Source organism: Microtus pennsylvanicus, chromosome 4, assembly GCF_037038515.1.
Source record: "Microtus pennsylvanicus isolate mMicPen1 chromosome 4, mMicPen1.hap1, whole genome shotgun sequence".
NCBI lineage: Eukaryota > Metazoa > Chordata > Mammalia > Rodentia > Cricetidae > Microtus > Microtus pennsylvanicus.
Genome location: NC_134582.1, coordinates 122,020,000 through 122,089,548, shown reverse-complemented (window position 1 = coordinate 122,089,548; position 69,549 = coordinate 122,020,000). Strand labels below are relative to the sequence as shown.

General features: G+C 43.0%; 1 protein-coding gene across 1 annotated transcript; it reads left to right on the top strand.

The window, feature by feature from the left end:
- The first annotated feature begins 22,818 nt into the window (after positions 1-22,818).
- On the top strand, positions 22,819-64,024 carry Il2ra (interleukin 2 receptor subunit alpha). The gene is made up of 8 exons (XM_075970323.1): positions 22,819-23,034; positions 49,873-50,049; positions 51,534-51,644; positions 55,158-55,373; positions 57,718-57,789; positions 58,168-58,239; positions 59,492-59,558; positions 61,875-64,024. Exons 1-8 carry the CDS (start codon positions 22,968-22,970, stop codon positions 61,897-61,899), a joined length of 807 nt encoding a protein of 268 aa, XP_075826438.1. The 5' UTR covers positions 22,819-22,967; the 3' UTR covers positions 61,900-64,024.
- Positions 64,025-69,549: the final 5,525 nt, after the last annotated feature.

The window sequence follows — 69,549 nt, the reverse complement described above, 5'->3', positions numbered from 1 at the left end:
TACTTTCGTGGTCTGTGTGGCCCCCCAGTCCATAAGAACAAAGGGGCAGAAGGGATGGCAGAGAGCCTTGGACAGCTCGTGAACACGACAGAGATAGCCCCCTGGGAGATCGTTTTGGTGAATAAGTTCAACTTTATTCCAGAGTATAGGGGATCTATAGGACTGGGAAACCTGGGGACAAACCCTCATTTGAATTAAGTGGCACACTCCTATCCCAGGGCTTTATACGTGGCAGGGGTCCTAGAGCAAAGCTCCTAGTACAAGTCTTAGTTACTGTGTGTGCAGCAGGGGAGGCTTCTTGCAGGAAGCCCCCGAGGGTCACCCTAGAGATAAATCAGGCTTCTGGGCTTAGAGACAGAATTTAGATAAGGTCAGTGATCCAGGCCCACAGACATTCTCCAGACAAGGGCAGGTAGAGAGGGCAGGTCGAGAGCAGGAAGTCTTCCTGGGGAGGGAGTCCCTCATGTGGTCGAGCTTTTGGAGCTTTTATGCAACATCTGATCAGCAGGGCCTCCCAACAGACCTTTGCTTGTATCAAGCCTCATTCAGCAACAACACAGTGACAATCCCGCGTTCGATGGGTAGATCATCCTTGCCCTTGGACAGCTGGCTTGGTCTTGAGCCGCCTTCCGGAAACTGCAGAGACAGCAGTCCTCCCGTTAGCCTTTCCCTCTTTCCACAAACTCAAGATGCCTCATGGGATTGGTCCTTCAGTATTAAAGCTCTGCCCTTCGCTTCCATACACATCTTCATTGGACATGCGTGTGTGTTCCACGATTTCTCCTAGCATGCATGGCAATATTAAACATGCCTTATTTTGCCTTTTTGGAAGATCATTTTCCACTGTGAATTTTAATTTTAGAAGGTAATTTATGCCAAAGCTGTAGAATTTTGTGTGCTTGACCAAGCACACTATTTAGACACTTGCAAAAATGTCTTATGTACAATGGACTTCCTGAAAAGATCTTTGATAATTTGCCATATATGAAACTATAAATTATAAATTTGTAGGGCTCTAATGATCTTGTTGGAATGCAAGATGCAATCTTAATTCTTTTGTCTAGTCTAAGCATCCCAAATAACCTTTCCCCAAAGGCCACTTTCATATTTAAAAACATGTTTTCTTCCTTATTTTGAAAAAGGTTTGAGTTTAATTTTTAAAACCATTTTTCAAGTTCCTTAGACCACATTAATTACATATATAACAGACTTCCTTATGGTATATTCATACATATGTATCGTGTATTTCCTGTTCCGCTCAGACTGACACCTTCCTCTTCCCACCAAGTCCCATTTCTGTTGTCATCTCTTATTGTGTGTGACTCAATGAGCTTCACTATGGTTGCTTACAGGAGCATGGACACCTTACACCACTGAAGAAAACGCTTCTCATTCCCCCAGCAACTATGCAGAGCTGCTGTGAGTACGGACGTCCACCAGTCACTCTGTCTCTCAGCACTTGACAGACCATGAGTCTCTGAAGTTAGTACTGCCCACTGCAGGGGAGCGAAGACTCTTCCCCAAGGGACGTTGATGGCAGCACCAGTCTCTGGGCCTCAACATCGTATTGAGAAGTCAGCTTGATGGCCAGGTAGCCGAAGTGGAGCAGTGGCTTCCGCACTCGGGTTTGTGTCCTCCCCAGCCATGGACTTTAAAATTTTATTAAACCACAGGTCCATAGTGGGGGCCTGAAAGTCAAGGTGAAGAGTGTGGAGTCCAGCTAAACAGGTGACTTAGAAAGCGATGACCTCAGGACAAAGGGAAAGGCTTTGCTGGCGTTTCTCTCACCCCCACTTGCCAGTGAAGTTCAAGGTGGGACAGTAGATCTGTGACTCACAGCACCCTCTACCCATCATGCCTCAGAGAGGATGTCCTTATCAAAACATCAGTCAGTGTGACCTTCAGAGAAACAGTGAGCATGGGTGAATTTCTTGACTTTTCCCCTTAACAGATATTTTCTTTCCCCTTCTTTCCTTCCTATCTTTCATTTCCTTTCTATTTAGATGTTTTCCTTGAACAGAAATAGATGTCATTTCTGTTACAAAAAAAAAAAAAGTAGAAAATTACAATTTAAAGTTTGTCTCTCTGGAGGTGTTGGTTTTCTGTGCTCCGAAGAAGACATTTTTGTTTATCTAGACATGAACATTGTTCCAGAAAAGAAAACACACCTGAAAAGTCTTCTTCACGCTCCCTTGGGGGCTGTGAGACACCCTGAGGCGGCTTGACGCTGTGTTGTTGAGAATTAATGAAGGGGTTGGAATTGGACAGCCTCCACAGAGTCTCACATGCTAAGGTGGAAAGCAGCTGCAGACCCCATCACTTTATTGGATGCGAGATCGCTTCTCTTATACCCATGATACTAGAACTTCACTGCAGACTGCTTTCGTGTGGTTTGTCCTCTCCAAACTCATGTTGAAATTTGGTTGCCATTGTGGTGGTGGTGGTGGTGCTGGGAGATGGGAACCTTTGAGAGGTGGTTAAACCGTTCATTGTGACTAATGCCATTCTCGTGGGAGCAGGTTGTCAAAGTAGACTGACCTTATCATTTTGTGGGCTCCACATGTGTCTGTTTGTCCTTCCATTTTCCTCCATGAGTTGAAGCAGCAGGAAGCATTCATGTGACATTCAGAACAGGCTGATACCATGGTCTTGGATTATTACAACCTCCCTAATCATGAGTCTTAAAGATAATTTCTATTGTTTTTTTTTTTTTATTTTGGGGTGGTGGAGCAGGGCGTGTCTGAGACAGGGTCTCATGTAGCAAGGCTGGCCTCCTGCCTGTGCCTCCTAAGCGCTAGAATGACAGGCGTGCACTATGATACCCGGCTTAATCTCTGTATTAGTTTCAGGTTTGGGGGTTATAGCAACAGAAAATGGAAGAAGACAGGAAGCTAATTTCATCTCCCTCCTTTCTGACTAGCAACCCTGTTAGGAAATAAAAGGAATATATGAATTAAAGCATCATCCTTACTAGTGGTAAATCTAGATTGGAATGCATGGTGGATTTGAGGCTTAAGCCAAACAGTAGGCTTGTGACTTATATGGGGGGAGTTGGGTGTACAGAAGGGACCTTGTCCGGGTCTATGGAGGAAGAGCTTTGCCTCCACCCCTTCCTGAGCACAGAGTCTAGGTAACCCTTTGTATACTCATTCTGCGGAGAAGAGAAAAGCAGACCAATGCCCACTAGACTTAGTCTATCAACTTCTTCTTGGAGGAAGACTAGGGAGAGGGTAAAGAAGATGAAAATTTCTATTCAATACTTCCGGCAGTATGCAGATGCTATCTACACCTGGATTTCTATTTCTTGCTCCAAATAATAGACTTCTAGGGATGTGGTTTTAAAAAAACTGTGCTTAAAGACATGGATATTATAAAGTTGCTACAATTTATCATGTACAGGATGAGGAGTTGTTGAGGGCTATGGATGTGACTCAATAGGAGAACACTTGCCAAGCATTTATAAGGTCTTATATTCCATACCCAGCTTGGGAGTATGCCAATGCTTGTAATTCTACAATTAGAGAGGCTGAGGCAAGAAGATCTCGAGTTAAAGGCCAACTTGGATTTCGTGACCCTGTCCCAACAAAAGCCGGGGTAGGGCAGTCACATATTTTAATTGCTCTTTCTTTTCTTTGATATTGGGAGGGGTTGAGAAGTAGTCTCCCTAAGGTGCCCTTGTTAGCTTCTTTGTCAAAAATCAGGCGATTGAAAGTGTGTGGATTAATAGCCAGGTCTTCTATTCGGTTCCATTGGTGCTCCTGTCTGTCTTTATGCCAATACCAGGCTATGTTCAGTACTGTAGCTCTGTAGTAGAGTTTGAAGTCAGGGATTGTGAAGCTTCCAGAAATTCTTTTATTGTACAGGACTGTTTTGGCTATCTTGGGTTTTTTGCTTTTCCATATGAAATTGAGTATCGTTCTTTCGAGTTATGTGAAGAATTTTGATGGGCATTGCATTGAATCTGTAGATTGCTTTTGGTAAGATTGCCATTTTTACTATGTTAATTCTACCTACCAGAGAGCATGGGAGCTCTTTCCACTTTCTGGTGTCTTCTTCAATTCTTTTCTTCAAAGATTTAAAGTTTTTGTCATACAAGTCTTCCACTTGTTTGGTTAGACTTACTCCAAGATATTTTATGCTATTTGTGGCGATTGTGAAGGGTAATGTTTCTCTGATTTCTTTCTCAGCCCATTTATCATCTGTGTACAGGAGGGCTACTGATTTTTTTGAATTAATCTTGTATCCTGCTAAAGTTTTGTGAGTTGTAGAAGTTCCTTAGTATAATTTTTGGGTTCACTTATGTAAACTATTATATCATCTATACTGGTAGTTTTGATTGCATCAGAAAGCATCAGAAATGGGATCCTGGCTTGGGGAAATTCAGATTCATTGGTTGTTTGTGGCCAATTGCATGCTCATTGAGAATGTGAATGAACAAGTGTGGGAGTTATGGGCAGAGCCTTTGAATGTTTATTCATTCAAAGCTTCTACTTCTTTTCTTTCAACTCCTCCAAGCTAACTTAGCTTAAGAGTTCCTTGGGTTTTGTGAAAAACTCCTATATCCTGCCATAAATTCCTTCCTCATTTAAGTGGATTTGCATTAAATAGGACTACATAGTTTAAAATGCCCTGTCTTTGAGAAGACTTAATTAGTAGCTACAACTTATTACTCTAAAAATCAAACCATATATCCCTGCTATCACATTCTGGGTGTGTGTATGTGTGTGTGTACGTGTCTAAATGCATGTGTCTCTGTATGTGGATGTTTATGTGTGTGTGTGTGTGTGTGTATGCTTGTGTCTCTGTGTGTGGATTTTTTTTGTGTGTATGTGTGTGAGTATGTATGCATGTGTCTCTGTGTGTGGTGTGTCTATGCATGTGTCTCTTTGTGTATATGTGTGTGTGTACATGTGTGTGTGTCTATGCATGTGTGTGTGTGTGTGTATGTGTGTGTGTGTGTGTGTGTGTGTGTGTACATGCCTAGGGAGGTCAAAAGACCATTTCATGTGTCATCCCCCAGGATGTGTCTGTCATTCACCTTGTTTTTTTTTTTTTTTAAATTTTTTTATGGTTTATTTAACTTTATTTTATGTGCATTGGTGTGAAGGTGTCAGATCCCCTGGAACTGGATCTTCAGACAGTTGTGAGCTGCCATGTGGGTGCTGGGAATTGAACCCGGGTCCTCGGGAAGAACAGTCAGTTCTCTTAACCGCGGAGCCATCTCTCCAGCCCCTCACCTTGTTTTTTAGTGTAAGATCTAACTGACCTGCAGATCACCAAGGAGACCAGTTTGGCTGGTGATGTGGGTTCTGGGGACACAATTCAAGTCCTCATGCATATGCAGCAAGTGCCTTATTGTCTGAGTTATCTCTCTGATTCTACTCTCACTTCTTTTTATATACATTTATTTATTTTATATTCTCACTCTTTAATCTCAAATACCAGTTGACAGTTAAGACTTAAGCCATGCTTTCCATGGGGACTACGCTTTAAAATTATCTGAGACTATTTGAGAACTTGATGATGCTTCAGTCCTGACTTATGTAGATTGAATCTGAAACTCAAGTGTAAACCTTTAACGTTACCCAGAAAATTCTAGGAAACACCCAGAATTGAAAAGCATTAGCATGTGACATATCTCACTCCCTGGGTGTGCTCAACAACTTAACACACAGCAAAGTTCATTCTTGCCATCCACCTTGCCTGCCAATGGTTTCCATGTTAAGAAAACCAAACCCAGAAACATAACGATGTGGCAGTAGGCCCATTCATGGCAGAAGGCGTCCCACTCTGACGGGGAAGATTGTGAATGTGTGATTATATACACAGAAGATAGACAGGGAACATGTGCCATCTGCTCAAGTTTGCTGCTCACCCAAATCTGCTCTGAAAAATATAATCTTTTTTTTTTTTTAATTGTTTGTTTGGTTTTTTGAGACAGGGTTTCTCAGTTTAGCCCTGGATATCCTGGAATCCTGGAACTCAGCCTGTAGACCAGGCTGGCCTCAGACTCAGAGATCTGCCCGCCTCTGCCTTCCAAGTGCTGAGATAAAGGGTGCGCACCAGCCCCGGACAGCGGTAGACTCTGGTTCTCAAACATGGTTAGTCCCGCAACTCCTTCCACTTCCTGTTCATGCATGTTGTGCTCTACTTTAGAGCATAATGTCTCCACTGAGGTGGTTATTCGGTGCACACAGCGTCTCCACCTAGATGCCAGTTGCTGTGGCCCCCCTGGAACTCTCAGTCTGACATCTCCTTCGTAACCACACACCAGCTTCCACTCAGCTCTGCCAGGAAGCAGCAGCCTCTTCAAAATGCTCCTCATAAGCGGGGAGACGGCTCAGACATTAAGAGCACAGGCTGCCCTTCCAGGGAACATGGCTGCCATTCCCAGCACCCACTTGGCAGCTCCCAACAACCTGTAACTCTAGTTCCAGGGGATCCAACACCCTCTTCTGGCCTCTGAAGGCATGTGGTACATAGACATACACGCAGGAAGAACACCCATACACATGAAGAACACATACATGACTGTGTATACATGTGCAATGTGCACCTGAATGTCGGTGCCCATTGAGACCAGGGGTGTCAGATCTCCAGAGAGCTGGAGTTACAAGCAGCTGTGAGTTGCCCTACATGAGTGCTAGGAACTGAACTTGGGTTCTCTGGAAAAAACAGGAAGCTCTCTTAACCACTTGAGCCATCTCTTCAGGCCCAGCAGCAACATATTTCATTGGGGAATCAGGCCAAACATTTGAGTCCGAATTGATTTTTTTGTATTTTCCTTACACATTTGATCAACGAGGCAAATACTGTAGGATTGTGAGTGTGTGTATGTGTGAGTGTGTGTGTGAGTTTGTGAGTGTGTGAGTGTGTGTGCGAGTGTGACTGTGTGTGTGAGTGTGTGTGTGTGTGTGTGTGTGTGTTTTGCTGGGTTTAGAAACTGGACCTTATAGATATTAGGCAATCACTCTATCACTGAGCTATACCTCCGGACCTTGCCAGTTATTCTGTTAAAACAGAGCCCCAAGTGGCTCCCAGTAACCATCTCCCAGCAGTGACAGACTGTACCTGACCCCTGAGTTGAGCAACTGTGGTAGCCCAAGTGACTATTTACCCAGGTTTCATCTATCTGTAGCTGTTGGGGATGCGAGGCCGCTTGTTGGTTCACTGCCGCCAGGCTAGCTTAGACCCGAAGTTATCACACAGAAACTGTATCATTTAAATCACTGCTTGCCCCATTAGCTCTAGCTTCTTATTGACTAACTCTCACATATTAATTTAACCCATCTCCATTAATCTGTGTATCATCACATGACAGTGCTTACTGGCAACGTTTCGGCATGTCTGACTCTGGCGGCGGCTCCATGGCGTTTCTCTGACTCTGCCCTTCTTTTTCCCAGCATTCAGCCTAGCTTTCCCTGCCTACCTAAGTTCTGTCTTGCTATAGGTCCAAAGCAGTTTCATTTTATTCGTTAATGGTAATCACAGCAAAAGAAGGACTCCTACACCATGTAGCTCCCCAACATAGAATAAAATACCAGACTCTTGACCTGTATGCAAGCCTTTAAACAATCCAGTCCTGCAAAAATTCCCAACCTGAATTGATCACATGCATAGCTGGCTTCTCTTCTCCCAATACCCAGTTTCTGTCTTGCAACTTTGTTACCCTGAACTCCTCGACTCAAAGGTGCTTTCTCCCAGAGAAGGGTATTCTGTTCAGTGTCAGAGTACAAGTTCTCCAATGAGGTGTTTATCCCGCATGCGTATGGTATCCCCATTTTGTTTTGAAGTGGTGTCTTGTGTATCCCAGGCTGGCCTTGAACTCATTATACAACTGAGGGTGCCTGACTGTACATTGCCTTCATAGCCCTAGACCTAGGTCAGTCCTTACACAGCCCTTTCCCAGAAGGGGTTTCTGACCCTCCTGCTTCTCCCTTCCGAATGCTGGAGTTACAGGACTGTGCTACCATGTCTGGTTTTAGGAAGCACGAGGGGTGGAATCCAGGGCTTTCTACATATGAAGGGAGCACTCTGTCCTATGAGGCACACCCCAGCCCAGAATTGCCAAGTGTCGTTATCAAAAACAGAACTCTTGGTTGTCTGTCTTTTGTATAAACCTGGCTTCTACTCCACTCCAGCTTAGCAAGTGGTGACATCATTTATTTCAGTACAAATGGCATCTTCTCTGAATAACTCTTCCACCTACAAGGGCATCCTTTACACACTAGCTCTGGCATGGCTTGCTTACTGTCATACTTTTCTTTATAATACACATCACCATGTAACATTATGCTACACATTCGTTTCATCGCTTCTTATCTGTCAGCCTCACCCCAACTGAAGGGCCACAGTGACAATGAAGGATTTTATGTGTATTTGTTTTCCCAGTGCATAGCACGCACCTGGCACATAGTAGCTACTTCATAAACTGTAGGGGGTTGCAAGAGTTCAAAACTGAGCATAAAATGTTTCATATAAAATAGGTAGACCTGTCAACAACATGGGGAAAAGGAGATCATGAAAACAGAGACTGTCTTCAGCAAATGACAGGCAGGTGACAATTAGAAACGTGTCCTTTCTGGGCTGGATGTGATGGTGCACACCTGTAATCCCTGCTCTCAGAAGGTAGAGGCAAGAGGATCAAGAATTCAAGGTTATCTGCACCTACATAGGAATACAAGGCTAGCCTATCTACATGAGAATCTATTATAAAAAAGCAAAGAAGAAAGAGAGAGAGAAAGAGAGGAAGGATGGAAGGAAGAAAGGAAGGAGAGGAAGAAAGGGAAGAAGGAAGGATGGAAGGAAGGAAGAAGAAAGGAAGGAAAGAAGGAAGGAAAGAAGAGAGGAAGAAAGAAAGGAAGAAAGGAAGGAAATAAGAAGAAAGGAAGGAATTCATCTCTGCCATGGATGAATTCACCCAGGCTCAGTCTTTTCCTGCATCAGATTAAAAAAAAAGAATCTCACAATGAGTTGGGCAGGGAAAATGAGGTTATCCAAACAGAAACATTCTAGTTTCTCAGAAAAAAATGAGTATCATTAATTCAAAGTATTCTTAATACGCCATTCTGCCATAAGCGATGAAACAGATTTGCTTCTGGGAACTGAGCCACTTGCTGCGCTGCTTCTGGTTCAGCAGAGTTTCTGAGAGACGGCGCCTCTTGTCCTTCCAGTCTTCTAGGTGTTGTACGAAAAGCATTGGCTTCTTAGGAGCTCAGTCTCTGGTATTATTACTGAGAAAAAGCCCATGTTTTGGTTTTGGTTTTGTCTTTGTTTCCTCAAGATTTGAGACTAGAAGTAGGAGAAGTGTGGGGAAACTGAGGCCCAGTGGAGAAGAACGAAGTTGCTTAGAGCCTAGAATGGACACGGCATCATGCCGCTCTCCTTCCTCGTCTCTCTCTCTTCAGGAAGTCACCTCCTGTGCTCAGAAGGCGAGGCTGGTGTGCTCCCCTCCTGCAGACCCACCTGCTCTGAAGGAGAAGTAGATCTGGAGTCAAAAGGAGGGTTTTACAAGTAAGAAAACAACATTCGCCTCAGCAGGCCCACCTTTTTGGATTTATGGTCGAGCCTATGATCCAACTTCACTGAAGCTTTCTACCAAACCATTGTTTTGCTTTTTAATTTTAAAAGACCAAGTGAGTTAATTTTTTATTTTATGTATTTGTGTGTTTTGTTTGCATGTGTATCTGTACACAACATGCATGCCTGGTGCCTATGGTAGCCAGAAGAGGGGTGCTCTGTGAATAGAGTTACAGATGATTGTACGCCAAATAATTTTTTCTTATTTTAAGTTGATTTTATCAGGGATTTTTTTTTACAATAACAGAAACACAACTGTTTAACACATCTGGTGGAGAAAAGAAAGCAAAATAAACATTTCTGTGGAAGCCTTTTTAAATGGTTTGCCACTCACTCAACAGATAGCAAGCATGTCCTGCACTCAGAACTGAGTCTAAAAAGGTGATGTCAGAAGACAGGTCCTTTTTCTAAAGACACACAGGGCACAGTTAGAGCTCTTGGGTGTGATTCCAGGGATGAGAACACAGTTTTAAGTTGGTGAATATCTCGACAGTGATGGGAAGGTGGCCTGTTTGAGGGTTAAGTTTGTAGACACCACTCCTCACAAGAGTGGACGTTTCATAATTACAGTAAAATGCAATGTCTTCATCAGCAGATGGAAATTGTGATAATTCACCAGTCATACACAAAAGTCAGTATGCTAGAACATTCCAAATGCTAGGCCCAGAGCCTGCCATGTAGTAACCAGCTAGTCAGTGCTAGTGATTATTTCAGCACTGGAGAGGTAACAGCTCAGAGAACAGAACACCTCCAGATGTGGGGATCTGATAAGACATTTTTTTATAAAGCAGTGTATAGATTAGACCTTAGAGAGAAATAGGGAAGTTGGTACTCAAACCACAAAGACCCAACAAACAAAAAGAATTACAGTTCAATTCCCCCATGAACATAAATGCAAAAATTCTCAGTAAGATACTTGCAAACCAAATCCAAATACACATTAAAAAATATCATCCACCATGATCAAGTAGGCTTCATCTCAGAGATGCAGATATGTTTCAGTATATATAAATTGACAAGTGTAATCCATCATATAAACAAACTGAAAGATAAACACACATATATGATCATCTCATTAGACACAGAAAAAGCTTTTGACAAAATCCAACACCCCTTTATGATAAAAGTACTGAAGAGATTAGGGTTACAAGGGACATACCTCAATATCACAAAGGCAGCTTATAGCAAGTCCATTGCCAATATTAACTTCAATGGAGAAAAAACTCAAAGCAATTCTGTTAAAATCCTGAACAAATCAATGTTCTCTCTTTTAATATTCAATATAGTACTTGAAAGCTTAGCTAGAGCAGCAAGACAACTAAAGGAGATCAAGGGGATACAAATTGGAAGGGAAGAAGTCAGGGTATCTTTATTTGCAGATGGCATAATAGTTACATAAGTGACCCCAAAAATTTCTTGGGAAGTTCCTCTGGGTGTGAACATTTTTAGCAAAGTAGCTGGATACCAAACTGACTCACAAAAATTAGTAGTCCTCCTATTCACAAATGACAAACAGACTAAGAAAGAAATCAGGGAAACAGCATCTTTTGCAATAGCTTCAAATAATATTAAAATATCTTAAGGTAACTCTAACCAAGCAAGTGAGAAGCATGTATAATAAAAACTTTAAGACCTCAAAGAAAGAAACTGAAGATGATATCAGAAGATGGAAAGATCTCCCAAGGTCATGGATTGGTAGAATTGATATAGTAAAAATGGCACTATACCAAAAGTAATCTAAGGATTCAATGCACATCCCATCAAAATTCCAACACAATTCTTTATGGAACTTGAAAGGACAATTTTCAACTTCATATGGAAACACACACACATAATACACACACACATACACAAAAACAAACAAAAAAATGTGGTAGCAAAAACTATCCTGAATAATAAAACAAATACTGGAGGTATTTATCACCATGCCCAATTTTAAGGTGTACTATGACAGGGCTTCAGAAAGATAGGAAGAAAGAAAGAGAAAGAAAGAAAGAAAGAAAGAAAGAAAGAAAGAAAGGAAGGAAGGAAGGAAGGAAGAAGGGAGGGAGGGAGAGAGGAAGAGAAGAAGGGAATAAAAGAAAAAAAAGGCACCAACATGGCATTGGCACAAAAACAGACACATTGATCAATTGAATGGAACTGAAGACCTGGGAATAAATTCACACACCTATGGACACTTGATTTTTTTATAAAGAAGCCAGAAATACCTGGAAAAAAGACACCATCTTCAACAAATGGTGCTTGTCAAATTGTATGATTGCTCAAAACTCAAGACCAAATGCATCAAAGATCTCAACATAAAACCAGATACACTAAACCTGATAGAAGAGAAAGTGGGCTTTGGGCATATACCTAAAAAATGTCCAATCATACCACAAGGACATGTGCTCAACTATGTTCATAGCAGCATTGTTTGTCATAGCCAGAACCTGGAAACAACCTAAATGCCCCTCGACTGAAGAATGGATAAAGAAGATGTGGTTACATTTACACAATGGAGTACTACACAGTGTAAAAAAATAATGACATCTTGAAATTTGTGGGCAAATGGATGGATCTAGAAATCATCATATTGAATGAGGTAATCCAGACCCAGAAAGACAAATATAATATGTCCTCAATCATAAGTGGTTTTTAGACATAAAGCAAAGAAAAAACAACCTATAAATTCACAATACTAGAGAATCTAGACAACAAAGAGGACCCTAAGACAGACATATATGGATCTAATTACGTGGGAAGTAGAAAAAGACAAGATCTCCTGAGTAAATTGGAAGCATGGGGATCATGGGAGAGGGTAGAAGGGGAGAGGAGATGAAGGGAGGGGAGGGGAGAAAAGCACATAGCTCAATAAAAACAATTTTTAAAGACCTTTAATAAAAAAAGAAGCAGACAGCAGTACTCGCTGTGGAATAACCAATAACAGACACTAAATCAAACATTGATAGAGAAATCGATTGACAAAAGGTAGTGTTTTGCATAGTGAAGTTAAACCTTGAAGAGAATATATGAACATATATAATTATAAAACTCTACAGAGGGAATGATAGTTACAGAATATGTATAATAACACATATGTATGATGTGAATATAATAACACATGTGTGTAAGATGTGAAACAAGGCTGTGTATCCTCTTTGGTACACCCACATGGCCCTGAGCTTTGAAATGGCTGGAGGATGCGAGGAAGCCATAGCAACAATAGCATGTGGAACAATGGAAAAGGAGCTGAAGGATAGGGACAGAGGAAACTTCAACCTGATCTTGTCATTCAGCTCCCTTCATCAGAAAAGCAAATGTGAGGCTGGTGACAGCTCAGTGCCAGGCACCTGCCGCCAAAACTGCTGACCCAAGTTCAATTCCCTGGGCCCAGATGATGAAAAGAGAGAAAGGACTCTTTCAAGCTGTCCTCTGACCTCCACATACCACAGTGACACATTTGCACACATGCGTGCACACACTCACACATGCACACACATATACATAAGTACACACAAATGTACACAAAATAAATAATATACAATAGAAGTTTTTGAAGCAAAAAAAAAAATAGAAGAGAAAGTGGGGAATAGCCGTGAGTTAACTGGCACAGGAAACAACTTTCTGAACAGAATATCAATAGTGCGGGGACTAAGCCTGACAATTAATAAACTGGACCTCATGAAATTCAGAAACATCTGCATGCAAAGGATACTATCATTTGGACAAAATATCAGCCTACAGAATGGGAAGAGGTTTTTTTTTTTTTACCAACTGTGCATTTGATAGAGGGCTGATATCAAAAATATATAAAGAACTCAATAAGTTAGATATTTAAAAAACCCAAATAATCCAATTTTAAAATGGGGTACAGATCTAAACAGAGAATTCTCAAAAGGGGAAACACAAAAGACTGAAAAACACTTAAAGAAATGTTCAACATCCTTAACCATCAGAAAAATGCAAATCAAAACTACTTTGAGATTCCATCTTACACCTTTCATAATGCCTGAGATCAATAACACAAGTGATATCTCATGCTGTCAAGGATGTGGACCAAGGGGACCACACTTCCACTGCTGGTGTGCAAGTGAAAACTTGTACAGCCACTATGGAAATCAGGGTGGTGGTTTCTCAGGAAGATGGGCATATATCCAAACTTTGTTTCATCCTACTACAGGGACACTTGCTCAACCAGGTTCATTGCTGCTCTATTCAGAATAGCCAGAAATTGAAAACAACCTACATGTCCCACAGAAGAAGAATAGATAAAGAAAATGTGGTGCATTTACACAATGGAGTTCCTTTCAGCCATGAAGAAGAAGGAGGAGGAAAAGGAGAAAAATAGATTGTGAAATTCAAAGATAAATGGATGGAACTAGAAAAAAAAATCATCTTGAGATATCCCAGACCCAGAAAGCCAAATATGATATGTATTTGCTTATCTGTGAATATTAGCTGTTTATTCACTAATAACCAAGCTACAATCCACAGAACCACAGAAGTTAAGAATAGAGTAAGGGACTGGGGGGACAAATAGAGCTCATTGGGAAAGGGAAATAGAATGGGTAGTTAGGAATGGATGAGGGGCTGGAACAGGAGAATCAAGTGGAGAATGGGGAAGAAGAGGAAGATAAGGGAGAAAATATGGGGAGAGACAGTTAAAATTAAGGGCCATTTGATGTGAAATTTAGAAACTTAATATATACATATGTGAAGGCAATCTACTGGAGCTCACCAAATAATGGTGTGTGTGGGGGGGAATTCTGTCCCAAATAGCTACTTCTTGTCACCACATGAAGCTTCTATTACCAGGATTGGGTTACATTTAATTGAGTTTTTGGCTAAAGGGGTCCCATGGGAATCCCCAAACAACCTAGGCTGTTGCCAAGACAATAGGTTGCTCTCAATGAACTGACAGCAAGGCCCCATTTCTACAGACAACACCTACACAACTCACTGCACTGGGGATGTTGAGCTGATGCCTGCATAGAGACCTTACCTCTATGTTCTGTCATCTTTGGTACAGGAAGGTATTCTGCACACACCAAAAGTAAACACCAACTCAACCACAAACCCTTGGATAGACAATGCTGTCCTACCTTTAAGATATGCTACGGCAACAATAGTGGTACAAACTTGTGGGAGTAACCAACCAATGTCTGATGCGACTTGAGGTCCACTCCACAAGATGGAACCCATATCCCACACTACTTGGGTGACTAAGAATCTAAAACTAGATAGTCCAGGGATCCAGGGTGAAACCAAATACTTATATTCTAAAACAAAACAAAACAACAATAAAAATGTAGCAATAAAATGACTCCTGATGACATTATGCTACAGTCATAGATCTGTACCTTGCTCAGCCATCCTCAAAGAAGCTTCTTCCTGCAGCAAATGGGAACAAACGCACAGCTAGACATGCAGAGAATGAGAGACCTTGTAACACTAACCCTAAATGGGATATCTCCATCAAGTCCTTTCCCTCAGGGCTCAGGGAACCCTGTGGAAGAGGAGATGGAAAGAGCAAATGAGCCAGAGGGAATGGAGGACACCAAGAAAACAAAGCCCTCTAAATCAACATGATCAAATCACATATGAAGTCACAGAGACCGGAGCAGCACGCAAAGGGTCTGCATGAGTCTGTACCAGGTCCTTTGATTACATAGTATGCCTTCCAGTTTAGTGTTTCTCTGGGCTTCCCAAGTGTATGAATGAGTGGATCTCTGATTCTTGTGCCTTCTCTTGGGCTCTTTTCTTTCTGTTTGTTCTGTTCAAATCCAGTGTGCTAGTTTTTGTTTTATTGTATATTATATTTTATTATTATCCCTTAGAAGCCTATTTTTTTCTAATGAGAGACAGAAAAGGAGTGGATCTGGATGGGAATGGGGGGAGGGACTAGAATGAGTAGAAGGAGGAAAAACTGTAATCAGTATATATTACCTGAGGAAAAAAAAATCTATTTTCAAAAAAAAAGGAAAAAAGTTTAAAAAGTAATTGAGAAGTAAATATGGTCAAGGATATAATATATATATATGTGTGTGTGTGTGTGTGTGTGTGTGTGTGTGTGTGTGTGTGTGTGTCTGAAAATGTCTTAATGAAATACATCGCTTTGTATAATTACTATATTCTAACTTTTTAAAAAAGAATGAGCTGGATTTAATGTTACAGATTTTTCAAAGACCACTAAGAACAGAGGAGGCCATTTGGAGGCTTAGTGGTTGGACAGAAAGTGTGAAGGAAAAGTGGGGAATTTCTACTGCAGAGGTAGGCTGAGGCCGAACATGAAAACTGGTAAATATCAGGCTAAAGAAGTTGGGATTAATTTCAATGGTATTTTGGCCATTTCTTAAGATTAGTTTGGAGAAAGGAGGGAGAAATGTATTCTTCAGGAAGGTGAGACTCAAGGAGGACCCAGGGCTGTAGCTTAGTGGTGAGGCTCTTGCTTAGTGTGTGCCAGGCCCTGCTTTCGGTCACCAGCACTGGAAGGAAAAGCACTAGAGAGGGCAGAATGTTTGAGTCAATGAAGTCAATTGGAAAACTCTAGGTTACGATGTCTAGACAAAAAGTGACACAGACATGACTTCACCTTCCTCCAAACACCCACAGCCCAGGGATCCAAAACCTCAATCTTTGCCTCCAGATGCCACCGGGGTTCATCACTGCTGGCTTGAGAGACTAAGCTACTCTATTGTTCACCTTTGAGCTAGAACAAGGGCAGATGGGCTAAGGGCACCTTTCCTGATATCCACATTGCAAACACTCAATAGAAATGGGGACCATGGACTGGGAAGGTGGGTTGGCTGATAAACCACTTGTCACACAAACATGAACACCTAGGTTTGATGTCTGGTAAGGTTTTGGAGTAAGGTGAAGACACTCAACATCAACCTCCTCTGGTCTTACACAGGCAAACCCTTGCTTGCAACCCTGCACCCCTGCATACACACACACACACACACACACACACACACACACACACACACACACACACACACAAAACGGGGTTGTGGGGAATGGGAATCATAAGATGGAGATCATAGCCAAGTTGATGCTAGATTTTATGCATAGGGACTGAACTTGTGAGTCTGACAAGCCAATGGTCTCCCAGTACTTATTAGAGGAGTAATTCACAAGGCAGGGCACTCCCAGGGAGCTCAGCATTTGTACAGAGGATGGTTCCTTGGTGCATAGTGGATTCTGGTTTTCCACAGGACCCTGTCTGGTAAACCCTAGTGGAAATTACAAGCTGAGAAATTCAGCCCAGTGCCACAATAACAGGATGCACCTGTAGATTTCACAGAATTGGTCGCCGTCTTCTCTTAACACCGGTTTGAGAGAAAGACGCCTGTTTGTCTGCTGCCAAATAGGGCAGAATCTGAAGTGTTCCCACATATCTGCCAACGATGGAAGTTATCAACCACAGTGAAGCTGTCTTTCCACCAGCCACCTGACAGGGACTGAGGCCTGCTTGCCTCCCTTCCCCACCACGCTCCCTCCTTTTGGCTTCTGTGGGAGCTATCCATCTGGAATGCTTCACAGTTAATAGGGGCTTGTCTGGCCCTGCTGTCCCATCTCCATGGTTATATTGTCAGTTCTTTGAGGGCAGGAATTTCTTTCAACTCTTTTTTGATTCCACGCACTGGCACAGAACCCACTTCCTAGATTCTTAACTAGTATTTATTGAATTGAATTCTACAAAACGATGCATTTACAAGCACATGAACTGTGTAAAGGGGAAACCTTTTCTGTAGGTGGACATCCACACCTATGTCTAAGAAATAAAGACTTGATGCCCCATAGGCGGAAAACCACCCAAAAATGCAACAGATGTATAAATGATGGGTGCCCTGAGCTACTCCTAGCCGTCCTCCAAAAGAATGAAGGCTCCTTTTCTCCTCACATCTCCCCCTTTCCCTTCTCCTCAACTTTCCCCTCCTCTTCTCCATTTTCTTCTCCTCTTTGTACTCCCTTTCTCATCCTCTCTCCTACCCCCTCTTCTCTTTCTTTCTTCCTTCTTCCTCTCCCTTCTCTCTCCTCTCCTTTTTTCTCCCTTCCTCTCCTACTCCCCCCTTCCCTTTTCTCCTTTCCTTTTCCCTCTTCTCTTTTCCTTCTCCCCCTCCATGCCTCCTCCCTTCCCTCTTCTCCCCTCTCCTCTTCTCATTCTGAGACCACAAAGGAGCACCTGGCTCTTCAGAGAGGGGAGAGGAGAGAGATGACAGAGTGAGGGTGCTTTCATGTGGTGCCACTCAGGTAGAACTGGCAAGTCTGATAGCGTCAAGGATCGGTGAGCAATTGCTTCCCTTTTCATAGACTGGTTTCTTTTTCTCCTCGAGTAGATTCTGGGCAGCGATGACATCTTAACTTCTTGACTTCAGAGCCCAGTGACAGAATGTTAACATGTCAAAGCCAGCTCAACTCCAGAATGTATGAATAATAAAAAGGAATTCAATCCAAAAAAATTTTGTAGTGTTGAGGGAAGAGGTTAATGTCACAAAAGGGACCATAAACTATCACCATCAAATGATTTTTAGGATTTCTTTTACTCTCTTTATTGTGCCCCTGAAGTTGCTCTGGTCTTTCTACTCTATCTGGATCCCTGTCCAGCACTCTTTCTTAAAATCTCTTCTACTATCTATCTCATTTCTTTTTATTAATTATCATCTTGTACATATATGTGGCTGTAGAATGTGTGCATATTGCACACATGTGGGTATATGTGTCCCTGGGCACATGGCATGTTTGACATCAGGTGTCTTCCTTGGTCACTTTCTACTTCATTCTCTGAGAAAAGTCTTTTGCTGAACCCAGTGCTCCCCTGATTCAGAGAGTCTATCTCACCAGCTTGTTCTGGGGATCCCACTACCACCCCCCGAGTGTTGGAGTTAGAAGCAGCCATCATGCCTTCCTGGCTTTTGCCTGGGTTTTAGAGATCTGAACTCCAGTCCTCGCTCCTGTGTGGTAGGTATTTTATCCATTGAGCCATCTCCCAGCCCTTCATCACCTTTTCTATATTGTAAATCTTCTTGTTCTTTGGGTCCCTATTTTGTGAAGTCTTGCCTACCATGTTAAACATGTCAGAGAGACAGAAACAGGATGATGGTGGGGATCACAGCTTCAAATGTGCTAAGCAAGTACTCTGTCACTAAACTACGCCCCATCCTTAACCATGTCTTAACAACTGAAAACAATGATAAAATAATTCAACTGACGTCTTTTTAAAAAAATTATTCACTTTTATAATTTATAAATGCACCATATGTATTTAGTAGATAATGGGTACTAACGTGCAGTTAGGGGGAAGGAAGAAATCCTAATGTTCTGTAGCCTGGTAGGGTAACTGTAATCTACAACAGTTTATGAGAGCAGAACCTGAATGTTTCCAACACATAGGAATGAAGAATCCAAGGAGATGGAAATACCGTCACCAGACTACATTATTACGCACTGCATGTATGTACTGAAGTATAATACTGCACATTGCATGTCTTTCAGTTTTTAGACCAAGACGGCTTTGAATCTGGAAGTGCACAGCTCAGTATGAAACATATGCCTAACACCGATGGGACATGTACTTAACACATGTGAGACCCTTGGTTCCATCCCCAGCCACAAAGCAGAAAACAAAAATCCTAACTTTTTGAAAATGGTAAAGAAAAACATTAGAGTAATTTTTAAAAGTAGGGTATTAGACTTTCCAGAACCAGAGAAAATAAGGACAAAGTTAACCTAGAGAATAACAGATAAAACCTGGCAATAGGATTAAGAAAAAGCAAACCAGAAAGCAAAGATGGCTACTTATAAAAATACTTGTGTCCAAACCATTCTTGTGACTGTTTTACACACTGACCTACAGAAAATGAATGGAAGTGGAAGCCGGGCATGGTGGTGCACGCCTTTAGTCCCAGCACTCAGGAGCAGACAGTGGGTTTCTGTGCATTCAAGGCCAGGCTGATCTGCATAAGAAGTTCCAGGACAACCAGGACTTCATACAGAGACCCTGACTCAAAAAGTATTAGTGGAAGTATTAAAAAAATGCTTCATATGTAAAGAAAAAAAATGCAATGCAGTTCTCATCTTAGTAACCTTTCGTGTGCAGGATAAAACCAGCTCAATAGAAAAAGAATGACCAAGCACAGGCCCTCTGGGGCTGGTGGCTTTTCTGAAATTACGGTGACAAAGCAGGAGGGCCAGGGAGGGGAAGTGAGAGGGGACTATACTTCTCTTCACCTTTCTCCCCCAGTTCCTCCCTTCTTCCTCTCCAGCCTTGACTCTGATCAGCAAAAACTCTATGGTAAAAGTTAGTGAGGTGAGGGTAGGGGAGACTGGGAATCATGTGTTAGTGAAGACGGTGAACAGAGCACCTTCAAAGACTGTCCCATATGGTGTGAACAAGAGACCTGCCCAAGCAGAGCATTAGCTCCTCTCTGTGGGTGAAACCATCTTTCTACTGCGTGCGTAATGCTAGCCTCAAGCACCTGGACTCAACCCATTCATGCGGTTAACTCAAGCCAGTGAAATTTTCCTCCCCAAAAGCCCACAATTTCTGCTTTCTACCTCCCATATTCAGATATTAAAAACTGCGTGTTCCCCTACACAAAAACTCTCCCAGCAAGCTTCCATGCTATTCGGATTTATAATAAACAAATTTAGGCCTCCATTATTCCATGCCTACAGAGTATTTTAACATCTCTCAGCCTCCATTTCCTTTAAAATTGAACTCTTCCCTGCATACCATATAACAGTTCATCATCAAAAGCAATGAGGGCAGAAACTCAAGCAGGGTAGGAACCTGGAGACAGGAGTTGTTGCGGAGGCCATAGGCGGATGCTTCCTGGCTTGTTCATCGTGGCCATCTTGGTATGCTTTGTTGTTAGCACTCTGGACCACCAAACCTAAAGAAGGCTCTACCCACAATAGGCTGGGCCCTTTCCCATCAATCACTAATGAAGAAAATGCCCCACAGCCACATCTCATGGAGGCATTGTCCAAGTTGAGATTCCTTCCTTTCAGATAACTCTAGCTGGTGTGAAATTGACCTAAAATTAGCCAGGGTGGTGAACTCATGCTCCACCCTGCTTGGACATGTCCAGTGGCTCAGAACCAACCATCTTATTCTATTCTTCAAAATTCTCTTCACCATTAATTTAACTGACGTTTCTACCCTCACCTTCTTCTAGCCACCATCTCAACTGTGCTTCTGGTTAACAACTGACCACGACATGTGCCCACAGGATCCATACACGAAGATTACCTTCACCGTTCAAGGACAAGCCTTGGGTCTTTCCTGAACATATCCACCTATTACTTTTCCCTTGCTGAGTTTGCCCTGCTCTTCTGTGCCCTGATCACTAGCCAACTGCCACCTTGTGCTGTTAGAAAGAGCAAAGCCTCGCCTCCTAAGCTGACACAATCTGGGTCAGATGTTTGGTGCCTGATATGATGAGCAGTTTCTTCTGAGAAATACCAAACACTTCTGATAATAGAGTCGAACAACTTCCTGATATGCCGAGACTCATCTTTATACAGTTGACCAATCACCTGTCCTGAAGGAACAGAGTGACCTTTAATCAAGTGTTTAAGCTAATCTATTGGGGTCATCTAGACTACCTTTTCTTCCTTACAGTTCTTTGCCAGGGAAGAAATATTTGAAATGGACTTAGTGGAAACTACCTATTTCCAGCAGGTTTGAAACAAACCTTTGGTAAGTGCTTACAAGAACTTGTCTGAAATGACTTAAGATGTATGCGTGTTATATATTCATGTTCACATGTGTCCTCATGCATCACGGTTGAACACCCACCCATATGTGTAATGTACTGTTCCAGTGGTGATGTCAAAAATACGTTGGATATAGTCTGTCTCCAGAAGCCCACAGCGTGGTACCTTTAACCCAAGATCCCCAGACTCTTAGAGTTCAAAGTGCCTGTGACGCTCCTGGAAATGTCTATAGATTTCCTGCTTATATGCTGGTGTGTGTTTCTCTCAAGGGAGAAGATCAAGATTTCATTAGATCTTATTCATAAAACACGATAAACTAGAAGTTAAAAGGCATATAAATGGTGGCTGAGACAGCATGTTGACACTGTGAGAGAATACAAAGGGTTTTGAAAGGTCTCCTGGGAGAAGTCATACTCAAGAGTGCAAATTCTTTGGGTTCACTTTTTATTTAGCTTCTGTAGGATCACGAATTATAGGCTCAGTGTCCTTTATTTATGGCTAGAATCCTCTTATGAGTGAGTACATACCATATTCGTCTGGGTTACCTCACTCAATAAAGTGTTTTCTATTTCCATCCATTTGCATGCAAAATTCAAGATGTCATTGTTTTTTACCGCTGAGTAGAACTCTAAAGTGTGTATGTGCCACACCTTCTTTATCCATTCTTCTATTGAGGGTCACCTAGGTTGTTTCCAGGTTCTGGCTATTACAAATAGTGCTGCTATGAACATAGTTTAATAAATGCTTTTGTAGTATGATTGGGACTTCCCATAGGGTAGGGAACCCTGACTGCTCTTTGACCTGGAGAGGGAGGGGGAGGAGGGAGGGGAGGGAAGTGGGAGGAGGGGAGGAGGTGGAAATTTTTAATAAAAAATATATATAATAAAAATTTTTAAAAAAAGAGTGCAAATTCATCTGGGCACCAGACCGTTTTCTGGATTTGTGTATCCTACACCCATGGTGCAATGAGCCATGCATCCAAATTATTCAAAAATCTTATGCATGAACTGAACAGGTTTGTTTGTCATCATCCTCTAAGCACATGGCACAGCCTGGAACCCAGTTAGACTTTTAAGAGAGCTCCAGAGTCAGGCCAGTTTAGATAAAACGTCTATCCTTGATCAAAGCTGCCCATCCATGCCCTTGCATGACCTTGCTTATCCTCTCTCCACAGCCTCTGTTGAGTCCTCTGGGACTCCCCCTGGCCAGGGGACTCAGTTTACAAAACCTCAACTGAGACCACTGCCAAGAAGTGCTTGCTCACCCCTCTGCAACGGCAGGGGAATCTCCCTTTTCCTTTTATGGGTGAAGCACAAGAAAGGATTCATAAGTGGAGCCTGATCCTTCTCACCAAACACAGCCCACACCTCCCAGTAATTGAGCTTGATAAAAAAAAAAACTGGTTAGAGATTACCGCAAACTATATTGTCATCAAAAAAACACTTCCTATATGAGATCACAGAAGAGAGTAGGCACAACTTCCTGCTGAGACGATCAGCTAATGCTTAAATAGAACAACTCCTGACTGTCATTGACATTTTATAAGAAGCCACGATGACAGCCCAAGAGGATACAGCCCTTATCCTGGCATCCTCCCAGTAGGATTCAGGAAGGAGGCTGACCCAACATACTGAAGAGCACTTCATCAAGTTCCCTGCTCCATCCTGATTCCACGAGCCAGGATGATGGAATCACGTTTGCTGATGCTAGGATTACTCTCATTCATCACAGTTCCCAGTTGTCTTACAGGTAAGAGGCCAGAAGCTGCCCTGGGAATCTTGGGAAGGCTAATGGACTCTTGGGAAGGCTAACACTCCTCAGCTGCAGAACCAGAGGGAGCACTAAGGTAGGAAACGGTGAGAAGGGGTTTCTACCTGTTGAATGTGGCCCACCAGAACCTCACTTTGTGCCTCAGTGGCCCCTGGTCTATAAACTTTGCTCAGAATGGCATGAAGGATTTCATCACTCTTAGTCCTTTATAGGTTTTGTTTGTTTGTTTGTTTTGAAACAAATTCTCGTGTAGCCCAGGCTGGCCTCAAACTTCACTATATAGAAACAAGTATGACATTGAACTCTTGATAAATGTGCTCCACCTATCTGGTATTTGCTTGCCTTCAGGTAGTCATGTAGCCCAGGTTAGATTAGGACTCACTATAAAGCCTAGACTGGTTTTAGACTGGAGATCCCCTTCCTCATTCTCCCACATGCTTGGATTATAGGCCTGGGACACCATGCCCACCTAATACATTTTCTATTATTCTTTCTCTACACCCCTAAACACAACTGTATGGTAATTCTAAAAAGTACTAGAGACCTCTCAAAGTCATATTTAACATGCCTAAAGTATGAGTAACTCTATGAAGCAGACCATTTAGGACTTCAGAAACGTTTCATTCCCAGGGATGCTTTGGTTTTGCTGTCTTGGGGAGATCTTTGTGAGTGTGATTTTGTAGCAAATTCAGAAAACATAAATTTACTCATTTTCAGAACACAGCTCTTCTCTCCTTCTGTGTGTGTAGCTTCTCTATAAGTACACATGGACATGTATGTTAATAGTGAATTCCATCATCATGGATTTTCTCAGATATTATTTTCAGAAATAAAAATCACCAACTTGGGAATCAAATAACTCCTCTTAATTGAGGGTGGATTTTCTAATGCTGCTTTTTTCTTGTTAACCCAGAAAGAGAAGTAAGGTTTGGGGGAAATATATATAGAGAGAAATGGGAGTGTCTCACTATGTAGTCTTGTATTGTTTGGAACTTGCCATATAGACTAGATTGGCTCAAACTCATAAAGATCTACCTGCTTCTGTACATACCACCATACCAGGATGAAAATATGTAATTTTGAGAGCCTATGATTTCATATTCTTAATTTCTAGAAATTTATTCTCTAATAATGCATAACATGTGTTGAGACTGGAAAGCTTAAGACATTTACATGGAATCTGGTCGCTGATTTGGGGGCTGGTGATTACATTATGTTGGACCACACAGTGACCTGGAGTAGGAGCATTGTGACTTTGGAGTTAAGGTTCCCATGATTTTAGGAAGCTTTTAATGTGATTTCTCGCTCAACAGCATCTTTCCCTCAACACAGTCTTTGCCAGGTCAGTCCAAGTCAAAACAATCAAGTCTTCACAATCAAGTATGTTCTGTCTCTGAGGAAAGCATTTCAAGTAAACTTGTGTTATTATGAGCCACGCTTGACTTATAAAGGGCTCGGAATGGTCTTTGTGGGTTATCATTCCGAGGCCTTCATTTGCTTGGTTTTGCAAAATTCCTGCCCATACACTTCTTATGCACACATGTATGGAGAAATGGCAGTAATATAGCTTGAAGTGTGTTTAGAGCTGTGGAGTGTGGAGCTGCCAGAGAAGCCTTCATGAAGGTAGCGTGTCAGCTGAGCCCTGGAGACTGGTAAATTTCTGTAAGGGAAGATTTAGGATGAGAAGACACGTGGGACACAAGACACAGAGGTGCACACGGAATTAATAAGCAGTCCCATGTAGTCTCTATCCTGGGCAGTAATATGGGGATATGGGGGAAAGTACGGAAAGATAAAAACTAGGCCAAAGGAATTAAATCCCTGGTCAGGAAGTTCTTTTCTTTTCCGGTATTGTTGGGTTGAAAAGAAAGGCTTTGAATGTTCTAGACAAGTTCTCTACCACTGAGCTGCATTTTGAGCCCACAGCTCAAAATGTCGTAGCTGTATTTGGTAGGCAATGAAAAACTACTTGAAAATGTTAGGGAATACCACCCATAGAGCCCCTTTGACTAACCAGATATATACATTTTATTGCAACTTATAACCACTTGGCAGTATGGATGGCATGAATCTGTAGAATAATCCCAAACTCAGATCATCATGGTTGCAAGGCTCGAACTCAGTTTGTCCGTCCTGTTGAAAACAGGACCAGTGGCGACCCTGGCTGAGAGTAGGGGGAGAACAGGGGCAAGGAGCTACGTCGAGAGAAAAATTGGTTCCCGGTGGGAAAGATGATGAAATGGACTGGGGTACTGAGGTCGAAGTGTCTCAGACACTACCCCAGGGCAAGAGGTAACGTCATTTCAGATTTCTTTTTCCCCCAGGAAGCCTCCAGTTTAAACAGTTCATGGGGCTGGAGAGACGACTCCCTGGTTTAGAGCGCTAGTTGCTCTTACGGAGGACCCAGGACCCAACATGGTGGCTCACAGCCATCTGTAACTCACTCCCAGTTCCAGGGGATCTGACAGCTTCTTCTGGACTCCATAGGCACTGCATGCACTTGTGCACAGACACATGCACAGGCCGAACACCTAAAGATATAAAATAAATAAATCTTAAGTTGAAAACAATTAGAAAAATAAACAAGTCCTTCTATTCTTCGGGGGTGAGAGAGAGGTCTTTAATGAAATAAAATAGACTGCCAACAGATATGCAATTTCTAGCTGATTGATAAAGCAGATTTTCATTCTGAAAATTTCCAAAGCCACCATTTAAAAGTGTGATGCGGCACAAGGGATGTATTAGTCAACCTGGGTGTTCTTAGTCTCTATATCACTGGGCGTTGGGATGTGGTTAAAAAGAGAATTCTCCCTGATATTGCCAACACAGCGGGTTACTACAGGCGCCTTTCTCAGAATTGTGGAAATTCTGAGATACCCTCTGATCATCTTTCATTCTAGGAATTCTGTAACCAAATCTTTATCCCTGTAGAGTCAAAAGACAAAAGGTATGGAAACCCAGTAAGGTGACACACTTGTCTAATTATCCCTTCTGGTAAAGGCTGCTGCCCACCCCAGAAGTTCCCATCTTTGCTCATCTTTACTCTTGCTATTCTGACCCATGCTTCGCACGTGATCGTTCAGTGTCTCCACACTTTAGAGCCACCGTTGCTGTTCCTCTTCAGAACAGACCCTGGAGAGATGGGCCTTTGCCAAGCATTGGCAATGCTTAATGAAAGCATCATGACTTTGTTTTTAAGTGTCTTAAATAGACAGATAGGTATATAACCCACACTTATGCTCCATTTAGCTTTGAGAACTGACTGAAAAAAACCGTAATTGATTCCATCCACTTACGGCTGTGAGAGGACAGCTTGCGTGTTCTACAGCTCCACCACTCCATTCCCCCCAAAGACAAGGACTCTTGGGATTTTTGTGTTCACGTGGAAATGTGGGCATATGAATGGCGGCGGGGGTCAGCTTTGTTATTAATCTGCATGCGCCATTCACATGAATTTGCTTTGTTATCGTTTGGGAGTTTTTATTGCTGTTGTCTGGAGATGGGTTTTTGTTTGTTTGTCTTTTGCTTGCCGGGGCTGCATGGTTGGGCGAGGATGTCTGGGCAGAGTTTCAGGAATCTACCCATTTCTTCTTTCCCAGGACTGGCATTAAAGGTATGACTGCCACATCCTGCTTTTCTTTTCTTCATTTTTTATAATATTTTATTTTAGGTCCATGAGTGCTTTGCCTGCATGTTTATATGTGCACCACACAACTACCTAGTACCCTCAGAGGTCAGAAGAGGGCATTGGATTCTCTGAGACTGGAATTACAGATGGTTATAAGTTCCCAGGTAGTCCTGGGAAGCGAACCTGGATCCTCTGCAGGATCAATAAGTGTCCTTAAGTGCTGAGCCATCTTTCCATTCCCCATACTCGGCTTTTCTCTGGGCACTAGGGATCATACCTATGCAGCAAGCACTTTACAAACTGAGCCATCTCCCCATCCCCAGAGACGTGTGCACACATACACACAAGCACACACACTCAAAAACTTTGAAAGTTCTAAATACTTTTGTGTGATTTCTTGTGGAAATCATTCCTGTGCTAGCAATGAATGCCATGAAGGTAGATTGTACCTCCACACACTAGGTTAACACCCCATTTTCCATAATGTCTGGTAATGTACATAAATCTCACAAATAAAGTATGAATTTCCTTAAGAAATAGAGCATACCAGTCAGGCGGTGGTGGTGCACACCTTTAATCACAGCACTCAGGAGGCAGAGGCAGGCGGGTCTCTGTGAGTATGCGGTCAGCCTGGTCTACAGAATTAGTTCCAGGACAGGCTCCAAAGCTACAGAGAAACCCTGTATTGAAACCTGCCTCCCCCCCAAAAAAAGAAAGAAAGAACAAAAGGAAGAAAGGAAGGAAGAAAAGAAAGGAAGGAAGGAAGAGCATACCAGCAGTGGTTAGTGAGGAAGAGAATTAGGAGACAAGTGAACTTGTAAAGAAGTGGAGTTTGGAGCAAACACCTAATGATGTTAGAAGAACCAAAAGCAAGATCTAGGAAGCCACAGCTTACAGGAAAATTCTCGCTGCAGGAGAAGGTTGATAGAGACCTCTTGAAATCCCCTTCCAGCTCCAACATTCTATGTCCAGAATTCTGGAAATAAAAACATTCTCCACAGAAAACATTTTATTCTAGGGTACTGTTGGAAATCAGAGAAGTTCCCAACCAAAGACAAGCCCAGTAGGGTATGGATTGAAAGGTCACCCAGCATCAACAGACCAGAGTCTGATAGCTCCGTTGCAGGTTATTTCCCACTCTCATTGTAGCATGATTACAATTTCCGCATTGCTCAAGCTGTGGGTGGAGGGTAAAAACATCACTGTGTTTTGATGAAGTCTTCTTAGGCTTATTTGCTTTCCAAGGGAATTTCTTCCCTCCAGTGATGCCCTTGTTTCTCAAAAGGACTGTGGAGCTATCTTCTCTTTCTGAGCCATCCCCTGTGAGAAAAAAGAACACCTTCATTCAGTACATCACTTCAAAAAAGTTATAGGCCCCAAGGCTGAGATGCCTTGGGAGTTAGGAGCACATGCTACTTTTGATGAGTTAGGTTCCTAATGCCCATGCTGGGAGGCTCACAACTGCCTGTTTGGATCTAGTGACCTCTTCTGACCTGTGTGTATTTATAGACACACACACATAAATAAAAAATAATTCTTTAAAAATGTTATAAACCCTTCATCTCTAAATGGGTTTTAAATAAAGGCTGGACTAGAACCCAGGTCTCTTGAATATTGGCCCAATATTTCCTGTACATCTTTATCCTGATTCTCAGAAGTGATATCCCTTCCTTCATCCAGCCATCACTCATGTATTAGGATTATAGGGATAAGAAAAGGTACAGCCTTTGTTCTTCCACAGGGAAGATTAAATGTCTGCTGAGTGGCTCCTATTTTGAAGACTGCCAAGGGAGAGTCAACATCAGCAGTGAGTCAACATTCCATTCCATACCAATTCCCCACCATGTTTTCAAGGAAGGCACCCATCTGCAGGGAAAGCAATAGTTAAGTCATCCCTGGAATTTTAGATAATTTCTACTCTAATGTTGTTTTTTGGGGGAGGCCAAAGTAGATATAAATATTGTAACTGTAATTCTTGCTTGATACCTGTTCTGTTATATGTAATTTTACTATGCTAAAGTTAAAGTGTTCCTTTTTATTTAGACAGAAAGGGGGAGGTAATGTATGCTGTGAATATGGTTTATTACCACTGGTTAATAAAGAAGCTGCTTTTGGCCAATGGCTTAACAGAATATAGCCAGACTGAAAGAAATATATATAGAGAGAGTAGGCAGAGTCAGTGAGAACCATGTAGCCGCCCACAGGAGACAGACACCTCTACTGGCGCCCACCGGAACCTTGCTGGTAAGCCACAGCCTCATGGTGATACATTAATAGAAATGGGTCAATTTAAGATATAAGAGTTAGCCAGATATATGCTTAAGCTATTGGCCAAACAGTATTGCAATTAATACAGATTTCTGTGTGATTATTTTGGCCCTGGACATCCAGGAACGAGCAAGCAACCTCCACCAACAGTTGTTCAGATAGTTTTTGGCTATTTGATTTTATGGTCATCTTGGGATTTGCCTTCATCAATAAGAGAACACAGGTCTCACTGGGGACTGTCTGAGGAACAGTGTTGCCCAATACCAGCTGCACACTAGAGTGTGCATCTGGGATGCTTGTGAAAGTGATGACTGAGACTTCTTAAGACCAGTGAAGCCAGACTCTCTAGGGAGAAAAACCAGACATGCTGATGACATTGTTTGTTATGTCTTCAGACAATGAAGACGCAGTGAGGATTGATACCCAACTATCACTTTAGAGAAGGAGAATAATGGCCCAGCCAGGCTTGGTGTGTACACCTATAATCCTGCACTTGGAGACTGGTGCAGGAGGATTGTGAGTGTGAGACCAAAGCTCCACAGTGAGACTGTTTTAAAAAGAACAAACCACAAGAAGAGAAGGAAGGGGGAAGTGGGAGAAGGAGAAGGGGAAACATAAATGATTCCCACGTTGGTCTGATTTCGTGATTTCACTTTTGTTCACTGAGACTAGAGAAGAACTTCCCACACTTTACAGGACTCCTGGAGATATTGTCCTAAAGCACTCTTTTTGGATAGGGATTTGGTTGCTTGAAATTCTAGCTCAAACAGGCTCCAACATGAGGCCTGTGTTGTCAGTGCCTGGGCCCTGTTGTGAGCAGCAGGCTCTCAGGTAACAGGAGGCATGCACACTGCCTACCCACACAGAACTCGAGACTGAAATGGGAAGCAACTCCAAAAAAGATCAAATGTTAATCAAAGGTTGCAAGATCTGTATAACACAGCCTATGAATGTTGTGCGTGGTCAGAATATAGAGAGCAGAGTGCTGCCTGGTTAACTAAGGAAGACCTCTGAGAAGGGCTTTTGGAGAACCTAGCTCAGAAGGGTGCTTAAGAATAACAGATGTTAGAAGACAGTATTGATACTGTCTTCCTGTATACATGGACCGCTATCCATGCATGGCAAAGTAAAGACTGAGGAACTGAACAGAACAACCAAGCCGATAAACTTTATCTGTCATATATACTACATATACATGCTTACAAATGTGTGTCTGAAGAAAATGAGGTCCAGGTGCATAGTGGTTCTCTGATAAAATTTAATAATTTCCCCACATGAGAAAGAAGAACATGGTGATGTATGTTTGCAATCCAGTGCTGAGAAAGCAAAGCAAATCCCTGGGGCTCGCTGGTCTACTGGCCAAATCGGCAGGCTGGTGGAAAAACGATATCTCAAAGGGAAAGGTGGATCACTTCTGAGGAATAGCACTGAGGTTGATCTCAGGCTTCCACATGCACACACATGACAGATATGCCCTCATGGGTGTGTGTAGTAATAATAATAGTAATACTAATAATAATATTAATAATGCTTCTGCTCAGACAAGACTGTGCGTGTCCCTCAGCCTACTCTAGTCCTTCCGCACCTACAGGTGTTACTTGTCTCTAGTAGATTTCTTCTACATGATGGATTACTGACTAGCTTTGCCAGTATCACATGACATCCCTGGCTATGGTCAACGCCAGGGCTTCTAACCTGATACCCTACTTCATCTAGGCTTCAGTCAGTCACTCTCAAGGCAGTAGCAGGCAGGAGGCTTAGGTTCACATGCCTGGACAGTAAGTGATTTCACCGAAGAAGCAGCGTTTTATTTTTTCTTTAAAATTTTTAAAGATTTTAGTATATTTTCTCTCTCTCTCTCTCTCTCTCTCTCTCTCTCTCTCTCTCTCTCTCTCTCTCTCTCTGTGTGTGTGTGTGTGTGTGTGTGTGTGTGTGTGTGTGTGTGTGCTCCATGGATATTCTTGGTGCCCAAGAAGGCAGAATAAGGCATTGATTGGATCCCCTGAAACTGGAATTATGAAATGTTGTGTGCCATGATGTGGGTGCTGGGAATTGAACCCGGGTCCTCTGCAAGAGAAACAAGTGCTCTTGACTACTGAACCATCTCTCCAGCTCCAGAAGCATTTTAAACAGTGATGATAACAACGAAAGCTTATGTTCACTGTCTATGTGTAGTTTTTCAATTATTGTGTTAAGTCAATATCTCTTGGGTCAATTTTCAAAATAAGATAGTTCTGACAGGCATTGTGGTTTATGCCTTTAAGTCCAGCACTTGGGAAACCAAGGCAGCAGATTTCCATGGATCTCTTCTACATAGAGCAATGGTTCTCAACCTTCCTAATGCTGGGACCTTTTAATACAGTTCCTCATGGTGTGGTGACCCAACCATAAAATTATTTTCGTTGCTACTTCATAATGGTAATTTTGTTCCTGTCATGTATTGTAATGTATTAGTTAACCCACAATCACAGGCTGAGAACCGCTATCATAGAGAGTTCCAAGCCAGTCAGGGCTATATAGTGAGCCTCTGGCTCTCAAAAAAAAAAAACAAAAACCAACAACTAAGTAGTTCTTACTATCTCCACTTTATACCTGACAAACTTTGTCTTTGATCAGTGAAACCAGCAGCTGATGTAACACAACTAGAACGGTTCTAGAATTTGAGTTTGTAGCACCTCTGCCTACCACCTGCCTTACAGAGCAGCTCCAGGGTCTAGCAGAATGGCCTACCTGTTGGATCTCTTGCATTTCGTTGTGTGCATGAGTGTGTGTATGTATACACATGTATGTATATACACGTGTGTAGAGATTAGAGGTAACATTCTATCTTCTTTTATCTTACTTCTTTTCATTTTTATTTTATTTATTTTTGAGACAGGGTCTCTCACTGAGCCTGACCTGCTCAGCTAGACCATCTGGTGAGAAAGCCCCGGGGGATCCTCCTGTCTCCCACAGCCCCGCTGCTGCTGCTGGGGCTACAGGCCGACATCACCATTACCACACTCAGATTTTCCCGTGGGGCGTAGGGCTCCCAACCAGACTCCTCATGTTTTCACAGCCCTTTACTGCCCAGCACAGCCTCAGCCTCTTTTTTTTTCTTTCTGAAATGCAGTCTTATGTGGCCCAGGCTGGCTTAGTAATTCATGACATCAAAATCTTGATCCCTCTCCTCAACTTCCAGGTGCTTGGATCACAACCACATACCACTACATCTCAGTCTGGTAGAAGCTCTTCAGAACCCACCTTGTCCTTAGAACCCATGCTCTCTGGATCCTGCTGTTTCCTTTGCAGCTTTTTCTACCTGTTTTCCTTTTGCTGCCTTAACAGAGCAGCCTGGGGTGCTTTCCTTGCATCTGACTGAGCTTCACAGAAAGCGCTGTAGCCGCGTCTGCCTCGGAAGCTCACAGAACAGAGGAAATTCTGAGCACCTCTGGTCATGAGTCACCACACCTTGTTCAGGAATTGCCATCTCTGCCCACAAAGTCACCCACTGTTTTCTGTTTGGGACCAAAATAGATACCTCCTTCAGAAACTGGCTTTCTTTTGTGCTCCCAGTAATAAAAAACAAAAGACAAAGATGGGTACGTGCCTCTCAGGGCTGACGGAGAAGCTGCTGTACAGGTAGATGTGACAGGAGAAAGAAACAGTGACAAGCCCTATGTGTGGGGCTGGGCTTCTGATTATTTCTGTGTCTATCTCTTGGTCCAGTCATTTACTCACTAATTCATTCCCCATGTATTGAGCACCTACTGTGTGTGAGTCACAAAGTCAGAGGTGAGTAAAACCCACCTCTCGGCCTCTAGGAGCTTATCAGGAGAGAAATACTGCCTGGACTCCTGGCATCCAAGCCAAGGGCTGAGATGCAAGTACAAACACAGAGATGATGTACACATAGGCCATTGTCCATTACTCCCGTGAGACCAGCACACCAGAAGCCAGTAACTCTTCCCCATTACACTAACATTTAGAGCAGAAAGAAGGGCCCAGAGCAAGGTTTTGTCAGCATAGATGGCTGGAATTATTAGGATCCGATACTTTGCATTTGGAACTTAAAACAGTGTGGACAGAGGTTGTGCAGTTTGTCTGGCTCAAGAGATTCCTTGCAGGAACATCTCAGGTAGGATATATGTGGAGTCCTAATCCTGTAGGAACAAGAGTATTTCCATCGCCTCATAGATCTTCCAAGCACCATCTACAGGTCAACTGCCACACGTCTGAGTACGTATGGAGTTTCCTCCAGTCCTCAACATCTATGGCATTTTCCAGGAAGGAATGAGAAAAGGGAAGGAGAGAGGGAGGGAGGGAAGGAACCTCATTAACCCAGTTCTTACTGTTAGTGAGTTTCCCTTCCCTTTCCTCCTTCCCTTCTCTGTCTTCTCCTCTCTTCCTTCCCCTTCCCTTCTCTTTCCCCTTTTGTTGTGCTAAGGATCTATCCCAGGACCTTAAACAGGCTAAACTATGGCTTAAACACTCTACTTCTGAGCATATCTTTAGCTTTTGTTTTTAGAGACAGGGATTCTAACTCAGACTGATCTCGAACTTTCTACACAGTCTAAGCTGACCTTAAACTCATTCCCTTCCTTTCTCAGTATCTCCCGAGCTCTGGGATGGCAAAGTTTATCATCAGTTTAGGTATTTGTTTTTATTATTTTGTGTGATGCTGAGAATTAAACCCAGGCCTTTATCCATGCTAAACAAACACTTTACCACTGAGCTGTGCTAACACTACTTCATAAAGCAGAGAAGCAGTGCTTCTTTTAAGATGTATTTTTAAACTATAACAATAATAAATGAATACATACAAACATATGATACATACATGTAAATGAAATTAGCCCCCCAAACTGGCTCATGTACCCAGGGAAAGGTCAGTTTATCATGCTACTGGGTAATGGCAAGAGAAACATTTCTAAAAGTTTTGTTTAAAGTCCCCCAACATCTATGGTGACGTCAACCTCTTCCTGCCCAGCACCTTGAGAGTTTCCAGGGAGTTTTGGGGCCAGTGGCTTGACACCGGGTTGCATGCTTGACACTTGCTGACAGTGGGCAGGCTGTGGTGGCTTTCCCCGCCAAGCTTGTCACTCAGCTGAGCATCTGCTTCCTGCCCTTGTGGTAGTGACACGTCTGTTCAGAGCCTAATTTAGAGCAAAAAGAACCTTTGTGAAGAGAAAACTCCTCATTTAAAGAAAAGGAAAACAAGATTCTTAAGAGTCTTTTTAGAATAAAAGGGCAATGTCCTCAGAGATCCCACTAGTACCCCTGACGGAAGGTACACCCTGAGGGCTCTTGATGTTCAGTTTTTCACTTAGGCTTCCCTGTCTGGGACCAGCCAATCCATTACGTCCCCTTTCTCACTGCTTCCTCAGGTTCTGCTTCTCGGAGGCAATTTTTAGCTCTTAATGCTGAGGAACTGTTGTCCCGGATCCAGAGGCATCTGACTGCCGTCCTCCTCCTTAGAGGATACAATTGCAGCCGTAGGTAGCTAGGTAGGCTGTCTAGCCACTGAGCTCAGGGGGTGTGCCTGTCTCCACCTTGTCGGTTCTCTAGTATGGGGATTTGAAAGTGCACAGCCATACCAGAGTCTATGGGATGCTGGGGAAATGCCCCCAGGCCCTCACGCTTGTGCAGCAAATCCACAGAACCATCTCCCAGCCTTGGTTTCATGTTTCAACACAGATTCATATTATAATATACAGCATAATATATGTTCTTATACTATTGCATTGGCAATGCTTAGCATAGTTACTCCTGGTGCCTCTTATTTTCCATGGCTTTTTGTTTTGTTTTCTGTTTCTCTTCTAATCCTAAATTACTATCCTATACCATATTTACCTTCCCTTTCCTCCTTTCTGGTTATTTATTTATTTATTTATTTTATTGTTTATCTCTCTATTTTTATTTATTTATTATTTATTTGAGACAGGGTCTTGCTATGTATTCCTGACTGACCTAGAACTCACCGCAGAGATAGGCTGGCCGTGGACACATGGTGGTCACATGACCTCACAAGCACTGGGCCTACAAATCAGGGGAAATCCCACAGATATCCATTTGAAAAATCTCCTCATCAACACAATTTAACTTCTCGGAAGGTTCTGTCTTTTTCCAGAAGGCTGTGGGTGAGATTTACCAGTTTAGCACATCTCTGCTAAAAATATGCCTCTTTCCCAAGAAAGCAGTTTCCAAGATTTGAGGGGAAAACTCTTTAGTTTTCAGAGAAAGAGCAGGGATGTTTCTTCCCCACCTGTTTTCTTCTTCTCCTCCTCCTCCTCTTCTTTAAATCTGATAACACGTTAATTTAAATCAAGTTGACATTCTGTGGTAAATTTGTGGTTAACTCTTTCAAGTACTGAAGCTTGTTTTCAGTGAGGAGACTGACGAGTGAGAACAATCCAGGCCCAACCACTCTAAGGCTGAAGCGTTATAGATCCTCAGACCTGACAAATTAGAGATAGCGATGTGCGACAGGGGATACTTTCAACGGCTTGCTTCTGTTTCTTTCTAAGAGCAAATTCTTAGTTCTTCTAGGTCTACTGTTTGCTGTTTGTGTAATTACCTTGTGTCCAATGAAGGCACAAGGATTTCTCCAAAGGGGTCTTACTGGTGAGTTGCTCATTCCTACCTTGTGGAAACTGCCTCTTTGATGCAACCTGAGAGAGCTGACCTCAAAAACTGGGTCAAATAACACAGCACTCACAGAAAAGCCAGACTAATTTCCAGGGAGACGCCACCATACAAACATTGCTTATTGTTTATTTTCAGGGTCTTCACTTGAGTTTTTAGAAACTTCTTGAGCCTAGCATGGTGGCACACGCCTTTAAGCCCAGCACTCAGGAGGCAGAGGCAGGTGGATCTCTGTGAGTTCAAGGCCAGCCTGGTCTACAAAAGGAGTTCCAGGACAGCTAGGGCTACACAGAAAAAAAACAACAACAACTTTGTCTCTAAAAACAGAAAAACAAGCCAGGTGGTGGTGGCACAGGCCTTTAATCCCAGCAGCACTTGGGAGGCAGAGGCAGAGGCAGACAAATCTCTGTTAGTTTGAAGCCAACCTGGTTTACAGAGCAAGTTCCAGGACAAGCTCCAAAGCTATACAATGAAACCCTGTCTCGAAAAACCAACCAAACAGACAAAAAACAGACAAAACTTCTTTTTAGTAATGACTACCTTAAGAGATTTTTCTTCTAACCATGTGTGTGTGTGTGTGTGTGTGTGTGTGTGTGTGTGTGTGTGTGTGTATACAGGGTCTCACTATGCAGTACCTAGCTGTCCTGGAACTCAATATGGAGACCAGGGTTGTCTAGAACTCACAGAGACCTACTTGCCTCTGCCTTCCAAGTACTGGGATTGAAGGAATATGCCACCATAACTGGCTTTCATGAATATTCCTTTAATCATTTTTAGATTCTTTCTGTACTATTGACAAGACCATATAGATTTCCACCTTCAAAGTTATGAATTAATCAAGAGTTTTTCCACTACCATCCATCATTACAGAGATAAATTCTAATCAATCAGAATATTAGTTTTTTGGGTTTTTTTTTTTTTGGTTTTTTGAGACAGGGTTTCTCTGTGGTTTTGGAGCCTGTCCTGGAACTAGCTCTTGTAGACCAGGCTGGTCTCGAACTCACAGGCTAAAGCTGAGTAAGAATATCATAATATTCTGACATCTGTTTATATAAGTGAGAATTTCCTATGATCATTTTCTCTGCAGCGTGTTCCAGGTTTAATAGAAAGACTACAATAACCATGTAAAAGGCATTGGAAAGAATCATTACCATCCGTGGTGATCCGAATGAGAATGGCCCCCATAGGCTTAAATATTTGAATAGTTGGTCCTCAGTTGATGGAATTGTTTGGGGCAGGATTAGGAGGGATGTCCTTGTTGGAGGAGATATACAACAGGGGCAGGGGGTGTGCTTTGAGGTTTCAAAAGACTCCAGTAATAACCCGTGTTCTCTCTCTCTCTCTCTCTCTCTCTCTCTCTCTCTCTCTCTCTCTCTCTCTCTCTTCCCTGCTTCCCCCCTCTCTCTGTGTCTCTGTGTCTCTGTCTTTCTCTCTGTCTCTCTCTGTGTCTCTCTCTCTCTGTGTCTCTCTCTCTGTCTCTCTCTCCCCCATGGCTATGGACCAAGATATGAGCTCTTAGCTGTTCTATTGTTCTGCTATCATGAATTCTAACTCTCCAAACCATAAGCCAAATCAAAAGTTTTTTTTGTAAGCTGCCTTGGTGGTCCTGATGTCATATCACAGTAATAGAAAAGTAACTAAGATACCCTCTGAAACAGTTTACACTAAACATCTGGTACTTACTTGTTCCTGAGTTGACTTTTTTAACTGATTGATATCTTTATTAATTATACTTCTACTCTTTCTTCAATTTCTTTCTCTCTTTCTAAGACAAGGGCTTGCCATGTACTTCAGGCTGGACTTGAACTCACAATCCTGCTTTCCTTTGAGTTTTTGGTGGATCAATAGCTACATCTCCTTTTTCTTCGTATTGTTGTTCTGTTGTGCTTGCTCCTTCTAGTTCTGGCTATTTTCAGAATCTATTTAAATGAACAGCTTTTAATTTGCCTGACATTCTTTATTGTTTTTTTCTCTTTGATCAATTCTTCTTGTAGTCTTTGTATCTTTTATCTCCTTTCTTTAACTCTATTAAACTCTAGTGTTTTTAACTTCCTTCAAATAAATATTTAATTGGACAAGGCTTGCTCTTTAATTAAGCATGTATTTTCCTTTGGGGTTGTAAGCCTCCCTGTAGGTTCGGTGCTGGCTGAGTTCTGCAGGATTTTATGCTTTTCGTGTTCCTTGCCATTCTGTGCAGAGTGTTTTACAGAGTGAGTTGTGAGTTTGCTTTTGATCCACAAATTTATTTGGAACTTTAAGCTTCCTTTTCAAAATGTGTTAAGTTGTATTGTTGTTTGTGGTTTTGCTTTCTGTTCTTAACTTCTACTTTCATTACACCGTGGTTAGAAAATGAATCTGTGTGATACTTACTCTTTGATACTTGTAGAAACCACCTCTGATGCCTAGTAAGAGTTCAGTTTTTGTGAAGGTCCCAGGTGTGGTAAAGAGAATGCACATTTCCTATGCATTGGGTACACAGCTACACAAGTCAAGCTTACTGATAATTAGCAGGACCTTCTTAGAGCCTTCTCTTGACAGTGGTCCTTGATATATCCGTTTATTGTGTAGTGAGTGTTGAGTTTAATTCTAGTAATTGAGGTTACTCTTGTGATTTTCTGGGCTGCATTTGGTAGCTTCTGATTGGCTGAGTACTGAAGGGCCTGCCTTTACTGTGGTATCCCCACAAGTGGGGTCGCTCTGGTGGTTCAAGAGCTGTGTAATAGGCAGTGCAGTATACGAAATGCATTATCTCCAGTCAGTGCTGTAGAGTCAGCACTGTGCCTCTTGGAGGAATATAAAAGTGATTTGTGTAGCAGTGCTTCTCCTGTGTGGAGTGAGTGAGATGTGCTACTTCTCCCTTGTAACATACAGTCTTGAGTCTTCAGCCCTGATCCCAACCCCACACCTCTGCATCTTGGGACTTTTGTCTCCATTATTCATGGTCAGATATCACCTACCTTTGAGCAGGACTAAGTAATGAAGGGAATAGGTTGTAAATTCTCTCATCTGAGATAGGAGTATATCTCGTCTCCTACCCTATGTGTCCTAATGTTGGGCTTGATCTCCAGCACCAATAGTAATATCATTGGCTCAGAAGCAAATTGTGTTCTAAACATACAACAAAAACCTATTAAAATAACATCTACAACACCAATGGCCATAAGAAAGTGAAGAGCTAATATCAAACACCTAGAAAAGATATACAATAAAGAAAGCAGAGTTATATAAAAAAGGAATAAAAAAGAAATAGAAAAATCCAAGTTAAATGATAAATATAATAGAAAAAGGAGTGAGAAAAATATCGAGGGAAAACAAAGACAAACTCAAAGCAAGCAAAACTAAGCAAGCTGAAGCTTCTTTCTTGCATAGATAATGGAAATGCTTCTTTCCCTAACTTTTGGTTTCAGATATCACCAGAGTTGTGTGTGTGTGTGTGTGGTGTTGGGGACGGACCTTGTCTTCTAGTCAAACAGGTCAAACCAGATGGTATACTTAGCTCTGGCCTCCTTGCCAATGAGCACTGCAAGGCTGTATTCACCCCACTGAGCTACATCTGCAAACCCCAGCACCTGTGACTATAGGCACCCCAGCACCTGTGACTGTAGGCACCCCCAGCACCTGTGGCTATAGGCACCCCCAGATTGCTATTCTCACTGGCTGAAATTGTCCATGTGCTTGCGGGAGTGGAAAATGTCTAAGTCGTGGCTAATGCTCTAAAATGTCTCAGAACCTCTGAGAATGGAGAGCATGATCAACCAAAGCAATTGGTGCTGAGGTGAGTGAGGGCGGGCATCGGCCACAGTGACTGACTTATCCTCCACCTCCTACAAATCCTCTTCTCCTGTCTCTGTTTATAAAGGAAGTGCCTTCCAGTTCCCTCTGCAATGTAGACCCTGCTTTCTCCCACACAGACCCTGATCTGTAAAGTGTGTCCAAGTCACAGTTGGTTTCCTGGGTCTATATGGAATTTTTGTGTGACCACATACTGAGCCAGTCAAGAAGGAAAGCCACTGGAATTTAGAGATATTAAAGGACAATAGCTCATGCTGGCAGGACAGCTCAGCAAGTAAAAATACTTGACAGTACGCCTGATGACCCAATCCCTGGGACACAGAAAACTGAGTCCTGCAGGTTTTCCTCTGACCTCTACACATGTACTGTAGCATATGAATGCTCATATACATACACACAATGAATAAGTAAATCAACAAATAGAAAAGAACACATGATCAGGTAGAGTGGCGCACGCCTTTAATCTCAGCACTTGGGAGGCAGAGGCAGGTGGATCTCTGTGAGTTTGAAGCCAACCTGGTCTACAGTGTGAGTTCTAATCTAAGACAGAGCTACATAGGGAGACTCTCCCTCAAACAAACAAAACAAAACACAAACCCCGCAAAAAAAAAAAACTCTACACATCAAACATTCAAAGGACCATATTTTAAAAAGAAGAACACAGAAATTTATGATTTCTCAGTAAGAAAGGTTACATTCTAACCACAATGGGAAAGCAGAGTGCTTGAATGTATGCATGCCAGTGTTCAGCTGCCTCCTCATTTTATACAGTCCAAGATCTCCTGCTCAGGAAGCAGTCAGTCCACAATTAAGATGGATCTTCTAACATCAACTCATGCAATCAAGACAATCCCTCACAGTACGTTCTGCGACCTACCCTCACAGAGGCTACCCTTAATATCTAGGCAATTTCTCACTGGTGTGGCCAGAAGCTTGCCTCCTAGGTGACAACATTGACCATCACACTAACTTGTTATGTGCAAGAGGATGCAGTAAAGAAATGACTGTCATGACTGCTCTATGGTGTAGTTAAGGTTTTTACTGTAGATACGAGGGAAAGAAGAGAGAAAAAGAAGCAGACTGAAGGTGACCAGGGCTAGGGAAGCAGGAGAGAATAGTGGAGATAGCAAGAGATCATCACTATTCAAAAGAGGAGAGAGAGAGAGAGAGAGAGAGAGAGAGAGAGAGAGAGAGAGAGAGTAAGACTAAAAGCAGGAATAGTAAAGAATAGTGAGTTATAAGGAGGGTGAGCAGCTATGGGGAGGGAAGGGCCAGGAAACTGTCATAGGGGCTTTGAGATATGCAACAGGTACTTGTGATGCTGAAGGAGCCTGGTGGCCAGTATGTGCTTTTGATGTGCTGATAGGCACCAGGTAGCCATATGTCCCTTCTGTCAGAGGTCAGGGAAATGACTCCTTTTGGCAGAAGGGAACCTGTTTCACAAATTACTGAGGAATGCTGGCTTTATCTAAAGGCCAGAAATCCTCCTATAGTCCAGGTTGAGCTCTGGATATTTGAACTGTGATGAGACATGGCACCTTCCTTCTCTCTGTTGATGGTATTTGGGAGGTGATTGTCATATAGGAGATCATGGACCCATGGTGGCATTAGTGGCTTTACAAGAAGAGGAGATAGTCAAGCTACCACTCATGTGATACCTTCTGTTTTTTAATAATGCAACAGGAAACTTCTCACCAGATGCCTAGCAAATGCCCATGTTATCTCCTGGAGTCTAAGCCTAAGCTGTAGACTGCCCAGCCTCTAGGAATATAGGCCAAATAAATTTCTATTCTTCATAATTTACCCAGTATAGGGCATTTAATTATAGTAGCAGAAAAATGAATCAATATAAACAACTCTTATAACTCAATATAAATCAATATAAACAATGTAAAACTCTTACAACTTCTTAATTAAAGAAAAACTCTCACAATACTATTATGTTATTAGCTGGTTCAAGCCTCTGCTGTGTGGTTTCCCCAGAATTATGGACTGTAATAACCAGGAACTGGGAGCTAAAATAAACCTTTTATCCCATAAGATGTATTTGGAAGCCAGGAGGTGATGGTTCATGTCTTTTGTCCCAGCACTCAGGAGGCAGAGGCAGGTGGATCTCTATGAGTTAGAGACCAATCTGGTCTATAGAGGAACTTCCAGGATAGCAAGGGCTACACAGAGAAACCTTGTTTCAAAAAGCCAGAGAGAGAGAAAAAGAGAGACAGACAGACAGACAGACAGACAGACAGACAGACGGGGGGGGAGGAGAAAGGGAAAGAGGAGGGAGGAAAGAAGAGAGAGAAAAAGAGAGGGAGGGAGAGAGAGAGAGAGAGAGAGAGAGAGAGAGAGAGAGAGAGAGAGAGATTGTTTGGCTGGAGAAATGACAGTAGTTAAAAAGTACCAGATGCTCTTCCAGAGGACCCATGTTCAATTCCCAGCACCCACATGGATGGTGGCTCACAACCATCTATAACTCTACTTCCAAGGGATCTGACTCCATATGTGAAGGCAAAGAACAATAAACAAACAAATGAATACTAAATAAATAAATAAATGAAATTTTTCACCAGGCAGTGGCAGCACACGCCTTTAATCCCAGCACTCAGGAGGCAGAGGCAGGTGAATCTCTGTGTGCTCTAAGTCAGCCAGATCTACAGAGTGAGTTCTAGGAGAGCTAGCACAACACAAAGAAACTGTATCTCGAAAAACCAAACAAACAAAATCAACAAAATGTTGAGAAGTAATCTGAGCAGCTGTTATGACTTGTGGGGATTTTACAGATGAAATAATAATAAAATATTTTTCTGTCCCTTCTGAGTAATATTCCAACATGGGAGTCTCCCTGCAGTCTACTGAACACAGCAATGCATTGGCAATGTCTAGTCTCATTGTCAACTTGATGGGACTTAGAATCACCATGAAAACAAATCCCAGGGTGTGTGTGACTGGGTGTGTGTGCCTGCATGTGCATGTGCATGCATGTGCGCACATGTCTTTCCAGATTAGGTTAATAAGGGGAACACCTAAAAGTGGGAGGTCTCATTTCCAGGGCGGAAGTCCTGGTATGTATTTGGAAGGGAGTTAGCTGATCACTCACTAGCATCCATCAACTCTCTGCTTCCTGGTTATGAGTGCCACGTGGTCAGCTGATTCAAACTTCTGCTGCCATGTCTTACCACCATGATGGACTGCACTCTCAAACTGTGAGTCTAATAAAATCCTTTCTTCCTTAAGTTGCTTTTGTTGAGTATTCTGTTATAGCAAGGAAGAAAATAATACACTGTGTTTTGCAACCCTTCTGCTAGGACGGCTTGTTTTGTCTACTCTGACCTCTAGCCAAAGGTAACCTCATTCCTTTGCCAGGCTTTGAGGCAGGGCCCAGGATTCTCCCCAATGGGCCCCATGTCAAAAGCCCAGAAAGACAAAACGGTGTGGCAAAAGGCACTGTCTCAGGGTGTCTGAGAAGCCACTTTGGCCACATGACCAATTGATGGTACAGAGGAAGCTGCCCTCCACTGTTTGATTAGTAACTGAATGGTCAAAGTAAAACAAGGACAAAGTCAACATTCCTAGCCAAGAACTTAGCATATGTTAGGTTAAAAAAAAAAATGTCCTGGGTCAAAGAGAGCAGAGAGAGGCTTTGTAGTGGTATTGCATCTAGAGATAAACAACAAAGCTGAGTCACATGTTGGGCTCCACTTCTAGTCTTTTCTTTGTTTTGAAAGTGTTTTAAAAGTATTTTGAAAGCGTAAAGAGAAGTGGGGCAGCGAGGAGGTGGGAGGTGGCTATTGCTGCAGAGGAGGGCAGTTGCTGGGCTGCATGCAAGTTTTGAGAATCAATGGAGTGGTCTTAAGGGGGCAAGAGTGTTGTGACTCATGGGAGCCGAGTGATGTAAAAGTCAAGGACATGTGGAGTTAGCTCAGATGGTAACAGTCACAAAGAGGAATGGATCAGAAGGGAAACGGGGTGCTTTGTCTGTTTATTCCTAACGTTTTGCTTCAAGATTTAGAGATTCATACTCTGTCCTCTTTCTCATTCTTCTGTCCTACCACATTTGAGTTTTCTACTTGAAATAATTTTCTAAAGGTAAAAGGGAGATTTTTGTTTTTCTCAAAGATAAAATAAATAAAGGCACCCCTTAGACTTTTGGCATTCTCCCACCACTACGAGAATGTGGTTTGGGTAACTTGACCTCTTGGGACCTCAGTCTCTAGCTGTGAGAAGCGGATGAGAATATCTCCCTTTTGTGGCTGCACAGCGCATTAGAGGTAATACACACAACGCAGAGATCAGAAATTAGAGCTGTTATTACACTTAAAAAAAAACAAGTGGGGGGGCCTGTGTGCTCTGACTTTGTAGATAATGATCTGAACTGAACCACAACATCAATAAACACTGCCTAGTATGCGTATAGTTAGACAGCCGAGATATCTTCCTGCAAGCCTTTAACAGGGTGGAGAGTGTCCTGTCTCCTGGAGATTACATATCTCTGACATGGAAGGAAGACCTCTGAATTTGGAATCAAGAACTTAGGCTTTTTTTCAGGCTCTTCCACAATTCACAGAAAGGACTAAGACATCAGAGAGAGAGAGAGAGAGAGAGAGAGAGAGAGAGAGAGAGAGAGAGAGAGAGAGAGAGAGAGAGAGAGAGAGAGACTGGTAATATGAAGTGTTTAGGATTCCTTCTCTGACTTCTATGAGCTGTGTACATGTAATTCTCCCCCATGACCTCTCTGAGAACCTTCTAGACTAATTGTTTTTATTCTTTTTTGGCTGTTGCGCTGTTTCTTTTATGACACCAGAGTGAGAAGAGCTAAGAATAACCCAGATCTACTCCTATGGGATCAAAAGGAACAAACCTCCAGGACTGCCTTTCCCATGGACCCTTCTGCCTCAGGGTCTTTGGATAATTTTTGGAACTCATTTGGCAAGGCCTTTCAGGGGAGAGAATTACAAGCAAAACTGGGAAAGATTCTTTTAGGAAAGGAAAATCTGTGAGAGTACAGAGTTCTAGAACTTTCTCCCTGTCCCCACATGACCTCCTTGGACACTAGACTAGTCCACCAAACTGTGGAAATTTCCATGACCTTGTGTAGAAAAACACCATCTTGTACTGAAGAATGCCAAGGGGTGCAAAGTTATTCCAAAGATAACCTATCTGGCCCTTTTCAAATTATTTGTTTGAAAGGTTCCTTAGCTTATGGTTTGTTACCAGATTCCAATTATGCATAAGATTAATCCTTGACAATTTGTGTTGATAAACCCAAGAGTTTCTAAGTTCAATAATTTTGTTGCAGTGAAATTAGTTATGGAGAAATTATTTTTAAAGGATTTTATTTATTACTTATTTAATATGTGTATCAGAGCCTATATGAGTGTATGCACATTTGTGTGTATAGAAGCCTATGCCTGAGTATTATTAAATCCATAAGATGCTAATAAGCGCCCCCCTGTCACTTTCTACCTATTCCTTTGAGGCAGAGCTCTCCCTGAACCTAGGCCTCATGCTTTTTCAGCTAGTCTGGAAACTTCTTAGCCCAAGCTGTCCTCCTGTACGACCCCTCGGGGCTCATGCTAAGGGTATTTACAGGAACACCTGACTGGCTGCATGGGTGCTGGCGGCCAAACCCTGGTCCTAATGATCATGGAGCATGATCAAGAGCAGCAGCTGACCCATCTCTCCAGACCCCAAACCTGCAGGGCCTATTTTATTTTACTTACCATGGTGATCACAATTATTTGTGTGTGTGTGTGTGTGTGTGTGTGTGTGTGTGTGTGTGTGTGTGTGTGTGTTAGGTATGTAAGAAAGATTGTTTCTAGAGAAGCTGTGGCACAGATCTGAAGTAACTTGATGAGTTTGACAACTGTGCAAAAAACTCAACACCGAGCTCATTTTACTGTCTCCTTTGAATTAACCCCGCCCACCACAAGAAACCACTAGCGTAATTTCTTTGTGTTCAAACTTTGTCTCTGTCTCTTTCTTTTTAATTTTATATATGCGGAATTATACAATATCTGTAACTTTTTTGGTTCAACATTTTTTATTTAACTATGTTGCATGTAGTATTAATTCATTCCTTTGAATGTTTGAGCATTTTTTAAAAATTTATACTCTATTCTCACATTGATAGGTATATAAGTTACTGAGTTGGTTTTGTTGTTTTAGAGATAAGTTCTCTCTAAGTAGCCCAAGCTGGCATCAAACTTGTAATTCTCCTGCTGTGGCTTCTTGAGATCTGGGATTATAGGTATTTACAACCATACCCCTCCTTGGATTGGCTAGTAATCAGGCTGCTGGAGGTCATTGTAAAATCTCCCTATGTACACTTTACTTCACTGCTTTTAGACAGATACTTTGAGGTGGAATTGTTAGACCACAGTGCAGGTTTATGCTAAATTTTATTTGAGATATTTTCATTAACATTTTTTAGACTTATTTTATGTTGATGAGTATTTTGCCTACATTAATATATGTGCACCATATCCGTGTCTGGTCATCACAGAGTTCAGAAGACAGCATCATATCTTCAGGAATGGAATCCCAAAGAGTTGTGAACCACAGTGTGCGTCCTGGAAACCAAATTTGAATCCTCTGCAAGAATACCAGCTCTTAATAGCTGAGCCATCTCTCCAGCCCTGTTTTAAATAGCTTAAACCAGTGCTCTTAACCTTTGAGCCATCTCTCCAGCCCCAGTAGCTTCTGTCTTAATAACTAGTTTTACTGACGATCTGGGTAACAAAAGGTATGAGTCTCCAAACATAAACTTTATTTTAGCACTGTCTTAGACACTTCCAACGAAGTTCGAAAAGCCTGCTGACTTACAAATGCCCTTGTGTAGAACTCTTGGTACTTTCATGGAAAGAGGCATTTCAGCTGTGAGCATTCTCATGAGAGTACTTTCTGGTAGTAACAGCCACATCAGCTTTCTTATGCTAATCCCTGCATCTATTTTTCTACTCTTTTAGTCTCAGTTTATTGTGGGTTTTGCATTTAAGAATGTTCCTGCATGGACAGCATGTAGCTGAGTCCTGATGTGTGTTGCAGTCTGAAAGCTTTCTACGTTAGAAACTTTGTTCATTTTGTGTTTAGCCACTGGAATGGCTCCACCTTCACATTTGCCTTCCTGCTCTTTCCTGCCTGCCCCATTTGCATTCTTATTTCTTTAGTCTTCATTTTAGCTACTCCAATACATATTCAATACACATTGGAATATTCTGTTTAATTTATTCAATTACCTTTTTAATGCATGCTCCCTGTAGTATTTTATTATTTGACCCATTTCCTGGGGCATTCGCCATGCAGTCTTAACTTTCCATGTTCTATTTAGTTAATATCGTACTGTTTCAGACATACTAGAATAACTTAAAAAGCTAAAGGCCCATTAACCTCAACCTTCTTTCTACAGTTGACATATGTTTCACATTTACATAGGTGGTAAAATCTACAATGTAGGCTCTAGCAAGATGGCTCAGTGAATAAGAATGTATTCTGCTCTCCTAGAAGATCTGGGTTCAGTTCCTGGCACCCACATTGTACAGCTCACAGTCACCCATGACTCTAGAATCATGACACCCTCTTCTGGTCTCTAATGAGATTGCACCCATGAACCCTTTCCTGCCCCAACACACATAATTAAAATAAATAAAAGACCTACCATACAATGTTATTATTTTTATTTTAAACATTTCTTTCAGTGAAAAAGATGGCATTTTCATATGCATATTTATTCACTCATGTCCTTCATTGTTCCCAATAGATTTCTATTTCTGACTAGTATCATTTCTCTGTACCTTGAAATGTTGCCCTTAACTTTTTTTTTCTACTTTAACATCAATGTAAGTGTGCTAGTGGGATTCTGTAAACTTTCTTTTACCTGGAAATATGCTAACCCCACCTTCATTTTTGAAGGGTGTCATTTCTAATCAGGATACTGAGCTGATGGACTGTTTGTCTGTTTGAAGGCTGGCTTTGTTCCTCCGTTATTCTCTGGCTTTCTTTGTTTCTGTGGCAAAGTCAGTCGTCCCTTCATCACTTTGTCCACCTATACGTGTGACCTTTTCCTCCGGCTGCTTTCAGACACTAGGTGTTTGATGGCTTCACAATGGATGAACACTGATCTGTTTGTCTTTATTCTGTCTGGAGCAGGGAACATCTTGAATCTGTAAGTAAATGTTTGTCTTTGGGTTCCAGAAATGGGCTGGCAAGATGGCTCATGTGTAAAGTGCTTGTCACCAAGATGCTGTCCATCCCAGGGTTCATCCTTCCCAAACAGTTCCACCAATGAGGACCAAGCATTCCAATATATGAACTCATGGTGCCATTCTCATTCAAAATATGAGAGAGAGAGAGAGAGAGAGAGAGAGAGAGAGAGAGAGAGAGAGAGAACCAGGAAGGGTGATAGAACACACTTCATTGCCTCTATTTTCTGTCCCTGTCACATTCCTGGCTGACTGTTGGGTGCCATCGCAGAGGGCGGTCATTTCTCTTTTACTTTGTCAACTCACAGTCAACCTTCTCTGTTAATGTGCTTACAGATTCACCCAGAGCTATGCTTCGAATTCACTAGGCAGCCATTAGAGCATTCAAATTGACACCTCAAACCAACCATCATGATAAACAACCATCTGGTAGAGACAGCAGGTGCTCCCCTGGATGGAGTGGTTCACTCCTGCGACAATCTCCTGCTGGGATCAGCCTCAGCGTGCTCCCCTGGATGGAGTGGCTCCTCCTAGGACAGTCTCCTGCTTTCCTCGCGTTTTCTTCCCTTACAGTTACTCCATCCCTTGTGCTGTCTGTGGCATAATCCTAGTCACCAAATCTCTTGGCAGAAGAACTTGTTGTGATGGAGCGATTTTCTGGTTAGAAATCACTTTTTTTTTCCTCAAGAGTTGGGTGTTGCAAGCTAGCTGTAGTGATATGCACCTGCAATCCCAGCACTCAGGAGTGGAAACAGGATGATAGGAGTTCAAGGTTATTCTCAGCTACATAATGAATTTGAGGCCAGTTTGGGCTACACGAGAGGACTTGTCTCAAAAACATGACCTGTTTCTGGTGTTCATGCTAGGACACCAGATCTGTCTAGAAGTTTTGACTTGACTTGCCTTCCCTCTTTTCTGTATTTGCTAGGCGTTAAGTATCTTCAAAATAGAACTCTACTTATTTCTGCTTATTCCTTCTGCAGTGCATATTCTATACTGTGGAACAACTTGAGTGAACACTGATACAGCATCTCTGACACAAATATTTATCCTTTTAATTTCATTAGCATATATTAAATATATATAGAATGGTTTTCTACCTCCACACGTACATATAGTGTATTTTGATCATATTCATATACACAACCACCAGCCTCTGTGGCTCCACCGATCCCCTGCCTCTTCCCAACTGATTGCTCTTCTTTGTTCTTGTCTTTCTTTGTGGTGAACCAGAGTTTAATTAGAGTTACTTATAGGAAAATGGGTACTGGATTATTTATTGATTCATAAGCAACATACCAGTGACTACATCACGGAGGGAAATGACTCTCCCTCTATCAGCAATCATCAGTTGCCTATATGTCTTCAGTGGCAGACCTCATGATAGCCCAGCAATTGTTAACCAACTATAAATCAGGAAGGGGTGGAAACCCACAAGCCCCTCCCCTCTTTATGATGAAATATTGACAGTCACAATCTTGTACAGGGAATGACAGTTGCTGGGAGTTCAAGAGTGCACACCCAGGTCATACTCAGGAAACAATGTTCTACACCACCCCACTCCTCCCTCTCACTCTTCCTTTGTTTCCTTCCCCTTTTCTGCAATGTTCCCAAGCCTTGGAGAGAGAGATCCAGATGGCACATTTAGGAGCTAAGCATTCAACAGTCTCTTGTACTCAGCACGTAGATCATTTATATATCCGTGCAGTACCCAACACCCATTGCAAACAGAAGCATCTCTATATAAAGATTTCTAAAGAACTGTCTTAGTTAGGGTTACTATTGCTGTGATGAAACACCATGACCAAAAGCAACTTGTGGGGGAACCTTCCATCACTGAAGGAAGTCAGGGCAGGAACTCAAACAGGGCAGAACTCTGGAGACAGGAGCTGATGTAGAGGCCATGGAAGGGTGCTGCTCACTGGCTTGCTCTTCATGGCTTGCTCAGTCTGCTTACTTATAACACCCAGGACCACCAGCCCAGGGTGGCATCACACACACAATGGGGCTGGGCCTTCCCCCATCAATCACCAATTAAGAGAATGTCCTACAGGCCTGTATATGACCTGAACTTAGAAAGGCATTTTCTCACTTGGAGTTCCCTCTTCTCAAATGACGTTGTCCAGTGTCAAGTTGACATAAAAACCAGTCAGTACAGGAACCACAGTGTGAGGCCTCAGTTTCTTTCCTGAGAAGGTGGAATACATACCAACCCTTTAAACAGAAGAAGACATTTGTGAGCAAGTCACTGCCCCTCAAACTCGTGTCTCACTGGGACCTCCTGCACTAACATCCTTCTTGTCTTTTCAGACATGTGTGTGGAAGACCCACCAAAGGTTGCGCATGCCACATTCAAAGCACTCGCCTACAAGAATGGCACCATCCTTAACTGTGACTGCAAGAGGGGTTTCCGAAGAATAAAGAAGTCAGTCTATATGGTTTGTTTAGAGAACTCCTGGAGCAACAACTGTCAGTGCACAAGAAACTGTAAGTGTCCCTTCAGTAACCTCAATGGGAAGGGGACTACAGGAGACAGAGTCAAGCTTCCATGACCTTGGACTAACAGATAAAATAATGGTCAACAAATCTGTGGGATAACTGAGATTAGAAGCTTCTAGGATATCCACTTATTTATCATTATTTAATGAGTGTCTATTCAAAGAACAAGGCTTGCTAAGCCTGAGTCAATCTGATAGATTCTATGACTTTGTTGTTGGTCTCTATTCTTTCTTCCTTGAGTTTAAAATGCTCCTTCACACAGCCTGTCTCTGTACTCAGTTTCTTCTTCATTCTGGGGGGGTGAAACTGTGCAAAAGTTATATATATATATGTGTGTGTGTGTGTGTGTGTGTGTATAATAAATCTTTTATATATAAAATGCTTTTGTTGAATATATCCATTGCACATAGTAGTGTATTACGTAAGAATATTTCATACAGGTACACACTGTAGAATGAACATATTCTGCCCCCACCTGATATCCCCTACTCTCTCTTCTATTCCCCTCCCATTCGAAACTTTTGGTTTCCTTGGACAGTTTTCTCTAGCTGCATCCATTTTTCTTCTCCGTGGCTGAAAATTTCCCATCATGCAGGTGGCACATGTCTTTAATCCCAGCACTCAGCAGTCAGAAAAAAGTGGATCTCTGTGAGTTTGAAGCCATCCTGGTTTATATAGTGAGTTCCAGGCCAAGTGGGACTACAGAGTGAGACCCTGACTCAAATGTGTGTGTATGGTTTATACATGTATGCATGCATATATTAAAGAAAAATTCCATATACAGCACACTTGCTTTAATTACTCTTCTATTGTTAGACACCTAGGTGGGTCCCCTAACTGATCTTTATTTTTTAACCCTGAGGATGGAGAGGGTCAGTGAGTCAAACCATATGAGGAAGACAGAGTCTAAAGATGGCTGCCCTACTGAAATGACTGGTTAGCTCATTTCCCAACAGATCTCCCCTTACCCTAAGCTGGGGTTCTGATGCCTCCTCATCTGCAACTTCTCTTCCTAACTGGCATTTTCTTACCATTGCCTTAAGAGTAGCTTTGACCCACTGCAGGAGAGTGAAGGAGTTAAGTGGGGGTGGGGGGGTAAGACCGTTCCCACGGCTGTGTACAACACTGGCAACCCTGGTGACATGAAAAGACCCATTTTAATTATGTTTAATTCACATGCACACAAGCATTTTTCCAGTAGGAGAATCTTGCATTTCTTCTAGGAAAGTACTGAATCCATTGTCAATATGCACATGAATGTGAGTGTGCACACGGAGAGCTCAGTGCACATAGACTAGGTGTGCTGGCCCCATCCCAGAGAGGGCTTGTTTGCTCATCTCTGCAAACCCAGCCCTGGGCTATTTATTCCTGGGTCCTAGAAAGATGTCCTGGAGTGAAGGAATGCATGAACAGCTTTTTTCTATTCGGAGTATTTGCAAACTTATTTGCCTCATTCCTCCCGTATTCTCTAGCCAATGACAACAGAAGAAAGCAAGTTACACCTAAACCTGAAGACCAGAAAGAGCAACAAATCACAGAAATGCAGAAATCAACACAGTCTGTGCATCAAGAGAACCTTCCAGGTAAGATATGAGTCTCAACAAGCATCCTCTAGCTGGCTCCTGGGAACTGACCTTTGGCTACCTGAGAAGGATGAGCCAAAGGGGAGAGGTTAGCACTATTCTCCACAGGCAACACAATCCATTTGCCTTCTCTCAGAGCACATGCAGATGACAACATTGCCTAATGATGGCAGACTCACTGCTTAGCATTCAAGTTACTCTTTCTAAAGGTGATATAGACTATGACTTGGGAGCATAAGAATTTAACTCCAGACTCTATTTGGTTCAAAAGCATGTGCTTGGAATAACTTTGAGCTAGACACTGCCTGCAGAGGTGTCAAGTGGAATAAACAGAAATGCTGTGGGTGAATGCTCCTGTACACTGTAAAGATTTGTCACTTGTGTTTGTTTAATAAAACTCTGTTTGGTCAGTAGTTAGGCAAGAAGTATAGGCAGGGGAACCAGACTAGGAGAATTCTGGGAAGAGGAAAGACAGAGGCAGTCACTGGCCAGATGCAGAGGAAGCAAGATGAGAATGCTTCACTGAGAAGAGGTACCAAGACATATGGCTAAACATAAACAAGAATTATGGGTTAATTTAAGTTGTAAGAGCTAGTTAATAATAAGCCCGAGCTAATAGGCAAAACAATTTATAATTAATATAAGCCTCTGTGTATTTCTTTGGGACTGAATGACTGAAGGACCAGACAGGACAGAAACTTCTGTTTACAAATTGTGTACCATGTGGAGCTTCCGTTTATGTGTTGCTTTTATTGGTTGATGAATAAAGCTGTTTTGGCCAATGGCTTAGCAGAGTAAAGCAAGGTGGGAAATCCAAACAGAGAGAGAGAGATATAAGTGGAGTAGGGGAGATGCCATGTAGCTGCCAAATGAGAAAGATGCCAGAACATTGCTGGTAAACCACAGCCTCGTGACAATGCATAGACTAATAGAAATGGGTTAATTTAAGATGTAAGAGCTAGCTATGAATATTACTGATCCATTGGCCAAACAATGTTGTGATTAATATAGTTTTTGTTTGTTTATTCAGGTCTGCGTGGCCAGGAAACAAAAGCTTAGTCTCTGTTTACACAATGGTCTCTACCCTCAAGAATTTCTCCTATTTTCTCTTAAGTGCAAGACAATGTACTTTGAGCAAAACCATTGATAATAATTTGCTTCTTACAGAACAGGGTTATAAAATGATAGCCACAGATGATTATTTGTTAGTTAATGAGGTGTGGATGAGTGGGAACTGTGTCGGCCCATTCTTTTCCCAAAGGAAATAATATGTAAATTAAACCATGATGTCAAGAAGAGAGTCTCCAGGGTTAACTGAGATGTGCAAGGACCAGTTGGCCTTATGTCTGATGATAAAGCTATAACTTTACAAAGAACTTTATTATACCAAGTATAATCTCACTTGAATCTCGTAGCCTAGTCAATCAACTGAGACACAGGGAAATTAAACAATTTAGCTAAAGTTACATTATAGGGTGAAAGTTAGACCTCTGGCTTCCTAGTTTTTTTGTTTTGTTTTGTTTTGTTTTGTTTTGTTTTGTTTTGTTTTTCGAGACAGGGTTTCTCTGTGTAACAGTCATGGTTGTCCTGGAACTCGCTTTGAAAACTAGGCCAGCCTCAGACTCAACGAGATCCACCTGTCTCTGCCTCCCAAGTGCTGGGATTAAAGGCATGCGCTGCTACTGCCTGGCTCTGAGGGATTATTTTTTAATGACTTAAAAACTACTCACGGCATCCGATATGGGGGGGGCAATCAAGAAGCAATATTGCAATGTCGTGGTTTTAGTCCCTTTCCTCTTCCAGTTCTGTCCAGAAATGGTGTTTCCGAATGCCTTTGATATTTGCTCTGCTTTCCTGCTAACTGGTGCCAACCTCTACAGTTGTTGAAAGGTCAATCTTTCAATTACTCAAGAGACAATCAGCTGAACCAGGCACAGTTGTACATGCCTGTTATCCTGGCATTTGGGGAGCAGAAGCAGGAGGATCAGAAGTTCAAAGCCAACCCAAACTGTATGATTCCCTCCTCACCCCCAAGCAACAGAGAGAACCAGCCGTTTCTAGATGAAGGGTGTTTCATGAATTCTCATAGTTTTGTGTCTCCATCTAAAGAAACAAATCAAATTCATACAGGTTCTGTCAATTGTGATGATTCTTGCCTTAAAATAATATTTTGTTCTGAGACCAAAACACAGTTTCAATTTTGTTATGCCAAGTGCAAAGTAGTCAGGAACACTCAGCTTCCTACTGGGGTAGAGGGTTTGTATGTGGTTTTGTTGGAGATTATTTTAAAACTCTGGCAGATTCCAAACCTGCGAGTAATTTCATGATCCAGAGTTCGACAGTCTATCTAGTTCCATCTGATCAGATTGGGGGCCAGTGAGTGGGGAATTCCAGATTAAATCAGAACGGCCCATGACCTCAGGGGCCAAAGTTCAGCCAAGCCTGGTTCAGTCCAGTGAGTGTAAGTTTCTGGGCACAGGAGATCTTTAGAAGGCCTGACAGGGCCAATGTGGGTCAAGCTTCAGATGTGGTTTAATTAAGGATCATGATTCGTTTCTCTGAGATTCTCTCAGCATCTCCCCTGCTCCAGACATTAGCCTTATCCTTAGCTCAGCAAAGTCCTAGAGTGATTACCAACTGCTGCTCAAATTAGTGCCTCCTCAGTTACTCTGTGGAAACACAGAGTGGTCTGTCCCCTTACTGTCGCTCAGCGGAGCGCCCTCTTATACCTGTCTGCGTTTCAAAAGTCCTCAAGGTCTTTGCAGTATCCGTCAAACAAAGATCCCCTTCCCCATGCCCCTGGCAAGCATCCACTTGCCCCTCGCACTACCCACTTTCTGTCCACCTGCCTATGTCTTTCTTACCTACTCAACTCTGCGACCCTTGCAGCAGTGACAGGGCCCTGTGGGACTTTTCCTGGGGAGACATGAGCAAGCATCTGTTCACCAGATGGAGAAACAATCATATCCAAGTATTATGTAATGGACCAACGAATTTACTGGCTTTACTCTTGGGAGCCTGATGGCTCAAATGCAGCTGTGTCACCCAAAATCCTCCCCAGCATGGATGACAACCCATGGAAGTTGCATCCCTGGCGATCCCTGCAGGATGGGCAGAGAGCTCCAACAACTGAGAATCCCCTCAGTCATTGTTACCGCTTATGTAACTTTGGGCAGGGGGTTGGGGAGTTTCCTGAGACCAGTGAGTTTTCTGAGACCTGTGTGTTTTGTTTATTTTTCTGAGTCCTAAGGAGCCTCCCTCCAAGAGAGAAAATTTCAACTCCGAGGAAATAGCTGCACAGCACTGGGTTCCATACCATCCTACAATGCCTACATTCCTGCCCCCTGCCCCGGATGCTCTCAATAGTTGTAGGTTCAGTGAGAGAGTGAAACAGAACCGTAAGAACCAAGGTCCAGTTTCTAGGGATCAGAGTCACTCTGGGTACAAGAAGCAGCCTAGAGGCACTCACTATGCCTTCCTAAACTTGCCTTCAAAATTATTGTCCTCTTCTAGGTCACTGCGGGGAGCCCCCTCCATGGGAACACGAAGATACCAAGAGAATCTATCATTTCGTGGTAGGACAGAGAGTTCACTATGAGTGCATTCAAGGATACAAGGCCCTACAGAGAGGTCCTGCTGTGAGCATCTGCAAAATGACCTGTGGAAAGACGAAATGGACGCAGCCCCGGCTCACATGTGTAGATGAAGGAGAGCACCATCAGTTTCCAGGTACGTTGTGTTAGGGTTTTAGAGAAGCCCCTGAAGAAGACCAACAGCTATAACAAGAGCGCTTTATTAATTTCAATGTTGGGGTGGCATTTGGAGACCCCCCAAAGGAGGTCACAAGCTCCTTTTATGCAGAGTTAGGAGAATTCCAGAGAGAAGGGATTAACCTGGCGTTGATTGGTGGAGGAAAGATTAGTATGGGGGCCGATTGGTGGAAGGTCCTAATGATTAGGGATTTTCCAGCAGCAGGGTAGGAAAAGCTATCTTTAGCCTGCAGAAGTCTGGGGGACATCTGCTGAGCTAGCAGAAGGGCTTTTGGATCCTGTTGAGCCAGCAGAAGGGCTTGTGATGGTCACCCATAAATTGCAGTTTTCGTGAGACCTGCTTGCTCAACTCTGTCCCATTTTAGTGTAGTGAAACTAAGGTCTGGCCTCTGTCAGGGTTCTGGTCTGCTGTCCCACCTTCCAGCCTTTTTAGTTGTTCCTTCCTTGTGTCTGTCCCATTGTTTTCTCCATCTGGACCAAGGTGAGACTCCTCTCTGCTTTGGGACTTTGGGAAAGCAACTTGACCCTCTGAGTCTCATCTTCTAAAATAAAACAGATCAACACTGAGGTCCCTTCATCTCTGTTCTGTACATAAAGGCAGAGAAATAGTAATCTCTCTAGTGTTCCAATACACACAGGATGCTGTCTCATGGTAATAATTCTATCCTGTGTCTATCTGATCCTGAACTTCCACAATTTCTGCCCAACTACTAAGACATTCCATAGCTCATGAGGGCAAGTCCAGAGTCACATCTGCATACTTCTTCCTTCCTCTTGAACTTAATATAGGTATGTCATTTGTACAGTGCTCCATTGTTATTGTCATCACACTCCCCTGTAAAGGTCCTTCCTAATCTTTGATAGAAAATACAAGTATGTGGGAAGGGGTTTGCATTTCCTACCCACTCCTGCTCACATGTGACCTGCCTGTGGTGAGGTCTTCTGCCATATTGGTTTGAAATCTTACTACTTCCATAATCAAAAGTTACTCACATTGACTCATGAAAATTCCTAGTTTCTCTATCTGCTACCATTTGTTCCACTCTGTGACTTCCCCCACGGTCCTCTCAGGATGCTATGCCTTTCCCATAACTTGCTCCCAGTGAGCTGCCCTCTTGGCCAGGGCATGCTGAAATGGATTTGCTGCAAGCTGCCGGGGTCCCAAAAGCAGCCAGTCCCAAGCAGGGACAGCACAAGACCACTTGATCACTCAGCAGGAAGGTGGCTGGTCCCCAGCGAGCCACATGGGCAGGCAGTGGGTAGGAGGCAGACAGATAGGCACACCATACAGAGTGGAGTTGGACATTTATTTAATGGTTATGGAAGGGAAGGGAGAAGGGCAGAAAGGGGGATGGGGGGAGAGAGACAGAAAAGTGGGGGAAGGGGAGAAGTGAGGAAAAGCAGAAGCTTCTTCTTCAGAGAGAGAGAGAGAGAGAGAGAGAGAGAGAGAGGTTAAGGCTGCAAGCAGGAAGGGAGTGGGTGTGGCTTGTCTCTTAAAGAGACAGAGCATTACACATGCCAATAGTTTTCTTTGTAAGAGATGGAATGACAAGTCCCTAGGTGTCTGTGATAAAATACTGTGACCAAAAGCAACTTGGGGAAGAAAGGTTTTATTTGACTTACACTTCCACATCACTGTTTATCACCGAAGGAAGTCAGGACAGGAACTCAAACAGGGCAGTAACCTGGAGGCAGGAGCTGACGCAGAGTCCGTGGACGAGTGCTGCCTACTGGCTTGCTCAGTCTGCTTTCTCATAGAAGGACCACCAGCCCAGATGGCATCACTAATGATGGGCTGGGCCCTCCCCCACAAACCATTATTGCATAAAATGCTCTCCAGGCTTGCCTACAGTCCAGCCTTATGGCAGCATTTTCTCAACTGAAGCTCCCTTGAGCTCCAATGAGTCCAGCCTACGTCAAGTTGACATAATATTAGACATAAGTGACCCACATACTGGGTCACTGATCACAAAGGGACTAAAAGCTCTATTTAGATATATATGGCGGTGGTGGTGTGTGCACACGCAAGTGTGTGCACATGTGATTTGACCTATTTCCAAGGGCTAAGTAGGAAGGCTAGAGGGAAAGACCTGCTCCCAGTTCCATAGATAGCCACGGTCAGGGTTAGAGTCCCCCTTGTATGCTCTACTATGGCCCTTCACTGCATGCAGTGCTGCTGATGTGGATCTGTGTCCCTGAATCACGCCTTAGCAGGTGTTTCTGGGACCAGAAGCAGAAGGCAGGTGTACGAAAACATTAGAGCCATCTTAGGTTACAAATTCATTGCGTTTTCTCTTCTGCAGCCAGCGAAGACTCTCAAGGAAGCAGAGATCCTTTTCCCGAGAGTGAGACTCCCTGTCCCATCATCACTACAGGTATGGAGAGAGTGTCCGAGAACAGACATTTGGCCATCAGGCAAGGACAGGCAGTGGCTATGCAAGCTTTTTCAGCAATGAATAAGATGAGGAGGGGAAGCTGGGCCTTGCTGTCTTCCTGTCCTCCAAAGCAAGAACATGGCCATAGCAACACAGTCCATGCAAGGCAGGCTGGGAAGATGACTCAGTTAGTAAGGTGCTTACCTTGTAAGTGTAGAGTGCTGGAGACCAGCTTCGACAGAAATACCACTTACCAGGGTAGGGGCATGGGGATCAGAAATATTAGTAAAGAGGACGAAGACACAAGTGAAAATAATTAAACAGAAAACATAGGATAGTACCAGGAGAGAGTTTCAGCCTTGTCTCTCTTCTCCACAGACTTGCAGCCACTCACAGACGCAGCGACAACTATGGAGACCTTCATCCTGACAATGGAGTATCAGCTGGCAGGTGGGTCAAGTCATTTCATTTGTGGACAGATAGGGCAGCATGCCAGGACATGGGCAATCTGACCTATTGAAATGATCCCTCCTTTCACTGAGGTTTATAAGGAGAAAAGATGACTTTTGATGCTCACATTGCTCAGAACCCTCTGGATTAGCTGCGTGTGTTGGGAGTTGTATTAGCTACCTTTAGAATTGCTTTGACCAAATGTCTGACAAGACAAACCAAAGGAAGAAGGGTTTGTTCTAAAGGACAGTTCCAGGATCCGGTCCATCACTATGGGGATGCACGGCAGAGGAGGCTGAGCAACTGGTCACTCTGCATCTGCAGTTAAGAAACAGAAAGGCTGCCTATAGTGGTGCATGCCTTTAATCCCAGCACTCAGAAAGCAGAGGCAGGCAGATCTCTGTGAGTTTGAGGCCAGCCTGGTCTACAGAGCGAGTTCCAGAAGAGCCAGGAGTAAACAATGAGATCCTGTCTCAAGAAATGAAAGAGAGAGAGAAGGGGAGATGAGGTGGGAGAGGAGAGAGAGAGATGCTTTGCTCAGTTCACTTTCTTTCTCATGGAGCCTAACACCCCAGCCCATGGAATGGAGCTGTCCACTTTTAGAATGGGTCTCCCTACCTCAGATAACCTAATCTAGATAATCTCACACAGACATGCCCAGAGTTTTGTCTCCAAAGTGACTCTAGGTTCTGTCAATCAAAACAAACCAAGAGCATCCCAAGAGTTAAACCTTAAAGCACCCTAAACCAGTTCCTCTCACATACATCTTCAAGAACAATGCCCCCCAAACTTTAAGGAGGGACAAAGCCAAGACCCAGAGAGAGAAATAAAATTGTCCATAAGTACCTCAGCTGTTCCTAGTAGGAGGTATGAAAATGCTGCCTGGACCACTGAAAAAAAATGGCAGAATCTGGAACCTTCGCAAGTCAGCATTTGGGGAGTGCAAGCACCTCCAGGAGGTATCAGTATGTTTAGGATTTCTTATCTTGTTTCAACATTCCCCCATGGAGGAAAGCTGCTGGTGAGGCCTGTCCTCTGAGCCTTCCTCACGTTTCAGCTACGGTCTGCTCCAGAGAACAAGGGCTAGCCCCTTTCCTACAGGAAAAAGATGCCGTAGGCCCCAGCTATGCAGGAGGTCCTTGTTCACCTATGGAATTTTCTCACCTGCCCTATGGATCCAGTTCCTTTACACCCACACACCCCCTCCAAAGCATAGCTGCAGTGCTCAACCTAACCTCTTCTCCTTTGACAGTGGCCGGCTGCGTCTTCCTGGTCATCAGTATCCTTCTTCTGAGCGGGCTCACCTGGCGGCGTAGATGGTGAGTCTGACGCTGTAAGAACTAAGTACCCCCAATGTCTGGTCTCTGCCCTGGCAGCATGAACACTGCCCAGAACCTGAACTCAGCTGATAGCCTAGGGAGATACACCCCTCAGTAAAGGCCTTACCGTGCAAGCAGGAGCACTTGAGTTCCATCTTTTGGGAAAAAGCTTTGTAAAACACAAAACAAAAGCAAACAAACAAAAACTGGATTGATGGCACTTACATACACAGTTGCACACGCACACAGACCCATGGGGATGGGGGGATGGGCATGCTGGCACATTCCTTTCATCTTTGCACTCAAGTCTGGAGGCAGGAAGATCATGAGTTTGATTTTGAGGGCAGTCTGGGCTGAACAGAAAATAGCATGTCAACCTCAGCTATGTAGTAAGACAGACCTCAAAATAAACGAACAGATAACATGCCTAGGGACGTTTGTAGCTCTGTTGATAGAGTGAGTGCCTAGCATGCTCGCAAAGCCCAGGTTTGACCTCAGCACCAGGAGAAATCGAGCATAGTGGCACACACCTATAACCCCAGCACTCAAGAGGTAGAAGCAGGAAAATCAGATGTTCAGCACCGTCCTGGGCTACATGAGATCGCATAGCAAAAATCTAAATTGTTTTTTTAAAAAGAGGTAAGAATGTAAAACCATCTTGAGAAAAGCCAATCTGTCCTCATTAGGGTCAACTGGGTGAGATATTCCGTCCCTGCTTAGTTTCATTTCCTGTGCGTGTGATAACATACCCAGACAAAAGCAACTGAAAGGACAGAGGGTTTATTTGACTCGCAGTTCCTGGTTGTAGTCCTTGATTGTGTGGAAGTTAAGGTGGCCAGAACTTGAAGCGGTTTCTCATCTCACACCCACAACCAAAAGCAGAGAGCAATGGATTCATGCATACACACTCAAGCCCAGCTCACTTTCTCTTTGTTTATATTATACAGTCTGGGACCCAAACCCAGGGGGTGAATTTAGGCTGGGCTTTCCCAGATCAGTTAACATAGTGGAGACACCCTCTGCAGACGAGTCCATAGGGAACCTTGTCTAGGTCACCCCTTATTGAGCAATTCCCTTCCAGAAATTTTGGATTGTGTTAAATGGACAATTAAAACTAATCATCCCAGTCTCAAATGTGAAGGGCGTGCCCCTTCTGCCAAAGCAGGTTCTGGCCAACCCAGATACTCTTAAATCCTTTAATAACATAGCCATAAGGTGGATAGGTGGGAATTCAGCTCCTTCCATTCTCAAGTTGTTCCTCTGGCCTACTCTGGGCTGGTAACTTAAAGGCTACTGGCTGAAGGAGTTCCTACAGCACCCCAGAGGTAGTTGTTCTAGGAACTATTCATAGCCTTAGCAATCTACCCATTTCCTTAAGGTGATCTGTTGGGGTTATGGGAATGAAGCATGATGTCATATGCCTGGCAGTCTAGGGGCCTCAGTACATGTTAGATCTTCTCCCTGCTCAGGTTGAGTAAGCAGCTAGCTGGCAATAGTCTTTCATTTGGGAGCTTGAAGACCCAAACACTCAGAACCAGAGGATAGGCTCTTTGCGAGTGGTGATAGCTTAGAACGGTCAGGACGGGAAGTAAGGAAGTGTGTAAACACCACGTGAGTTCCTAAGACCTTCCAGTACCATCAGGGAGATGGAAATATAATCATAATATGACCCCTCTGGTCAAAGAACTTGATTTAAAAAAAAAAAAACAAGCAAACAAATAAACCCAAGCATAAAAACCTTACCTCTGGGGGTGTTGTGGCACAAACCTGAAATCCCAGCCCTGAGGACTACATAACAAGACCCTGTGTCTGACCTAATTCACCTAATGGTGCCCTCTTGTGGCCAATTGGAAATCCTACCTCTGAACTACTGAAAAACTATGATCTTGGCCAGAGTTATTTTGGTTGTTTTGGAACAATTACTAGGAGCTAGGAGTGTGCAATAGCTGGCTTACGTTGGTTAAATTTTTGGGAGTTGGATCCAAGGCCTTGAGCATGTCAGACAAGTGTTCTATTCAGATACCACCCAGCCCTTTGAACTGTTTGGTTTTGTGAATATTTTCCTCTGTTTTTATGTTTTTTAACGTTAGTTTTTGGGTGGGGCTAGGGCACTTGACACCGCATGTGTGTGGAAGGTAGAGGGATGGGGATATCTTGAGGCTAGGTTTCATCAGGTTGGAAGGTAGCGAGATTCTGAGGTGAAATTCAAACTTAGAATCTCAGCGTTAGAGTGGAAGACTGTTTGGTTCACGTGTGTTTGGGTGGAGACCATGTCGTACTATGATACACGTGGCTGTGACTGAGTTAATCTCCTAGGAAGAAGAGTAGAAGAACCATCTAAAAAACTCGGAGCAGTCGGAGGTCAGGAGAAGCTAATGGGAATCATGAAGCTCAAGCAAAATCAAAGAAGTCAAACACTCTCTCAACAGGTGTCACCTGTTGATCCTTTGGATTCTAGAAAGTTTTGAAGTCACAGGCTATAACCACACATTGGGAAACTGCAACCCCCACCACTAAACTGGATGTTGCCATTGAAGAATGGGAGAGAGGACCCCACAGCACTCTGTGTTCTGTTCTCATGGACATCTGTGGATGAAAGCTAGAACGGCATGGACACTTTTTATGCCGTATAGAATATAGAAAAAGTAGCTTTGGGTGACTTCGTTGTAATTTCCCAGTTTGGAAAGTCTACGTAAAGCCTAGCACTAATGTAAATACTCTTTCTCATTCTCCCTCGTTCTCCTTCATCCTCCCTCCTCTACCTCCTCCCCTGCGCCCCCTCTCTGCTCTCACAAGCTCACCCTAGTCAAGTGGCTCCTTCATCAACCTCTGGTTGCCTCACTGGCTCTTCTGACGTCATCACTTACTGATCAGCCATTCAACTGGGGCTGGCAACTAGGACTCCCTATGTTGTTCTCTTAGCCCTAGAAGGGAGCCAGCCCCCTTCCTGTTGAGGCTTCAGTTTTAAATTTCTAAAGAACAGAAGCTTTGGATGAGCAGGTTTTTGAATAATCCCGAAGCAAGGGGGTCAAGTTGTGGGAAACTGTGGAGGGTCAATGTTCGGTAGCCCACGTCTAGGGTCAACGTCAGAAGCAGAGGGCTAGGTCCTGGGACATGAATCATACTTGTCTAATGCTTTCCTAATTGGCCACTCTAAGAGCTGGTTTCTTTGGGACTGTCTTCAACTGCACTCTAAATTTAGCCTGGGTTGTTGATGCTTGTAGACGCGGACCTTGTACATGTCATGAAAACACTGAGGAGCAAGGAATCCTTTCTATGTTTATGGAAGGAAGGAAAGAAATAAGGAAGCAGAGGAGGTGATTATACCAAAGATTAACTGTAGACTGGATAGCCAGCCATCCTCAAATAATTCCCCTCCAAAATCTCCCAATTCAGAGTCACCAGGAAGCCTTAGGAAACAAACTGCCTGGCCAGTCCAGTCTGAGTCAGTAAGTGTGGAATTTGGGTTTCTCACAAGTTCCTGGGTGGTGACTTGATGTTGATCTCTAGACCACACTCTGTGAACCACCAGGCTCTCCCTGTGTGCTCTCATCTTCTCTTGCTACAAAAAGCAACCAGGTTCAGGTGCCAGGTCCCCGAGAACACTCTTGTTCAATCTCTTCTTGTAAGATTTCCTCTCAAGTGAGTTGAGCCAGATGTTCAAACCTAACAGTGTTTTGGGGATTCACAAGAAACTTAAGCAATCAGTTTTCATTTCTGAAACAACTGGAAAATGTTACGAGAAGTCAAATGTCAGACAGAGCCCTTTTTGGTCTTTAATATGATCAAGTTTAAACCAGACTTTTCCTATCTTTGGTCCCACCCCTTTCCAAAATATACTCTTTTTGGAAAAAAAAAGCTAAATAGAATCTCAAATCACTAATTTTAGAAAAGAAAAGAAAATGTTAAAATCTTTCTAAAGAGCTGTAGTTAGTGGCACAAACTTGCAAGCCCAGCACTCAGAAGGCTGAGGCAGGAGGATCATAGCAAGTGTGAGGTCAACTTGACCTACATAGCAAAAACTCTGCCTCAACTGCCACCCTTTCCATACAAACAATCTTACTTGCATAAAATTAAAATTTTAATGTACAACTGTTTACCACATGTGTGCCTGGTGCCCAGAGAGGCCAGAAGAAGATGTTGGGTCCCCTGGAACAGCTGGTCATGAGCTGCCATGTAGGTGCTAGGAACTGGACCCCTGCCTGTGCCCTTAACCACTGAGCCATCTCTCCAGCCCAATAAATTGAATTGTATTGTCCTTGCTCATTATGGGAGATGGGGATATAATAACAAACTTTTTCTTGATAATACTAAGATATTGTTTAACTGTTTTACTCTCTTTCACAAGTGTATGGTGGAATTTTTCTAGAATCTACATGTGTAATGTTGTCATCACTCTGGTGTTAATGTATAAGGGATTTTATCTTGTTGTTTATAAAATAATTAATAAATGATGTCTTAAATTTTTCTTGGTTTTAGTTTTTAAAGATGATTAATATTGATAGAAACTCATTTACATTAAGAAAGCCTTTTGGGATCCTCAGGAGTTTTTAATGGTTTTAATAATTTTTAATAACATAGACAAGGTCTGACAAATTCTGCTCAAAAGTTGGTATGGTTTGAATCAGAAATGTCCTCAACAGGCTCATTTGTTCCAACACCAGCTAGCAGAGCTGTTTGGGTTATGCAACCTTTAAGAGGTGAGGCCTTGCTCATGGAGACAGGCTTTTGGAGGTAAACCTTTGAGGGTAACAGTCCAGCCTTGCTTCTAGTCTCCTTCTCGAGACTCTCCCATGAAGCCACCATGTGAGGAGTTCCACAACACACCTCTGCTGTCACAAACTCACTCCCCTGTGCCTTACCCACCACTGTGGAGTGTACCATCTGAAACTGTGAGCCAAAGCCAACCTCTCCTCCCCTAAGTTACCTCTGTCAGCTCTTTCATCCTAGTGATGAAAAAAGTAACCAAGACAAAGGCAAGACACGGTGTGGAGGCTCATGGGAGTAGCACAGCCACACTCAGGTACAGCTGAGATGTTGGAATTATCAAGAGTGGGGTATATAACAGTGGAAAATTAACCCTTATGATGGAGATTGCTATGGCACCCTAAAGCCATTCTTCCCTTCTTCCACTGATACTAACGGTTCAAGATTTTAGAAGATCATATCTTGTTGGTGTTCTAATTCATTTATACTGTCAACTTGGCACAACCAAGACACCTGGGATGAGAGAATCCCCTTGATCAGATTGTCTTTGCTGACAATTGATATGGGAAAGGTCCAGCACTCTGAGGAGCATCATCCATAGGCAAGTAGACTTGGGTCATATAAGTAAAGTAGTTAAGCATGAGCCAGAGAGTGAGCCAGCAATCAGTGTCCTTCCACGGCTTCTGCTTCACTTTCTGCTTGGGTTCCTGCCTTGATTTCCTCAATGATAAGATTGTGACCCGGAACTATAAGCTAAAATAAACCCTTTCTTACCCATAGCTGCTTTGGGCATGATAATTATCACAGCAATGTAAAAGTAAAACAGAACAACATCTTTCTCCCAAGCTCATGATGCCTATTTCCAGCCTTCTTTGCAGCTACATGTGACCATGTGATTATGTTTCGAACACAGAGCTAGGAGCAGACGTAACGTGTGCAATGTCTGGGCTGGGCCTTGAGAATGTGAGCTGCATTTCCTCTCTTAGTTCTTCTCATTGGCAGGCGCATGGTTTCGTAGTAGGAGCTAGAACCACAGCAGGATAGAAACCCAGGACACAAATCTAGGCATTTGTCTGGTGCCAGGAGGAGTTGCAACATGGCTGATTGTATCGGACTATATGTTGGCCAGATACACCACTCTGATGGAGGCCACTATGACTTTTCCCTTGGTATAACAAAACCAACAATCACTAACACCTGTGCTGTCATCATATCCACACAGACCCTCTTCCCGCTCCAAAATTTTTCTCTTGTGGTAATAGTAACACCAAAATATCTTCACTAAAAAGAGAATCCAAGAGCAGACTCAAGTAACTACTCGTTTCAAAGTACGTGACTGCTGGGCGGTGGTGGCGCACACCTTTAATCCCAGCACTTGGGAGGCAGAGGCAGGCGGATCTCTGTGAGTTCGAGATTAGCCTGGTCTACAAGAGCTAGTTCCAGGACAGGCTCCAAAACCACTAAGAAACCCTGTCTCAAAAAACCAAGAAAAGAAAAGAAAAAAGAAAAAAAAAGAAAGTACATGACTTTCATCTGAGCATTTGCCTCCAGTAGCTCAGTACACAAGATGAAACGGCATGAGATCGCCCTCCTAATTGGACTATTCCCTTAATTGTCTTTGGAGATGCAATCAACTCACAACAACCTTCAAGGATTTATAGAAACCCTGGAGGATGTCTGGAAATTGTTGGTCATATGGAGATATTCCCATCAGATGAGATTTCTGGGTAAGTCAAGAATCAGCAAGAGAAGGCTGCTGAGCCGTTCCAAAGCCCCTCCTCTGATTTCTAGGCCACACTTCAAGAGGTAAGGGATAAAATACATCTTCTCTTCTGATGCAAAATTAAAAATTTGTGGCCTTTTTTTCCCAGTCTGGACCCTTAGTCCTCCATCAAAACCTTATACAAAGGGACCAGTGATCAGGGGGCAAAGATACTTGCTGCCAAGCCTGATGATTGGCTTCAATCCCTGGAACCCACATGCTTGGAAATAGAGAACCAGCTCCATTAACTTATCCTTTGAACTCCACATTCACACCATAGTACAGGTTTCTTCCCAGCACACACACACACACACACACACACACACACACACACACGCACGCACGCACACACAACCTTTATAGGAAGAAAAGGAAAACTAGAGGCAGAAGCTGGAGATACAGGCTTCAGGAAGCTAAGTTGTGTTTCAATAAACTTAACACTACTGGTGACATAGAAGAGAAAAAAATCTACAAATTTGGTATTTTTGTTGCTTGAGACAGGCCTTCATTATGGTGCTTAAGCCTGCCTTGAGCTTGCAATCCCATTTCAGCTTTCTGAAAGTGCAGGCATGCATCAACATAGCCAGCTCTAAACTTTTTTTTTTTTGAGCCTTAAACTTCCTATGTGTTGAAGGAAACCCTTGAACTTCTGGTCCTCCTGTCTCCACCCCTTGAGTGCTGGGATTACAGGCACACAGTACCATGCTTCATTTATGCAATGCTGGAAATAAAACATTGGGCCTAGTGCAGATTAGGTAAGCACTCTGACAAATCAAAGTATAAAATAAAATTCTGAGGCTGGTGCTAGGGAATCCTCTAATCCTCCCCTTTTCTTCTCCAGAACTGCAATTAGAGTCCTAAATTCTGCCCCGCAGGCTGCCAGAGAGCCTAGATAAACCTGAACCCTAGTGGAAAATGCACATGAAGGGAACTTCCAGTCCACATACATGGAGATGCAGGTTTGGAAACCCTGTGAATACACCTACATGCTCTCTTGCTGGTGATGCATGGTATTCTGCCTTTCAGCTCACAAGTCAAGGAACCCAATGGTGTGCATGTCCCTTGTAACCACCTACGCATGGATTTGGGAACATAAAATCACTAGATGTTAATCTGCTGTGTTGAAAAACATTCCAACTGATGTGTGACCAGAAAAGTGGAGGAACAGGAAACAAACAAAACTGGTTTCCTTCCTACCCACTTGCAGTCTCACTGTGAGTGAGGTGGACCAAAGCTTCAGTCTTCTTAATGCTTAGTGATTTGAGGAGGAAAGGTAGCTCTAATCCACAGTTCCCTGTTAAACTGAGGTCCCTGACAATTTAGCAGTGTCTACTTGTATGATGAGACAAATCACTACAAATGCAAGTCCTGCAGACTAGAAACAGGAAAGCAAGGGGGAATTAGAAACATCCCTATGAATTTTCCTCTGGTACATGTGGTCCAAACAAGACCTAAATGTTCCCACTTGCCCAACTCATGAGAAATGGTTACCTGAGGGCATGAACAGGCCCTGAGGATTAATAAGGAAGGTGCTCAGAACCCTGCTATAAACCCACAGGAAACTGTGTCTCCAGTGGGCATCCTTGCTGGGAATTGAATGGATACCTACAGATCTGCAGGCTGCTGCTGCCTGCTATACGCTCTCTCCATCATAACGTCTTTGACATCTTTACACACATAGGACAGAAAGGAAAGTGAGGCTTCTTCCTGCAACGTGTGACTAGCCATAGCCTCCTCCCTTGTCCTTCCCAGAGTGCCTGACTGCTGGAATTCTAGCAGTAAATACCCAAGGAAGAGAAGATGAGAACATACAGGTCAAATTTTAAACCAAGTACTAATTGAGTTAATAATTGACTTAGGAAATTACTGAAGTGTAAAGGAAACAAACTTGGGGGACAAAGTTCAAACGAGGACACCTTCTAGACCAGGAGTTTAGAATCAGATATTAAATGCTATGCATCTATTTTTTTTGGTTTTTTTTTTGTTTTGTTTTGTTTTGTTTTTCGAGACAAGGTTTCTCTGTAGCTTTGGTGCCCATCCTGGAACTAGCTTTTATAGACCAGGCTGGCCTCAAACTTGCAGAGATCTGCCTGCCTCTGTCTTCCGAGTGCTGGGATTAAAGGCGTGTGCCACCACCGCCCAGCTTAATGCTATGAATCTAAAATATGATTCTGGCTTGAGGTTCTTAGGCCAATCTGTTCCCTTGTCTTAGGAAAAACACACGTGGTATTTTTGCTCCACAAAGGACATATTTGGGAGTCGTAGCCTTTTCCTTCCCTTGTCAATAATGCCCATCCCTGGCGATATCTTGGGGTTAGCTGTTTTGAACGAGAAAACATCTGCTACAATTCTGCATTACTTACTTGAGCAAACACTTGAGAAGAAACAGCTTAAGGGAAGTAGGGTTTGTTCAGGATTGCTATTCTAGTGGATGCAGCCCATCCTGACAGGGAAAGAAGGCAAGAGATGTAGAAGGAGGTTGGGTCATCTAAAATCAGAAAGCAGGAATGAAAGGTGGTGCCACCCATGTTCAGGGTGGATCTCCCCTGTTCAGTAAAGTCTTTCCAGAAGCATCTTCATAGACACAGACAGGGGTGTGTTTCCATGGTGATTCTACATCCAATCAGGTTGACAATCATAATTAACAATTACAAATTTAAAGAAGTCCTAGAAGACATATCATGGGATACATAGGCTACAAGGAAAACACATCATACTATCTCAAAGTAGGTAAAAACGTTCATAAATGATTGGTGGCCCACATGGGGAAAATCTTCTTCACCACCCTCTTAAGCTCAGGCAAGGCCAGATGATTTACTCTAGCCAAGAAATATGATAGATGATGCATACCCGTTCCCCAAGCTGAAGCTTGAAGAAATAGCACCTGCCCCTCAACAACTCTTTCTCTTTTCCTGCCTCAGAAGTTGAAGATAATTTTTTTCTATCAATGCATCAGGTTGTGAAGACAAATTTGAACATACACTTAGCCAAATTTTGATACAATGTAGTTCAAATACATAACACACTTAATGAGGGAATCTTTGTTTCTGAAGCTTCACCTGGCTAATTATGATAAATATGTACACTTCCGGACCCATATGGAAATTATAGCTGCTTCTTCCTCCATGCTGGCTAGCTGTCATGGTGTCTAGGAGATGCTGCATAGGCTGTTGGGGAGAATTCTCATCAACAGTCTTACGCAGCTACAGATCCTGTCTGCTGCACTACTGACCTGCTGGGCAAGATATGCCCATTGGTGCCATAGCAGCATGATTACTGTGGGTTAACCAACCACTTTATGCTTAGATTTGAGGCCTGTTTTGTTTAACGCATGCCAGGTGTGGTAGTTCGAATGTTGGCCCCCATAATCTCAAAGGGAGTGGTGTTATTAGGAGGGATAGCTTTGTTGGAGTAGTGCAGCCTTGTTGGAGGAAGTGTGTCACTGTGGGGATGGGCTTTGAGGTCTCCTTTGACTCAAACTTCACTCAGTGTGACACTCAGACCATTTCCTTTTACCTGAAG

What these genes read in the sequence shown, in the direction of transcription:
- Il2ra (XM_075970323.1), top strand. Translation starts at nt 22,968, where the DNA reads ATGATGGAATCACGTTTGCTGATGCTAGGATTACTCTCATTCATCACA. An exon ending in GCATCAAGAGAACCTTCCAG is followed by an intron (nt 51,645 to 55,157) that starts GTAAGATATGAG and finishes GTCCTCTTCTAG; the next exon opens with GTCACTGCGGGGAGCCCCCT. An exon ending in AGAGCACCATCAGTTTCCAG is followed by an intron (nt 55,374 to 57,717) that starts GTACGTTGTGTT and finishes TCTCTTCTGCAG; the next exon opens with CCAGCGAAGACTCTCAAGGA.